Source organism: Bubalus bubalis, chromosome 12, assembly GCF_019923935.1.
Source record: "Bubalus bubalis isolate 160015118507 breed Murrah chromosome 12, NDDB_SH_1, whole genome shotgun sequence".
NCBI classification, from domain to species: domain Eukaryota; kingdom Metazoa; phylum Chordata; class Mammalia; order Artiodactyla; family Bovidae; genus Bubalus; species Bubalus bubalis.
Window position 1 is genome coordinate 83,671,359 of NC_059168.1, and position 72,089 is coordinate 83,743,447.

Consider the following 72,089-nt stretch of genomic DNA (forward strand, 5'->3'; position numbering starts at 1 on the left):
CTTTCCCTTATCTGACAATTTCTTTAGGAAAAATATTTGTAAATTAAATTATTAGTTTAGTGATATTTCTGTGATGCAGATTCAAGTTATCCTCCAGAATATTTCTATTACTGATATATGATAACTTTAAATGTAATGAATAATAAATCTTATTTTATATATGCTGAAATAATTTTCTTAAATTTATCACTTTTATTCTGGTTGACAGCTTTGTATATTAATTTTTAAAAATTACCTATAAAATCTAATCAGTCATTTTCTCCATGATTTCTGCTTTTACTGATATGTTTTAAAAACTTTTTATATGCCAAGTCTATAATGGAATTATTCGTTATACTTTCTTTTGCTTCTTTGATGCTTTTTGAAATATAAACTATATTTAGTTTATTTTAGTATAAATGTGAAATGCATTTTCTGACATGCTCAATGCTCTTTTTAAACAAAGGAATGGGTTTCCTAGCATCATTTTTGAGTAATTCATTACCTGACTAATAAAATTAAATTTTAAATATCTTAAAATATATTAAATTTTATGTTTAATGTCTTTCTAAACATTTTCTATGCTATTTCATTAATGTGTCTGCCTATTCTCATGACCATGGGACATGTAAATTATTTTGTCTGTTTAACATAATTAATTTTAGAAATATATTACTATCCCAATTATTACAGTGCATTTATTCTTACAGGCATATTTAAGATCATTTTGTCTATTTTTAAAAATATATTTTGAGATTTGATTAAGATTACATTTGCAGACTGATTTCAAGAGAGTTGAAATATTTACAATATTAAAGCTTTCCATTTCTAACAAGCCATTTATCCTCTGGCAAATGAATAATCAGGCTGTTTTAGATAAATCCAAATATTGAAATTTGGTGTAAATATATTTCATACATAAATTCATCACAACACTAAAAGATTTTCTAATGCATTTACTCGTTTAGTGAACTCAGGTATATCTATGGATACAATGTTAGTAGTAAGAATATTATAGTGACAACACCAATTATAACTGCAATATTTTATATTTTAATTGGGAGACATTTGATATTTTCAATATTCATGACCAAAATGTTGGCTAAGAGATGTGTAAGCTTTCACAGGCTTTTGCATTACTAACACAACTGTTTGTATGTAATCATCCTTGCTCATCCAAAGTCATAGAGCACCTGGTGTGTAACAAACACTCAGACAACAATGGGGATGCAAACTTAATAGATCAATATATGCTTTGGAACCTTAGAGTGAATCAAAGTAAACAAATCTGCAATCTATTATAATTTCTTGTGATGTGTGTTTTATTGAAATCATAAAAATAAAAATAATAGAAAAATCACAAAATAATAGATTATCCAGAAGGAAGTAACTAGTAAGAGAATCAAGGCAATGTTTATATTGTAAATAACTTTTATATCTTCCTGTGCTCCCATGCATAAGCCATCACCAATCTTATCAATTTTCCTTTCTAACCAAATCCTCATCTTTTCAAATTTCTCCATCTTATCTGCTCCCAGGATAGTGTAAGCTAGTATCACCTCTCATCTTGACTATTATAAGAGTCTGTTTTTAGCAGTATTGTTCCCATTATTTTTTTTAATTGAGGTAAAAATTAGATAAAGTTAACCATTTTAAAGTGTGCAAGTCAGAGGCTTTTAGTGCACTCACAGTGTTGTGTGATTCATTATAAGTGGATTTACAACCTCTGTGGCAACCACTAAAAAATGAGAAAAAGAAGATGTATAACTAGCAAGCTAAGAAGAAAGAGAAAATTGAATTTAATAAAATAATTGAAGCCACAAAAGGTTAAAAAAAAAAAGAATGGGAGGAAAAATAGGAACAAATAAACAACACAACAAATAGTAAAGAGTAACAAATATGGCTTTCCTGATCTCTCAGTGTTTAAAGAATCTGCCTGCAATTCAGGAGATATAGGAGATGTGGATTCAATCCCTGAGTCACAAAGATCCTCTAGATGGAGAAATGGCAACTGCTCCAGTATTCTTACCTGAAAAATCTCATGACCAGAGGAGGCTGGTGGGCTACAGTCCAAAGGGTCACAAAGAGTTAGACACAATTGAGCAGCTAAACACATGGCACAACTAATATGGTAGAAAGTGAAGTGAAAGTGAAGTCGCTCAGTCATGTCCAATTCGTTGAGACCCCATGAATCATAGCACGCCAGGCCTCCCTGTCCATCACCAACTCCCGGAGTTCACTCAGACTCACATCCATTGAGTCAGTGATGCCATCCAGCCATCTCATCCTCTGTCGTCCCCTTCTCCTCCTGCCCCCAATCCCTCCCAGCATCAGAGTCTTTTCCAATGAGTCAACTCTTCACGTGAGGTGGCCAAAGTACTGGAGTTTCAGCTTTAGCATCAGTCCTTCCAAAGAAATCCCAGGGCTGATCTCCTTCAGAGTGGACTGGTTGCACCTCCTTGTAGTCCCAAGGACTCTCAAGAGTCTTCTCCAACACCACAGTTCAAAAGCATCAATTCTTCGGCGCTCAGCTTTCTTCACAGTCCAACTCTCACATCCATACATGACCACTGGAAAAACCATAACCTTGATTAGATAGACCTTTGTTGGCAAAGTAATGTCTCTGCTTTTTAATATACTATCTAGGTTGGTCATAACTTTTCTTCCAAGGAGTAAGCGTTTTTTAATTTCATGGCTGCAGTCACCATCTGCAGTGATTTTGGAGCCCCCAAAAATAAAGTCTGACACTGTTTCCACCGTTTCCCCATCTATTTCCCATGAAGTGATGGGACCAGATGCCATGATCTTCATTTTCTGACTTGAGTTTTAAGCCAACTTTTTCACTCTCCTCTTTCAGCTTCATCAAGAGGCATTTTACTTCCTCTTCACTTTCTGCCATAAGGGTGGTGTCATCTGAATATCTGAGGTTATTGATATTTCTCCCAGCAATCTTGATTCCAGCTTGTGTTCCTTCTAGCCCAGCGTTTCTCATGATGTACACTGCATATAAGTTAAATAAGCAGGGTGACAATATACAGCCTTGATGTACTCCTTTTCCTATTTGGAACCAGTCTGTTGTTCCATGTCCAGTTCTAACTGTTGCTTCCTGACCTGCATAGAGATTTCTCAAGAGGCAGATCAGGTGGTCTGGTATTCCCATTTCTTTCAGAATTTTCCACAGTTGTGATCCACACAGTCAAAGGCTTTGGCATAGTCAATAAAGCAGAAATAGATGTTTTTCTGGAACTCTCTTGCTTTTTCCATGATCCAGCGGATATTGGCAATTTGGTCTCTGCTTCCTCTGCTTTTTCTAAAACCAGCTTGAACATCTGGAAGTTCACGGTTCACGTATTGCTGTAGCCTGGCTTGGAGAACTTTGAGCATTACTTTGCTAGCATGTGAGATGAGTGCAATTGTGTGATAGTTTAAGCATTCTTTGGCATTGCCTTTATTTGGGATTGGAATGAAAACTGATCTTTTCCAGTCCTGTGGCCACTGCTGAGTTTTCCAAATTTGCTGGCATATTGAGTGCAGCACTTTCACAGCATCATCTTTCAGAATTTGAAAGAGCTCAACTGGAATTCCATCACCTCCACTACCTTTGTTCATAGTGATGCTTTCTAAAGGCCCACTTTAGATGCTTTTCTATGAAGGCCCACTTGACTTCACATTCCAGGATATTTGGCTCTAGGTGAGTGATCACACCATCGTGATTATCTGGGTCATGAAGATCTTTTTTGTACAGTTCTTCTGTATATTCTTGCCACCTCTTCTTGATATCTTCTGCTTCTGTGAGGTCCATACCATTTCTGTCCTTTATCGAGCCCATCTTTGCATGAAATGTTCCCTTGGTATCTCTAATTTTCTTGAAGAGATCTCTAGTCTCTCCCATTTTGTTGTTTTCCTCTATTTCTTTGCATTGATCACTGAGGAAGGCTTTCTTCTCTCTTCTTGCTATTCTTTGGAACTCTGCATTCAGATGTTTATATCTTTCCTTTTCTCCTTTGCTTTTCGCTTCTCTTCTTTTCACAGCTATTTGTAAGGCCTCCCCAGACAGCCATTTTGCTTTTTTGCTTTTGCATGGGGATGATCTTGATCCCTGTCTCCTGTACAATGTCACAAACCTCATTCCATAGTTCGTCAGGCAGTCTGTCTATCAGATCTAGGCCCTTAAATCTATTTCTCACTTCCACTGTATAATCATAAGGGATTTGATTTAGGTCATACCTGAATGGTCTAGTGGTTTTTCCTACTTTCTTCACCTTCAGTCTGAAATTAGCAACAAGGAGTTCATGATCTGAGCCACGGTCCGCTCCCGGTCTTGTTTTTGCTGACTGTATAGAGCTTCTCCATCTTTGGCTGCAAAGCATATAATCAATCTGATTTCGGTGTTAACCATCTGGTGATGTCCAACTGGTGATATATTTAGATATTAATAGTCATTATAAAGGTAAATGGTCTAAATGTATCAGTGCAAAGACAGAGATTGTCAGAGAAAATAAAAAAATAGGACCCTAGTCTATATTGTCTATAGGAAACCCACTTTGAATATAAAGATATATACAAATTTTAGACAAATGGATAGAGAAAAATGTATCATGCTATCATTAATCTAAAGAAAAAGGAGTAGTTATAAATTTCAAACAGAGTAGATTTCAAAGCCATCATATTTGCTAGAGACAAAAAAGAACACTACATAATGATCAAAATGCATTTCAGGGAATATGTGACTTACAAAGTTTTTGCAGTTAGTAACTTCCAGTCAAGAAAGAAAATACCTAATTTTTGACTTTATTTTTTCCACACCATTTACGATAACCCCCAATATTGTTTTATGTATATTTTTAATCTATTTAGATTCTGTTCATGAGTCTACTTCTAAGAGTAAGAACAGAACACCCAAGATAGTTCTTCGATTCCCCAGGAGACTGAGACTCAAAAAACACTACTAAGTTCTTCTTGCAAGTTCCAGTTAAAGCTTAAACACACAGAGAAAGTGCTACTTAGCAAAGCACAAATTCTTGCCCTTTGTACTGCCCACGGACTTCCCTAGTGGCTCAGTTGTTAAAGAATCTGCCCATAGGAAAAAAAAATTTTAATTTTAGCTTTACTGGAATATAAATTTCAATCCAGTTCCCCCTGAATGAAAATGTTAGGGTCAGCACATTCAGTGTGATACAGCTTGTTGAGGAATCTGCATTCCCTAAGAAGAATCTTCCCATAGTCACCTTCATTTCACAAGGGACTGCTTCCAATCAAGACAACTATTTTAGTTCAGAAGAAAAATCCAGAGAAGGAAATTATAGCTATTATAATCCCATAATAAACTGTAAGGAAAAGACTACAGTGAAACTGCTTCCTCTAGAGGATCCACAGGGCGGCATTGAAGGAGCCAGAATTAGCATACAGTTATTAGATATTCACTTCCAACTGCTGATCACACCGCTACTCTCAGTTAGTGGTACGATGGAATGGTCTCTAAAGAACTTTAATATACTTTCTGTCTCTTAAAAATGCTCTTTTAGTGTGCAGTTTCTTCATTATATTGATAGACTTTTGTTTAGTATAAAAATGATACATTATCAAAAGCTCCAAACTTACTGCAGAATCATGTAGAGACAAAGCCTGTCTTTTCCCCTAAACCAATCTATTTATATTTATAAATATTATTTTTGATTAGTGGGTTTATACAGGCATAGTGTTCTGCAACTTAATGTAATACTATGAGGTAGTTTATTTTTCCATATTACTACTAGATGTAAACTATTCTTTTTAAGGCTCATAGAACCCTGTGATAGACATAGAGCACAGTTTATTTACCCTCACTTACAGATAGACATGGAGTTGGTTTTTAATGATTAAGTATTAAAATGTTAACCAATATGCATATCTCATATATACTCTCATCATCAATATATATTTACAAATGAATGCACATGCTCCTTTATTTATATACATATGTAGTATGTATTAACTAACAATCCTTGTAAAATACTTGTATATATGTGTATTGCATATTTATGTATGAATATGTGTATTTTATGTATGATTTTTTCCCCTTAGTTCAAATACCAAGAATGGGAATGAATGGGTCAAAGATTAGACAGAACTTAAATTTTGATCAATATAGCTACACAATTTGAAAAATAGCATAGAGCTACACTGTCAATATGTTAGAATGCCAATGTGTCCACTCACTTGCTAACACTGATTATTAGTTAAATTCAGTAGTTTGAATATAGTGGACAAAATACATTATCTCGGTTATCCTTTTGTATAAAGAAAATAGCTTATAGCATATTCTGTTTTTTCAAGTATGTCAATAGAGAATGTGAAATTGGTTCTTCAGTGTTTGAACTGAGCACCTTATAACATATTTTATACTCTGCATTCTTGTTGAGAAGATTAATGATGACAATAAGAAAAACTTACGGCCTGTTTATATTAATCTTACAATCTGCAAGCTTGTGAAGTCACTATCTCCCTTGCATCTTCACTGAGTCTGTGTCTGGTTATCAGTGCACTGACGATTATCACAGTCCTGCAGAAACTGAAAAGAAACTGAAACTCCGAAAAATGAGATGACTAAGGTCACACAAGACCATCTAAGATAATGTGTGAAAATGACTTTAAAAGTGTAAAGATCCTTGTACAGCTTAAGAAGTGAAAATCTGAAGATAAGAAACCATTTGCCTTATTGAATAGAAGAAAAACTCATGCTTCTCAGCTGGAAAGCTGGTCCCTACCAAAAAAATTAAAATGGAAATGTTTAGGAAAGCTTTTTCCCTATATTCAGAGACTACTCTGAGACAGGTGCATATCAGGACATAGCTGCCACCTCCTGCCTAGCAAAATCTTTGCTAGAATTCAGTCTTTGCAAGAGCTGGGTATGAATTTTTCATAGACTGCTGGAAGGGACCTGAAGCAAGAATTCTTCAAACAGTCCTGGCAGCATCAGGTTATATAAAACACTAGAAAATAAGGGATGCAAACGTGAGTGGGCAAAAGGAGAACAGAGTTTATATCCAGCAGAGGCAATTTTCCATTTTGAATTTTTTTTTCCCCTGAGGTTGACAGTTAATTTTCACTCTATGAGCTAGGTGGTACACCAGTACCTTAATGTTTAAAGCCACATGAAAGTCCATACATATGACAAACATGTAGGTTTCATGTGCACAGTCACAAGGATGAGCACAGACATGTAAATGCACATGCTCATACCAGTGCATTCTCCAAGAATGAAAACATGAATGCAGGAAAGTGTGTGCGCATATTCGTGTCGACCAGTAAATGTTATAGTAACTTCTACCATCACCTCACTAAAGCATTCACACGTTGCATGGAATCATACCCAGTGTTTATGTTCATACACATAAAACAAGATAAACGTGTACTACTTTGAGTGCATGCACGAATACATGTGTTTGTGAACATATTCATGCACAGAAAGAAATAAAAGTACATGCATATTCAGAGATCTCCTAGGATTTCAGGTCAGTATAACCCTGATGCCATATCTCAGCAAAAATGGTAAAAATATACATGAATACTTCTTAAGAGCATCCTTAGGGCTGCCAAAATTTTTATTTTAGCAAATCAAATCAGCAATAAAGCATAAAGATAATAAATCATGAAAAAGTTGCATTTATACCAAAGATTTACAAATATAGAAAAATTCGTAAATTTGTGGGGCTTGATTTCTGACAAAATTCATTATTTCTTTTTTTTTTAATTCTATTTTTTAACTTTACAATATTGTATTGGTTTTGCGAGAACCATTTTATCATTTTTGTAATAAGCATAAACCAAGCCCTAATATGGGACAGATACTATGCTAAATTCTGTGAATACAAAGATTAATAGAGTATAATACTTGCCTTTGAGGAGCTCATGTGCTATCAATGAAACATGCAGTCAAAATCAATATGACAAGTCCCTGATGCCACTGTTTATAGACAACGTGACTGTTTTACAAAAGAGCTCTTCAATTTGCCAGTGAGGAAGATGAGTTCAGGGAAGTAGACTCAAGAGACAGTGCCTAAATTGCCAATCAAAACTTTCAATGTCTTTTTTTTTTTTAACCTTTAGCTACAGTAAGTTCTTAGCTGTAAAGTGACTCAATCAGAATCTCATTTTCACATTGCTCTCCACTTCTTGGGATGAAATTAAATTCAGTTGTGAAAGTTTAAGACAAAACACTTTAAAAGATTATTTAAGTTGTCAGTTCCTGGAATGATGAAGACATGTCTTAGATCAGTAATGATGGAAAGAAAAGGATGGATCTGATTTTAAAAATATTGTCAATATAGTAAAGTAAAAAATAATAGTAATAATAAAAAAAGTTTTAAAAATCGATGGATCTGATTTTCAGAAGTTGGCATAAATTAATGATTGAATCAGAATATGAGAGAATAGTGTCTAGCCTTACTCTGCAGTTTCTAACATGGACAAATGAATCAAGATCCTGCCAGATGAAAACATATTATGTGAACATATGGGAGGGGAAAGTATAAAGCAATCATAACAATATAAAATATAAAGCAGGACATAAAAATATAAAGCAGTATATTGAGATGTCTTTTGTATACCTAGACATATGTGTTTTAAAGTCAGAAGAGAGATATTGGATGAAAATATGCAACAATGAATCAACAGTTTATATCAAGGATGCATATAATTTTATATGAGTAATCAGAAGAGTATAGAACTGCAAGGATTAGCATCATTTAACAGACAGACAAAGGAAAAGGAAGCTTCCAAAACAGAGATAAAATTATAGTCTGAGACAGATAGGAAGAATTAAGACTGTGTATAAGGATGTAATCTAAGTGTTAAAAATTTAAGTATGAAAAAACTAATCCATATTGTCAAAAGCTATAGAGATCTATGAAGGTAGTTTAAACAGAGTATTGTGCAGAAACCAGACTGAAGAGTATTTTATCAGAATGTGAGTCAAGAAAAATATAACTTTCATGGAGAACACACTTTGAAGAAGTATGGATGAGAAGAGAGGATTATGTGGGAGTTAGAGCTTGCATTTTTTAAAGAAATTAGTGTCTTTATATTTTATTTATTTATTATTTGGCCATACCATGTGGTATGCAGGATCTTAGTTCCCTGACCAGAGACTGAACCCAGAAACCCTGCCTTGAGAGCACAAAGTCTTAACCACTGGACTGTCAGGAGTGTCCTTAAAACTTACTTTTTGAATTAATGCTATTGGTAAATTTTAGAGTATCAAAAACTTGAAGGGTGACAGACAAGATAAAATAAAATATATTTATTGAGTTTTATTATGTAACAGGTAATTTTCTTAAGCATTTTACATGGGTTAGCTTTGTTATCTCTATTTTATAAGCAAATAATTTGAGACATGAAGCGTAAATAACTTACCCCAGTTAGTTATCTGCTAAGTGTGGAATCAGAGCTTGAATATAGGCAGTTGGGCTACATAATCAATACTTTAAGCTATCAAATGATATCAGTCATTGAAGTTGTAGTGTTGAAAATACAGGGGAAAGAATAAAAGATGGACTGAGTCATGTGCCTTGGTAACCAAACAGCTGGAAAAGGATGAGTGAGAAGGATGCAGGGTGAGGATTTGAAGATGTAGCCACAGAAAAGAACTTCATAAACTGAGCCTCAAGGGAAAATAAAAGTAGGTGAGGCTCAAGATACACTTCTGCTAGCAACTTAAAGTTTAGAGATAAAACAATGAAAAGCCTTATACTTTTGAAGAAGGAAGACATTGTCATACTGCACCTTTTGTTGTCTAGTCACTAAGTCATATCCGACTCTTTTGCAACCCCATGGGCCTTTAGGCTCCCCTGTCCATGGGATTTCCCAGGCAAGAATACTGGAGTGCGTTGCTATTTCCTTCTCCAGGGGATCTTCCCCAAACAGGAATTATTGAGCCCACCTTTCTTGCATTAGCAGGCAAGTTCTTTACCCCTGAGCCACCAGGGAAGCCCCACCGCAATTTTATCTACTTGTAAAAAAAGAACGAAAGAAATTCTCCCTTCAGCCTTTAGCCCAACTTTCTACCTGTTCTTTACATTCAACCCTCTTGCATTCCTCCAAGGACTGGAGCCCTTATTCCTCTTTCTTCCATTTTTTCAAGATTGGCATCTCCCTCTACATGGTGCTTCAGCTACCTTCCTTTCTCATTCATCTCTTTCTCCATCTTTAAAGTTACTTTATATATCACTTATACATGGAATCTAAAATTTGAAACAAATGAACTTATCTACTAAACACAAACAGACTCACAGACACAGAGAACAGACTTGTGATTGCTGAGGGGAATGAGGATGGGGGAATCAAGATGGATTGGGAGGTTGGGATTAGCAGATGCAAACTATTATATATACAATAGATAAACAACAAAATCCTATTGTATAGCGCAGGGGACTCTATTCACCATCCAGTAAAAACCACAATGGAAAAGAAAATAATGAAATTATTTTGTTATATTATAGTCAGTCACCCTCTGGGAATGATGAAATTCTATTTGACAAAATGCAACTGCTGCTTCTAAGCCATGCTGTGTGGGTGAAAGCAGAAGAACTGCTTCTAAGCCACCCAAGACGGGCGGGTCATGATGGAGAGGTCTGACAGAATGTGGTCCACTGGAGAAGGGAATGGCAAACCACTTAAGTATTCTTGCCTTGAGAACCTCATAAACAGTATGAAAAGGCAAAAAGATAGGACACTGAAAGTGAATTCCCCAGGTCGGTAGGTGCCCAGTATGCTATTGGAGATCAGGGGAGAAATAACTCCAGAAAGAATGAAGGTATGGAGCGAAAGAAAAAATAACACCCAGTTGTGGATGGGACTGGTGATAGAAGCAAGGTTTGATGCTGTAAAGAGCAATATTGCATAAGAATCTGGAATGTTAGGTCCATGCTGCTGCTTCTAAGTCGCTTCAGTCGTGTCTGACTCTGTGTGACCCCATAGACGGTAGCCCACCAGGCTCCCCCGTCCCTGGGATTCTCCAGGCAAAAACACTGGAGTGGGTTGCCATTTCCTTCTCCAATGCATGAAAGTGAAAAGTGAAAGGGAAGTTGCTCAGTGCTGTCTGACTCTTAGCGACCCCATGGACTGTAGCCCACCGGACTTCTCCATCCATGGGATTTTCCAGGCAAGAGTACTGGGGTGGGGTGCCATTGTTAGGTCCATGAATCAAGGCAAATTGGAAGCGGTCAAACAGGAGATGACAAGAGTGAACATCGACATTCTAGGAATCAGTGAACTAAGATGGACTGGAATGGGTGAAATTAACTCAGATGACCATTATATCTACTACTGTGGGCAGGAATCCCTTAGAACAAATGGAGTGGCCATAATAGTCAATAAAAGAGTCCAAAATGCAGTACTTGGATGCAATCTCAAAAATGACAGAATGATCTCTGTTCATTTCCAAGACAAACCATTCAATATCACTGTAATCCAAGGCTATGCCCCGACCAATAATGCTGAAGAAGCTGAAGTTGAACAGTTCTATGAAGACCTACAAACCTTCTAGAAATAACACCCAAAAAAGATGTCCTTTTCATTATAGGGGACTGGAATGCAAACATAGGAAGTCAAGAAACACCTGGAGTAACAGGCAAATTTGGCCTTGGAGTACAGAATGAAGTAGGGCAAAGGCTAATAAAGTTCTGCCAAGAGAAAGCACTGGTCATAGCTACACCCACTTCCAACAACACAAGAGAAGACTCTATACATGGACATCACCAGATGGTCAACACGGAAATCAGATTGATTATATTCTTTGCAGCCAAAGATGGAGAAGCTCTATACAGTCAGCAAAAACAAGACTGGGAGCTGACTGTGGCTCGGATCATGAACTCCTTATTGCCAAATTCAGACTTAAATTGAAGAAAGTGGAGAAAACCACTAGACCATTCAGGTATGACCTAATCAATCCCTTATGACTATGCAGTGGAAGTGAGAAATAGATTTAAAGGACTAGAACTGATAGACAGAGTGCCTGATGAACTATGGACGGAGGTTCGTGACATTGTACAGGAAACGGATCAAGACCATCCCCATGGAAAAGAAATGGAAAAAAAGCAAAATGGCTGTCTGAGGAGACCTTAAAAATAGCTGTGAAAATAAGGGAAGCTAAAAGCAAAGGAGAAAAGGAAAGATATACCCATTTGAATGCAGAGTTCCAAAGACTACCAAAAAGAGATAAGAAAGCCTTCCTCAGTGATCAATTCAAAGAAATAGAGCATTTACAATAGAATAGTAAAGACTGGAGATCTCTTCAAGAAAATTAGAGATACCAAAGGAATATTTCATGCAAAGATGGGCTCCATAAAGGACAGAAATGATATGTACCTAAATGAAGCAGAAAATATTAAGAAGAGGTGACAAGAAAACACAGAAGAGTGTGAAAAAGATCTTCATGACCCAGATAATCATGATGGTGTGATCACTGACCTAGAGCCAGCATCCTGGACTGTGAAGTCAAGTGGACCTTAGGAAGCATCACTACTAACAAAGCTAGTGGAGGTGATGGAATTCCAGCTGAGCTATTTCAAATCCTGAAAGATAATCCTGTGAAAGTGCTGCCTTCAATATGCCATCAAATTTGTAAAACTCAGCAGTGGCCACAGGACTGGAAAAGGTCAGTTTTCGTTCCAATCCCAAAGAAAGGCAATGCCAAAGAATGCTCAAACTACCACACAATTGCACTCATCTCACACGCTAGTAAAGTAATGTTCAAAATTCTCCAAGACAGACTTCAGCAATACATGAACTGTGAACTTCCAGATGTTCAAGCTGGTTTTAGAAAAGGCAGAGGAACCAGAGATCAAATTGCCAACATTTGCTGAATCATCAAAAAAGCAAGAAAGTTCCAGAAAAATGTCTATTTCAGCTTTATTGACTATGCCAAAGCCTTTGACTGTGTGCATCACAATAAACTGTGGAAAATTCTGAAAGAGATGGGAATACCAGACCACCTGACTTGCCTCTTGAAATACCTGTATGGAAGTCAGGAAGCAACAGTTAGAACTAGACCTGGAACAACAGACTGGTTCCAAATAGGAAAAGGAATATGTCAAGGCTGTATGCAGATTACATCATGAGAAATGCTGGGCTAGATGAAGTGCAAGCTGGAATCAAGATTGCTGGGAGAAATATCAATAACCTCAGATATGCAGATGACACCACCCTTATGGCAGAAAGTGAAGAACTAAAGAGCCTCTTGAAAGTGAAAGAGGAGAGTGAAAAAGTTGGCTTAAATCTCAACATTCAGAAAACGAAGATCATGGCATCTGGTCCCATCACTTCATGGGAAATAGATGGGGAAACCATGGAAACAGTGGATGACTTTATTTTGGGGGGCTCCAAAATCACTGCAGCCATGAAATTAAAAGACGCTTACTCCTTTCTAGGAAAGTTATGACCAACCTAGATAGCATATTCAAAAGCAGAGACATTACTTTGCCAACAAAGGTCCGTCTAGTCCAGGCTATGGTTTTTCCTGTGGTCATGTATGGATGTGAGAGTTGGACTGTGAAGAAGGCTGAGCACTGAAGAATTGATGCTTTTGAACTTTGGTGTTGGAGAAGACTCTTGAGAGTCCTTGGGACTGCAAGGAGATCCAACCAGTCCATTGTGAAGGAGATCAGCCCTGAGATTTCTTTGGAAGGAATGATGCTAAAGCTGAAACTCCAGTACTTTGGCCACCTCATGTGAAGAGTTGACTCATTGGAAAAGTCTCTGATGCTGGGAGAGATTGGGGGCAGGAGGAAAAGGGGACGACAGAGGATGAGATGGCTGGATGGCATCACTGACTTGATGGACGTGAATCTGAGTGAACTCCGGGAGTTGGTGATGGACAGGGAGGGCTGGCGTGCTGCAATTCATGGGGTCGCAAAGAGTGGGACATGACTGAGCGACTGAACTGACTAACTGACTGAAAATCACTGTAGGTGGTGATTGCAGCCATGAAATTAAAGACACTTATTCCTTGGAAGGAAAGTTACGATCAACATAGATAGTATATTAAAAAGCAGAGACATTACTTTGTCAACGAAGGTGTGTCTAGTCAAGGCTACGGTTTTTCCAGAGGTCATGTTTGGGTGTGAGAGTTGGACTACAAAGAAAGCTGAGCACCAAAGAATTGATGCTTTTGAACTGTGTTGTTGGTGAAGAGTCTTGAGGGTCCCTTGGACTGCAAGGAGATCCAGCCAGTCCAACCTAAAGGAGATCAGTCCTGGGTGTTCATTGGAAGGAGTGATGTTGAAGCTGAAACGCCAATATACTGGCCACCTAACGCATAGAGCTGACTCATTTGAAAAGACCCTGATGCTGGGAAAAATTGAAGGTGGAAAGAGAAGGGGATGAAAGAGGATGACATGGCTGGATGGCATCACCAACTGAATGGATACGGGTTTGGGTGGACTCTGCAAGTTAGTGATGGACAGGGAGGCCAGGTGTGCTGTGGTTGATGGGGTCATAAAGAGTCAGACAGGACTGAGTGAACTGAACTGAACTGCTGCTTCAAATATCAACATACAATACTCAGAAGCAGAGTTTAATTTATTGAGATGTGATCTCCTGGGGCTGGTGATGGACAGGGAAGCCTAGCATGCTCCAGTTCATGGGGTCGCAAAGATTTGGACATGACTGAGCGAATGAGCTGAACTGAACTCGTCATTTAATACTATATCACAATAACAACAATGAATAGTATACTGCTGCTGCTGCTGCTACTAAGTCGCTTCAGTCATGTTGGACTCTTTGTGACCCCATAGATGGCAGCCCACCAGGCTCCCCTGTCCCTGGGATTCTCCAGGCAAGAACACTGGAGTGGGATGCCATTTCCTTCTCCAATGCATGAAAGTGAAAAATGAAAGTGACGTAGCTCAGTCGTGTTTGACTCTTCGCGACCCCATGGACTGCAGCCTCCCAAGGCTCTTCCTCCCATGGGATTTTCCAGGCAAGAGTACTGGTTGGGGTTGCCATTGCCTTCTCCAGAATAGTATACTACACTAAGATATTTGTGAGAACTTTTGCATCTGTGTACACAGATAGTTGTATAATTGAATTGAAAAATATAAGGCATGATTTATCAGTGGAGTAGGTATTGGCTATATTTCTCTTCCTTCGTATTTATAACTCAGAAGGAGACAATACTTTCCCATACTCTGGGAAAGTATGCTAATTTGTATAAAATACAGCCTTTGGAACCAGATTCTGATTTAAATCTTTGCTTTCTCTTTTGCTTTAAGTCTATCCTGTGATCAAGCTATTTATTTTCTTTGTGGATTAAATGAGACATTATATATACAGGTTATCAAAACAAGTTAGGTTGGTAGAAATTTTTAGAGTCTATGCAAAGCACATGTAACACTTTGGATATTCTGTCTTTTTCTAAATGTTTCTTTCTAAATGGACAGCTTACATTTTCAGAATGAGTCTAAATTGTGACATATATTTAAGTGTATCTGATAGCATGTTTCTTATTCACACTAAAAAGAGGAACTAGGTGAAAGCAGAGAGCTCCAAAGAAATTGAAGATGTTATGTTCACTTGCTTATAAGTTTAGTTGAATTCAACAATTATCTCTTAACCACATGAGAATTTCCTATATATAGCTAGAATTCTGATTTCATTCATTCACATATTCATCTGATTTACATCTATTCATCCATCCATTCATCCATTCATAATGGGTACTTTGTTTCTCTTCTTCCTTAACTGACAGTAGTAATGCTGCTGACCCATTTCTTTAAATCACAATTCAAGTATATATTAAATGTACTATTTTTAAAAGAGGAGATACTAATTGTTGAATGGTAATTAACATAGAGAATATATGACTTGATTCCTAAAAACATGAACACATAAGGCAAAAGAAGGGAATAATTTTGAAAGAAATACCATTGATCACCTTGGTCCTTGTCAATCAGAGTTAAAATATAGATCTTCCATTCAACTTCACATTGGCTGCTGAACTTATGACAAATGTAATACATATCACAAAGATAGTGAATTATATGAAAGTGAAAAGTGTTAGTCGCTCAGTTGTGTCTGACTCTTTGTGACCCCATGGATTGTAGTCCACCAAGCTCCTCTGTCCATGGCATTCTCCAGGGAAGAATTCTGGAGTGGGTAGCCATTCCTTTCTCCAGGAGATCTTCCTGACCCAGGGATTAAACCTGGGTCTCCCACATTGCAGGCAGATTCTTACCATCTGAGCCACCAGGGAAACACATGCATAAAATACTAGAAAGTAAAAATGAATGATATACATTCACTTTCCCATTTGGAATAAATTCAAGTGTGTTCTTCTAGTGACCACGGTAGAGGAAATTATAAACATGTTTATGACACAAGAAAGGGTGTTTAATCTTGGTTTCACAGACAAATAACTGCAGACTTAGATGATCCTGGTGGAAATCAGTTGCTTTTAGGAAGATATTTTTGACTGCAAGATTAAAGAAATAGGCACACATCATAGGTCTTATTCAAAAACATACTAATTTTCCTTTATAGGAAATTCAAAAGTATTATTAACAATGGGTTCTTTTTAATATCAGATGTATCTGAAAGCTAAATTAATCACAAGGACAGTGAAGAGAATATCAAGCATTATTATCTTCATTTTTACTTATTGAGTCTTTGTCCTCTAGTGCCTTTTTTTTTTTTTACTGGCTTGTTTTTATTGATTTGAAAAACTAAATTGGAATAAAACACAGCCCATCAATTAAAACAGTGATTCTCTAAAAGTATTCCTTATGAGAGAGTCCTTTCCTAGGCAGGTTGATAGGAAATCTAGGGGTCCCCAAGGAGAGAGGGGTCTGGAATTCTCAAGGAGGAAGAAAGGACAAACTTTTCACCATCTTTGTAGACCAGGACCTGGGGACTGGAGTCGATGAAAATGAGGAGGTAACAGGCAGGAAGGCCAGGGGTCTCCAAATGGAGGAAATAGCCTGCAAGTGTCAGACATTTTCATCTCTCTTAAGTGGCAGGAGGAAACAAACTAGCAATATTTTTTTCCTTCTCTATAAAAATTTAAAGGGAGGTTTCTCTTAAAATACTGTGTTGCCATAATGACGCCTGGTTTCGCCTGAAGTTAGCTATTCTTGAGCCTAGAGATAACCAATGCCTTTTTCTTATGGAAATGTTTGTCTTAAGCTATGCTAATGTACTATGCCTTTACCCCAAACTCTGTCTCCAAGTGGGTTCTGCCTCTTGGCCCAGAACCTTCTTGACAAACCAGTATGTTATACTCAGATATTGTTCCCCTAATCTATGTAAATGAAACTATTTGTATGGTGGTCTGCCCTTCTTTAAGATTCAAGTTAATCATTTTATGGCCCAGGATAAACCATTTGGTGCCAAGATTATCCCAAAATGCATCTTATGGGCGAGGGGCCTGGTGCCATTCTGAATTTTAAGACATTCCTTTCTTTCATTAACAGACTGCTAGTGACTATATAACATCCAGCTGAAGACTAGCAGGGGGGTACTCTTTCTGCCCCCTTCTGATGCCTATGTCAGAAGCTTTCTCTATCTCCTTTATACTTTAATAAAACTTTATTACACAAAAGCTCTGAGCGATCAAGCCTCGTCTCTGGCCCTGGATTGAATTCTTCTCCTCCGGGGGCCAAGAATCCCGGTGTATTCGCGTGATTCAACAACAACCTTTCACTTACATTGTAGCTTCAGCTATGAAACTTTTTGTTTGCCTTTTCATATTTCCACCTTCAAACTTTCAAGGCCCATTTCAAAAGCTACATATTTAATGGAAGTTTTTTTTTTTTAAATTAACTCAGCAAATTAGGATATCTTCTTCATAAGATTAAAGTTAAATCTTTCTCTCTCACACACATACAGGTGTGTTTACACAGTATTTGTCATATTTCTACATTATTTTGTCACCTCAGCCTTTCATAGACTTCATTATTTTTGAGGAAATGTACCACTAGTTGATATCTCTGAATACCTTCCTAGGACTCTGCAGCTGGAAGATGCTCAGTAATTATTTACTGACTTAAATTTTTGAACTGCAAGAACTATATTGCTTTTTTGGTGTGATAATGTTCAAACTAATTTGTTTGATGTACATTACTTGGATTTAGTCTATCAAGTTTTTTTCTACTTTCTTGTGACAATTTTTCATCAAATATATGAAAGCTTCCATCTCTAAAATGTGTATAAATACATCAAACACAGAAAACATAAGAATGAAAAACCACAGAAATCATATATTCCATCATCATCAGGACAATAGTTATGATGATTACATGTATGCATGAATGATTACTTTCTGTATGCCGATTAAATGCCAAATATCACAGAGTAATTGAAACTAAACTTGGTAATTTGTCTCTGGCTCAATTTCTTGGTGTATGTGTGTGTGTGTGTGTGTGTTGGGGGGGGGGTGGTTGTTAGTGAGCTGAAAGATTACCAGAATACTCAAAAAAAACCCAAAATGTTGAATCAGTCATTTGAATGCATTGCATCAAATAGCCATGATATTTTCAAACAACTACTATACATGGGACTTTTAGTTTGTTAATTTTTTAATATTGTAAGAGTCATGCTGCTAACTGAGTTTCAAATTACAAATGAATTTACAGATGTTAAAATGTCATATATTTTCCTAGGTACCAAAACTGTATCTTACACATCTTAGCATGTTCATCTGCTTTTGTCTCTAAATAATTTATCATAATACTGTGAGTTGCTAGCCATTTTCCACCACTTTTGCATTCCTTCATTGTTCTTAATGAAACTGTAGGAATGAGTTTTCTGCCTTGGACATTCTAAGTTTGATATTTCTAAAAGACTTCTAAAGCAAATATCAGACATATAATAGGATGTTGGAGAAAATGTCAACAAGAGAGAAGTCTGTTCTGGAAGCAGTTGGTAGAATTAAGGACATTAAAAGGCAAAATAGGATCACAAAATTAGAAAATACACTATAATGGTTAATTTTAATATATCAACTTGACTGAGTCATGACATGCTTAGATATTTGGTCAAACAATGGATGTTTCCAAAAGATGTTTTTGGATGAGACTGATATCTAACTGGCAGACTCAGTAAAGCAGATTCTTCTCTCCCAAATAAAAGAGAATTTTCCTGCCTCTTGGCATTAGAACTGGAACATCAGCAGTTGCTGGATTTACAGCAGCCTTCTGGCCTTTGTACTTGAATTGGGACATTGACTCTGCAGATTTTGGGCTTTGCCAGACTCCATAATCATCGAACTATGTCCTTGTAATAATATTAAGTGAGTATTGTACATTGTAATATTTTGATTCCTCTTATATTAATTATGTGTGTGCATGTTCAGTCCTGTCTGAATTGTTGTGGTCCCATGGACTGTAGCTTGCCAGCCTCTTCTGCCCATGGGATTTTCAGGCAAGAATACTGGAGTGGAGTGCATTTCCTCTTCCAGGGAATTTTCCCGACCCAGGGATCAAACCCATGTCTCTTGCATCTCTTGCATTGGCAGGCAGATTCTTTACCACTAGCACCACCTGGGATGCCCAAAGGGGATGCTGTGGCTCCAAGGACTGCGATTTGAACATAGGCCTTCAGGTGGCAGGCGAGAATTGTACCACTGAATCATTAGATAAAGTTCACATATAACATTGCATTATTTTAAGTACACAACCTAATGATCTATGTCATTGCATATACCATTGTCATCGCAAAATGATTGCCATATAAAGTTTAGTTGACATCCATCACCACAGGGTTAATTTTTTTTTTTTCCTGAGATGAGCACTTTTAAGATGTATGCTGTTAGTGATCTTCAAATTTACAATACAGCATTGTTAACTATAGTCACCATTCTGTACATTACATCCCCAGGACCTATATATCTTATCACTGGATATTTGCACATTGATGAATTAATTATAATTTAAAAAATTTTTTCTTACTGTCTTTTTTTTTTCAAGAACTTTTTTTTTTTTACTTTACAATATTGTATTGGTTTTGCCATATATCAACATGCATCCGCCACGAGTGTACAAGTGTTCCCCATCCTGAACCCCCCTCCCAACTCCCTCCCCATACCATTCCTCTTACTGTCTTTTAAAATTTCTCTAGAGCTTGTAGTTTACATCTTATAATCTACTTCAGCTTTATACTGACTGTTCCAATAAAATACATAAACATTATTTCTGTATATCTCCATTTTTCCTTGCCAATTTGAAGTACTATTCTACAGATGTTGCATTTACATACATTAAAAAACCTAAAAATATGCAGTTATAATTGTCATGTTAGATGGTCTTATGTATTTCAAAGAAGCAGAGATAAAGAGAGAAACACCTGGCTACTATTTACTGAAAGCCAGTAGACCACTGAGTTAACATTAACTATTCCTGACGTTCAAGCTGGTTTTAGAAAAGGCAGAGGAACCAGAGATCAAATTGCCAACATCCGCTGGATCATAGAAAAAGCAAGAGAGTTCCAGAAAAACATCTATTTCTGCTTTATTGACTATGCCAAAGCCTTTGACTGTGTGCATCACAATAAACTGTGGAAAATTCTGAAAGAGATGGGAATACCAGACCACCTGATCTGCCTCTTGAGAAATCTGTGTGCAGGTCAGGAAGCAACAGTTAGAACTGGACATGGAACAATAGGCTGGTTCCAAATAGGAAAAGGAGTTTGTCAAGGCTGTATATTGTCACCCTGTTTATTTAACTTGTGTGTAGAGTACATCATGAGAAATGCTGGACTGGAAGAAACACAAGCTGGAATCATGATTGCCAGGAGAAATATCAATAACCTCAGATATGCAGATGACACCACCCTTATGGCAGAAAGTGAAGAGGAACTCAAAAGCCTCTTGAAAGTGAAAGAGGAGAGTGAAAAAGTTGGCTTAAAGCTCAACATTCAGAAAACGAAGATCATGGCATCCGGTCCCACCACTTCATGGGAAATAGATGGGGAAACAGTGAAAACAGTGTCAGACTTTATTTTTCTGGGCTCCAAAATCACTGCAGATGGTGACTGCAGCCATGAAATTAAAAGACACTTACTCCTTGGAAGGAAAGTTATGACCAACCTAGATAGCATATTCAAAAGCAGAGACATTACTTTGCCAACAAAGGTTCGTCTAGTCGAGGCTATGGTTTTTCCTGTGGTCATGTATGGATGTGAGAGTTGGACTGTGAAGAAGGCTGGGCACAGAAGAATTGATGCTTTTGAACTGTGGTGTTAGAGTAGACTCTTGAGAGTCCCTTGGACTGCAAGGAGATCCAACCAGTACATTCTGAAGGAATGGGATTTCTTTGGAAGGAATGATGCTAAAGCTGAAATTCCAGTACTTTGGCCACCTCATGCAAAGAGTTGACTCATTGGAAAAGACTCTGATGCTGGGAGGGATTGGGGGCAGGAGGAGAAGGGGACGCCAGAGGATGAGATGGCTGGATGGCATCACTGACTCGATGGACGTGCGTCTCAGTGAACTCCGGGAGTTGGTGATGGACAGGGAGGCCTGGCGTGCTGCGATTCATGGGGTTGCAAAGAGTCGGACAGGACTGAGCGACTGATCTGATCTGATTAGCACATATCCTAGAGTTAGACTGGGCTTGCCTGGTGGCTCAGACAGTAAGAATCTGTCTGCAATGTGGGAGACCAGGTTCTATCCCTGGGTCAGGAAGATCTCCTGGAGAAGGGAATGACAACCCACTCCAGTATTCTTGCCTCAAGAATCCCATGGACAGAGGAGCCTGGCAGGCTACAGTCCATGGAGTTGCAAAGCATTGGACAGGACTAAGCAACTAATACTTTCATTTTCCAGAGTTAGAGTAAATGAGTCTCAATCCTTGTCCATGCCATTTAATAACTTTTAATATTGGGTCAATTTCTAATCTCACTTTCTTCATTGATATTTTGGAAATAACAAGAGTACTTACATCATAAGATAGCTGTGAGATTTAAATAATTTATTATGTGTAAAGCACTTAGAAAACTAATTGGCATACACTAAACTCTCCATAATGTTAAGGAATATTATCATTTCTTACAAAAAACCCTGAAAGTTTCATTTCTTTCTTTGTATTCAGTTAATGCCATTGCCATTATTATCATTATTATTTTGTTTTATGCAAAGGCTGCAATGATCATTGAAATCTCCTCTTTCATTACCCCCCAAATCCAACTCATTCATCTTAATGGGTCCTTCTCAGAATTGCTTCTGGCTTTCACCATGTTCGGTTCCCATAGGATCAACCCAGGACCAAAACTATATTCCTGGATTATTAAAATAGGTTGCCCTCTGCTCATCCCTCTTAGTGACTGGAACAGTCATTCTGAAGAACAATATGATTATATTACACCTTGCTAAACTGTTTTTAATTGCTTACTGAGTAAATTTATTGTGATATTTAAGACTCTTCATGATTCAAGCCCAACCAGTCTTAGAATCTGATTACATGTCACTCTTCCCTATATAATTTTCAATTTGTCATATTTCTGAAACATGGCTATGCTGTATCATGTTTCTGTGGGTTTTTTGTCTGCAAATTCAACTAACCATGACTCAAAAATATTGAAATAAATTCAGAACTCTACAAAAAGTAAAATTAGAAATTGCTACATGCAGGAAATAATTTACACAGTGTTTACATTGCATTTACAGCTATTTACATAGCATTTACATTGTGGTAGGTGTCATAAGTAATCTAGAGATGAATTAAAGTATACAGGAGGAAGTATATAACATCATATACAAATACTATGGTATTTTATATAAAGGACATGCGTACTGGTGGATTTTGGTCTCTTGTGGGGGTTCTGGAATCAATCCCAGATGGATACTTAGAGATAAATATACATGAAAACCTCTTTTGATTGCACTTTGCTTCATCAGGCTTCACAGATATTGCTGTTTTCATAAACTGAAGGTGAATGTATGACAACCTTGTGCTGTCAGATGGTTAGCATTTTTTAGCATTAAGGTATTTTCTAATTAAGGAACACACATTGGTTTTCTTTAAAAACATAATGCTATTGCACATTTAATAAAAAATAGTATAGTGACATATATGACACTATAAAATAGTGACACAAAAAATAGTATAGTGACATATTTTATATGCACCGGGAAATCAAAAACTTTGTATGACTTCCTTTATTGAGATACTTTATTTCAGTGGTCTGAAATGGAGCCTGCAAAACATCTGAAATATGACTGCATTTTTTTTCTTTTCCCTTTATCTTGTCCTTGTACTTTCTTTCTTTTATTATTTTTTTTAATAAAAATGCTATGTTTCTACCAAAGACAGAGTAAAACACTGAATCAGCATCTCCACAACATGGTCTGAAATATCCTTGGGTGTTTCTACTCATCAACCAATTTGGAGAACCACTGTTATCACATATCTTTTTCTAAAATGTGTCTGAAGAATACAGTTTTGTCAGGTGTTAATAGGAAAATAGGGATAATGAGGAAGAAATAACTGTTGTAAAATAAGTTTGAGAATTCTCTCAACTACTTAGAATTATAGGACTTCTGCCTTCTCATGTCTCAATGGATGGTTTAGTTGCTAAGTCATGTCTGACTCTTGCAACACCATGGACTGTAGCCCTCCAGGCTCCTCTGTCCATGAGATTCTCCAGGCAAGAATAGTAGAGTGGGTTGCCATTTCCTTTTCCAGGTATCTTCCCGACCAAGGACTCGAATTTGGGTCTCCTGCATTGCAGGCAGATTCTTTGCCAACTGAGCTACAAGGGAATGTCCATGTCTCAATAGCAGAATATATTTTTTAATTGTCTTTGTTTATAGAATGTCATATATATATATACACATATATATACACATATGTATATATATGCATACTATATGTGTCAAATATATGTTGTGTATATATACATGTGTGTATATATATATATACCATATAATTTCAAGTCTTTTTCCATTGTATGCAGCTATTTAACTGTAACAAGAGAGAAAGGGCTATGTTTCAATGATTTTTATGCACCACCACTGCCCACAACTCTTCCTAGTGTATGTTGTGCAATAAACATTCAGGGAATGAATTTTAAAATGCTAGCCAAGGCTCTTCAGAGCTCAGGAAACTGAAGACCACCCTCAAAAGACAGAGATCCATTCTCAAATATTTCTCCAAATGTCTCTGTTAAACTTTTACTCATGATATTACTCCTTTATACTGAATCCCATTTATGTGAAGATAAAACAACTTAATAAATATTAACAGTGTCTCTGTTTGCAAACCTAAATAACACATTTTATATCTTAAATATATCTTCTGGAAACAACACCTTCAAATGAAGGTCTCAATCCAACCTCCTCACTTCAAAACCTGTGGTTCTGTGGGGATTTGGATTTTCCACAAATATTTGCTTATTTATTTTGGCCATGTGAAAGGTATGGAGGATCTTAGTTCCGTGATCAAGAATCAAACCTGCTCCCTTCTAGTGGAAGCATAGAGTCTTAACCACTGGACCACCAAAATAGTCCCTCCATTGAATCTTTAAGTTTGCATTTTTCTTATGTTAAAAATAAATTATTAATATTATGTTAAGTTTTATTCAATTCATTGTAGAAATGATGAGATAACAATTAGTAAACATAATTTCCAAAACCACTTTCTTTCAGCATTAAAGTTTTATGTTGAACATGGAAAAATTCTTTAGCCATATCAAGGAAAATTAGTTTCTTTAAATTTATATGTAATAAAAAATGGATATCTTCTGAAGTTGAGTCATAAAAATATGATTTTTTATAGAGGGTTATATTTAAGGAAAAATCTTAATGTAATAATGCTGTTCTCTCTGCTCCACTTCCCAAGTGTGTGTGTGTGTGTGTTTTTTTTTCCCCATCATTTCTGCAACATTATCTATAAAGTTTCCATTAGTCTGGAGAGTCTTATGACTCATCTTAATATAGTTTAATGACTATGTACTTTGTAGAAAATTAAATCTGATTAAGTGAGAATTTTAGGATGAAAATAATACTTCCCTTTAAAATTAGCACATCTGATTTTTACATATCCTTAAGTCTCATTTTAAAAGCTTCATATTTTAGTTCCTTGTGTCTCATTTGGATGTGGAACTTTGCACATTAAAAATAGAAAGATTGTTTTGGAAACCAGGGAATTAGATATGTAGGCACAAATTTAATAGGGGATTTAGAAGGCACAAACATTTTTGGCATTTATTGCACACTTTTAGACTGCATCAATGACTCATTAAAGTTCATTAAAATAATTCTGGGTTGTAATGGACCATTTGAATGTTCCTATTAGAGATAGGATAAAAATATACAAATTTTGTTATTTTTATTTCTAAGAAATTCTAGACAAGTGAAATTTCTTTCCATAATATTTATGCTAGAAGCCTTTTTTTTACTGAGTGAAAAAAAAAATCCTTACTGTTTTTACTTTTCCAATTGATCCAAAGTATAGCAAAAAAGACAGAATCCACTATAAAATGTCTAATTTATTTCTCGAAGACACTCAAAATGTAATACTGTACTACTTTAATCTTTAGACTTCCACTTATTATTTTTGTTAATTAGTAAATAGAAGCAGAACTTTAATGAAAAAAGCACTAATTATCTTATATTTTAAAATTTCCAGTCCAGGTTCGATGCACTATACTGGATGCTTGGGGCTGGTGCACTAGGACGACCCAGAGGGATGGAATGGGGAGGGAGGAGGGAGGAGGGTTCAGGGTGGGGAATACATGTCATGTATACCTGTGGCAGATTCATTTTGATATTTGGCAAAACTAATACAATTATGTAAAGTTTAAAAATAAAATTAAATTAAAAAAAAATCAGAAGACATATATTCAGTTACATTGCTTACATATATTCAGTACTAGTTCTGGGAGTACTAAAGGAATATTTTGGCCGCTAGATAAAATAAAATTTTCTTTTAAACAACAAAAATAAAATAAAATAAAATTTCCAAATCTCAGCTATTTTTCAGACTGATTTTTCAAAATAAATTTCCAAATGCAAATTAATAGACATTCATTGTTGAAGAATTGCAGGAAGCAAAAAATTGTGTTAGAGGGATTGAAAATCATGTATACTGCATTTAGAATCTGTTGGTGGCTCAGATGGTGAAGAATCTGCCGCAATACAGGAGACTCAGGTTCAATCCGTGTGTCGGGAAGATCCCCTGAAGATGAAAATGGCAACCCATTCTAGTATTCTTGCCTGGGGACTTCCATGGACAGAGGAGCCTGGCTGGCTACAGTCCAAGGGGTCACAAAGGGGTCACTGAACTGAACTGATCCTTTTATTTAAAAGCAATATGACCCAAATAGGCAAAATTTTAGCAGTTATTAAAATTTGGTTGTGTGCATAATATTTGCTTTGTTAGCTTGCTTTATCTATATATGTATTCATTTTTCCAGTGTGTATTTTAGGTTTGAATATTTTATAATAATGATATAAATAGAATAATCACAGATAAAAGATTTACAATAAAAATAGCATATTTCTTATTCAAATATACATATATTTAACTTCCTAAAAACGTAAAATTATAAGCTAATCAACTACAGATCCTTCCAAGGAATCAAAAGATTATGATTTATGCCTCAAGCTTTTCAGTTTTCCACACGAGGTACAAGTGTACACATGCATATACACATTCGCTAAAAAACCTGGTGAGATAACTGAAAATCCTTTCTTCCATTTCTGAAACTGCTAGACATCTCTGTAACATATGAAATGTGAGTTAGATTTGATACTTCGAAGTCAGTTCAGTTCAGTCGCTCAGTCGTGTCCGACTCTTTGCGACCCCATGAATCGCAGCACGCCAGGCCTCCCTGTCCATCACCAACTCCCAGAGTTCACTCTGACTCATATCCATTGAGTCGGTGGTGCCATCCAGCCATCTCATCCTCTGTTGTCCCCTTCTCCTCCTGCCCCCAATCCTTCCCAGCATCAGAGTCTTTTCCAAGAGTCAACCATTCACATGAGGTGGCCAAAGTATTGGAGTTTCACCTTGAGCATCAGTGCTTCCAATGAACACCCAGGACTGATCTCCTTTAGAATGGACTGATTGGATCTCCTTGCATTCCAGGGGACTCTCAATTGTCTTTTCCAACACCACAGTTCAAAAACATCAATGCTTCAGGGTAAATATAAAAAATAGAAACTTCTCTACCAGCCAAAGTGGAAAGATCTTGCAATGCTTGGGACCTAGGGTAGAATCCTTAAAAGAGGTGCTCTGAAGGAGTAGGTTATAGTAACACTGGATTTAAGATTGCTCTTGACCAGCTAAGAGACACCTTAAAAGCAGGCTTCTAATTGGTTAAAAATAAATTATTTGTGCATCAGAACACAGTCTGAATAGATTTTTAAAAGTCACAAAAAAACCCAACAATCCTCAGCATAAAATACATAATATTTGAGTTCTAATTAAAAAAAAAATGACTGGACATGAATAAGTGAAAAAAGAAAGCATACACACACACACACACACACACACACATAGTTTATAAAGTATTACTCAACCATTAAAAAGAATACATTTGAATCAGTTCTAATAAGGTGGATGAAACTGGAGCCTATTATACAGAGTGAAGTAAGCCAGAAAGAAAAACACCAATACAGTATACTAACGCATATATACAGAATTTAGAAAGATGGTAACAATAACCCTGTATACGAGACAGCAAAAGAGACACTGATGTATAGAACAGTCTTTTGGACTCTGTGGGAGAGGGAGAGGGTGGGATGATTTGGGAGAATGGCACTGAAACATGTATAATATCATATATGAAATGAGTCGCCAGTCCAGGTTTGATGCACGATACTGGATGGTTGGGGCTGGTGCACTGGGACAACCCGGGGGGATGGTATGGGGAGGGAGGAGGGTTCGGGATGGGGAACACATGTATACCTGTGGTGGATTCATGTTGACATATGGCAAAACCAATACAATATTGTAAAGTTAAAAAATAAAATAAAAATTAAAAAAAAAAGAATTTAGAAATAAAAAAAATATATTTATATGTGTGTGTATATATATTTATCTATATATATCTATATATATAGATATATCTCCTTAAATGGAATAAGAGAATTCCAAACTGACTCCTGAAGAAACTCAGAAAATAAAAAATTATTTAGATGATATTTTTATATGATGGAAAGTAAAACTTCATGGAGGAGGCATTAATGAACTTGACCTATGGCAGTATTCTCAGTCATGCCTCTCCAGATGACTCTAGTATGTAGCCAAGGTTGAGACATACTGGCTTAAAGGTAGAATGGAATATTTCCAGGCAGAAGTGAAGGCAAAAAGATATCTCTAAAACCATAATCACTCTGAAATTTACAAACTGATAATGTTTTATTTTTTACATATTGCAATATTCATAATTAGCCATGAATACATGAATACTAGACTGAATTAACTAGCCTGAATTTCATAAAAGTAAAATTTTATGTGTAAAATCCTAAGACAGATGATTTATTTTTGTCTCTTTCATGCTACAAACTTCTCTCTCATGAAAGATTCTTTGTGTGTCTGGACCCCTGACCTATCTATTATTAGGAGAGAAGACCATTTTTTATTAAGCCAGGCCTCAAATCAGTGGGTTGGGGTCATGTCAGATGGGATAAGTCAAGAACAGACTGAAGATTATCAGGTCAGATTGTTAATGTAACACTGAGTTTTAGAAGGAGTGTGTGAATGCTCAGTCACTTCAGTTGTATCCGACTCTGTGACCCCATGGACTATAGTCTGCCAGGTTCCTCTGTCCGTGGGATTCTCCAGGCAAGCAAGCATACTGGAATGGGTTGTCATTTCCTTCTCCAGGGAATCTTCTCAACCTAGGGATTGAACCCCGGTCTCCTGCATTGCAGGCAGATTTTTCACCCTCTGAGCCACTAGGGTTAGAAGTAGCCCTGAGAGTTAAATATTAGAACAATGTTTCTAAAATTCTATGTACATGAGACTCTGATGACTCCCTGTTAATTTCTTTTTTCCCCTTGGAAGTAGAGCCTTACTAATAATGACTAGAGTTGAGACATTACCTAAGGTTAACAGTCTGTTCTAATAGACTAATTTTCCACTAAGTCTTATCCAATAATCTCATTGGAAAAGACTCTGATTCTGGGAAAGTTTGAGGGCAAGGGGAGGAGGGGAGAGCAGAGGATGAGATAATTGAATGGCATCAATAACTCGATGGAGAAGAGTTTGAGCAAACTCCAGGAGACGGTGAAAGTCCAGGAAGCCTGGAGTGCTGCAGTCCTTGGGATCACAATGAATCAGACACGACTTAGGAAATGAACAACAAATAGTCTTCTCATGGGTTCATGAGAAGAACCCATGAGTTCATGGGTTTAAATAACTTTAAAATCTAGAAATTTAGGGTAGCAGGTGAGAGAGATTTCACCAGGGAAGGAAATCTATTTAGCTTTCCTAGAATCTTGGCAGGTAGGCAGTCATCTCTAAGTCTATGTGGGAGACAGACATTGGGAACAGTCCCAATTACTGTAATATCATATTTTCCACCCACCTGCACAGAGTTCTATTTGGATAAATATATTGGGAAATTGCTGTTTTCAAATGGCAGGTGAGTCTGTGTTCATTTCAGAGAAAATATTCCACCATAAAACTTCTGTTGACAGGCCTACAGGCAAAGTTAATAAGCTTGTTAGCGCTGAGGACAGCAAGAGTGTTATTGGTCTTGTGACAACTCATGGCTCCATCCTCTGCATTCTGCTGTGCACTTCTGCTTGCAGTGACAGCCTAGAGGAGCAAACAGCAGGGGTGCTATTTGGTTTGCTAGAGCAGAGTTATTTCCCCAGAGCATGAGGACCCTTCAATGGGTATTTCCCTCCAGCATTATTGCTGTTCTAAAGAGAAACATATTAATGATAAAAAAATGACAAATTTATTTGGTATGATTTTATTTTCATAAAGATCTTCAAGACCCAGATAATCACGATGGTGTGATCACTGGCCTAGAGCCAGACATCCTGGAATGTGACGTGAGCCTTAGAAAGCATCACTACAAACAAAGCTAGTGGAGGTGATGGAATTCCAGCTGAGCTCTTTCAAATCCTGAATGCTGATGCTGTGAAAGTGCTGCACTCAATATGCCAGCAAATTTGGAAAACTCAGCACTGGCCGCAGGACTGGAAAAGGTCAGTTTTCATTCCAATCCCAAAGAAAGGCAATGCCAAAGAATGCTCAAACTACCACACAATTGCACTCATCTCACATGCTAGTAAAGTAATGCTCAAAATTCTCCAAGCCAGACTTCAGCAATATGTGAACTGTGAATTTGAAGATGTTCAAGCTGGTTTTAGAAAAGGCAGAGGAACCAGAGATGAGATTGCCAACATCCACTGGATCATGGAAAAAGCAGGAGAGTTCCAGAAAAACATCTATTTCTGCTTTATTGACTATGCCAAAGCCTTTGACTGTGTAGATCACAATAAACTGTAGAAAATTCTGAAAGAGATGGGAATACCAGACCACCTGACCTGCCTCTTGAGAAATTTGTATGCAGGTCAGGAAGCAACAGTTAGAACTGGACATGGAACAACAGACTGGCTCCAAATAGGAAAAGGAGTACATCAAGGCTGTATATTGTCACCCTGCTTATTTAACTTATATGCAGAGTACATCATGAGAAATGATGGACTGGAAGAAACACAAGCTGGAATCAAGATTGCCAGGAGAAATATCAGTAACCTCAGATATGCAGATGACACCACCCTTATGGCAGAAAGTGAAGAGGAACTAAAAAGCCTCTTGATGAAAGTGAAAGTGGAGAGTGAAAAAGTTGGCTTAACGCTCAACATTCACAAAACAAACATCATGGCATCTGGTCCCATCACTTCATGGCAAATAGATGGGGAAACAGTGGAAACAGTGTCAGACTTTATTTTTCTGGGCTCCAAAATCACTGCAGATGGTGACTGCAGCCATGAAATTAAAAGATGCTTACTCCTTGGAAGGAAAGTTATGACCAACCTAGATAGCATATTCAAAAGCAGAGACATTACTTTGCCAGCAAAGGTTCATCTAGTCAAGGCTATGGTTTTTCCTGTGGTCATATATGGATGTGAGAGTTGGACTGTGAAGAAGGCTGAGCGCCAAAGAATTGATGCTTTTGAACTGTGGTGTTGGAGAAGACTCTTGAGAGTCCCTTGGACTGCAAGGAGATCCAACCAGTCCATTCTGAAGGAGATCAGCCCTGGGATTTCTTTGGAAGGAATGATGATAAAGCTGAAACTCCAGTACTTTGGCCACCTCATGCAAAGAGTTGACTCATTGGAAAAGTCTCTGATGCTGGGAGGGATTAGGGGCAGGAGGAGAAGGGGACGACAGAGGATGAGATGGCTGGATGGCATCACTGACTTGATGGATGTGAGTCTGAGTGAACTCTGGGAGTTGGTGATGGACAGGGAGGCCTGGCGTGCTGCGATTCATGGGGTCGAAAAGAATCAGACACGACTGAGCCACTGAACTGAACTGAACTGATGTTTAACTATTATGACCTTATTTGATGCAATACAGATATAGACATACAGATACAGACACACACACAGAGGTCATAAAGTCAAGAAACTTGGTCCAATAGCCCTGGCTTGGGAACTTTCTAATCTTGGCTAAATCAGATACCCTTTCTAGTCCAATTTTTGAATCCCTGAAATTAATTGCTAAAGCTCTATGCCCCTTCTAGTCCTAACCTGCCAGAAGGTATTACACATGTATACCTGTGGTGGATTCATTTTGATATTTGGCAAAACTAATACAATTATGTAAAGTTTAAAAATAAAATTAAAAAAAATTTACTGTAGTTTATCTTTCAAATAATCCATTTCTGTAGCTTTCAGATATTTTTTTCTATGTTATCACTTCAAGTCTTTATTGTTTAAATGGTATTAAGATCTAATTTTGCCCATAAGGAATTAACTGTTACTGGAACTTCTTTTCTAAAAAATGTAGAAACTGGTGAAATAAATTAGATAAGTTTTCAGACATTAGATAACAGGCAGGTTAAGTCTAGTCCTTGGGTGAAGACTAGTGAATGTTGTGAGTCCTATGGATGCATCAACTTGTCACAGCTTGGAGATGGGGCAAAATTAACAGATGGGAAAAAACAAACAAACAAAATGCAAAACAAGAAAAAACAGAATTTAGTTATCTAGATAAATTGAAGAGAAAATTTCAGAATTTGGAGAGATAAAGAGGTAACCATAAAACGTGGACTAGAGTTCTAAAAATGTTGGAGAAAGAGACAGAGACAGTGACAGAGAGAGAAGAACCACAGACAACTGCAATGAGCTCCTCTGATTCTTTGAGGACCCAAAGTGAGAAGAAACTACACAGACCCAGAAAATGAATCACTGCCAAAGAATATTGTTCCTCTTCAATTGTTAAGTCATGTCCGACTATTAGCGACCTCATCGACTAACATGACAGGCTTCCCTGTCCCTCACCATCTCTCAGAGTTTGCCCAGAATCAAAGAATAGGTGAAAAGAAAAATACAATTAAAATTCCTGGAGCTTAAACAAGGCTGGGGATATTTTTCAGAGGAAAGAAAATAGTCTCTACTTAGCCAGGGTGGAAAGATCTTGAAATGCTTGAGACATTGGGTAGAACCCTGAGAAGAGGATACTGGGTTATGGTAACACTGGAGAAAAGATTGTTATTGGCCAGCTAAGAGACATCTTAAAAGCAAGCTTCCAGTTGCATAAACATAATGTACATCTCTGGGAGTTGGTGATGGACAGGGAGGCCTGGCATGCTGCGATTCATGTGGTCGCAAAGAGTTGGACATGACTGAGCGACTGAACTGAACTGAACATCTGAACACAATCTGAATAAATTTTTAAAAATCATAACAAAACTCAGCAATCTTCAGCACAAAATATACAATATTTGACCTCTAATAAAAAATGATCAGATATGCAAATAAGCAGAATACTTGGCCCATAATGGAAGCAGAAACAATCAATGGAAGCAGATTTTAAAATAACAGAGACAGTGGAACCAACAGATAATAACTTCAAACTAGACATTATGAAGATAATTCTCACGTTTAAGAATCTATAGGAAAAGTTGAGCACAATGAGAAAGAAAAGGATAGCAAAGAAAAAATCCACATAGAATAATTTGTGTGTCATAAACACTGAGATGCTGGCATTTTAAAGTCATAGGTTTTGATTACATGACTGAGAGTGTGTATTTATAAAAAGAAAGAAAAATAAAGAAAGTGTTCTTCTACTGAGCTCTGGGCACCAGGATTGTCCAGATCAAAGAATGAATGGAAGGGCCTGAAGAGAGCTGAGCACATTCAGAAGAGGGTGGAATCACACAAGATAAGAAAAGAAAAAGATTTTCAAAAACAGATTAGCCTTCAGGTGGAAAGTTGCCCAGAGCTTGTAATGAGGGCAGAGAAGTGATGATTAGGTTTGGCAAACTGGAAGGCATTTGTAATCTTGACAACAAACATTTCTGTGCAGTAATGAAATAGAAATTGGAAAAGAATGGGAGGTTGGGAAGTGGAGATTATAATACCTACAGGGAATGCCTCTGGAAGAAATGGAGGACGTGCCCTTCAGAGGAAATTTTTTCTCTGATGGGAGCAATATCTGAAGGACTTTACAACAGATTCCATCTCTCTCACACCATAGTGTTTGGTGAACACATGACATCCTGACAGTCAGCCACTGACCCCTTACAGCAGAGAGGAGCCTGTTCCCCTAGCACGACATCATGAGCGGGCACTATAGCCCTCCCAGATCTAGCCTGATGGTCTGCAGAACACACTGTTGTAAATTCTCTGTGAAGCACCAAAGACCCAGTACCAGGGCAGCACAGGTCCACAGGAGTCACCTTATCAAGTGTTAAGTGTTGCTGCCACTTTAGTAAAAGCTCTCTGGGGTGATGTGGAGCCAGCCTGTCCCAGTGCTTTGGAAATATGTTCAGATTGTAATGATGTAAAGAAGAGGATTTATTTCTTCCATCAACTCAATGCCAGGGAAAGCCCTTGGTACCAGATGGTGTCAATGGAACCAAAACCAAATTTCCAAAATAAAAATATTGACTCCTCACTTCTACTCTCTCTCTGTGTTAAAACCTTCTTTTTTAGACAAATATCACAAAGTTTCTTAATCTGATCCCTGCTCCTGCATGCAGTTGGCAAAACCAAGCTGCCATGGAGGGCCCCCATGTTCCTTTTGCTCTCCATGTCTCATTCCTACTGATCCTCTGGCACTTTTTCTCCCTCCTCATGGGCACAGTTATGGTGATTTGCCCCTGACTCAGTCAGTCCCTCGACCATGGTTCCAACCCAGTTCAGCCCCTTGTCCCTATTCACGGAGCGGCATTGAGCAATGAGGGCTGCATCCTTCTATTTCTGATCCTCTGGAAGGAAGCAGGGGGAGGCTGTGGGACTTTGTATCCACACGTCTTGCTGTCATGAAGCTAGAGGCGCTGGTAGCAGGATGCAAACATGCCAGGCAATGTTTCTCTATACATGATCTCATTTAATCCTCACAAAACCCAGGGAAGAAAATGGTAGCACTGTCATTTATGGAGAAGGGGGCTGATTCAACCATTTCATGTCATGAGACCCAAGTTGACACTCTAGTTGGGCACAGACAAGAATTCAATATTATATTTGTCTGACTACCTACTCTGTTTACTTCCCACTGTTGCAGTACCACTTTCCAGATATATGCCAATGAGAACATTCCTTTACAGAAATATCTTCCTTAATTGCTTTTTTCACCTGTCTAGGCCTCTCCTGCTTGCTGTTGTTTCTGCCTCATTCCTTTAGCAAGTCTTTTCTCCCAAACCTTTTCAGACACCCACCCTGAGCCTATAGCACATAAGTGTTTCTCATTCTGATTGAAATGAGCTGTATTTGCAATTTGTCTGGGGCTTCCACGCAGTTTTTATTTATGGATGAATGGACAGACACTTAAACAAACAAATAAGGATGGATCTTTAAAAATCTTGGGAATGGATGATAATATTGTCTTGGGGGTCTCTGCACACACAGGCAAAGACACAGCACACCAAGGAGCCCTGAGAAGTATTTTTTTCTAACCTTGGACCGGGGCAGCAGCATCCTCTGACCTGGGGTTATTTACACATCGGGCCTGTCACACAGGAGTGGGGTTCTTCCCTCAGCGTTTTCCACTTGCAGCCCCTCCTCTGTGCGGTGCCATTTCTGCCTGTTGGGTCATATCGCTACCTCTCCCCAGCCCTTGAAGAATCCTCCAGCTCTTAAATTGAGTCCTGTCAATTTTCTCAGATGTCATTTGCTCCTTTTCTCAGGACTTCTGTTCCCTCATTTACGACTCTTCACCTTTGATGCTTGAAGTTCTCTGGCTCCTTAATTTCCCCTTTTAGAAAAACATCTCAATCCTGTCACTCGTACTTAGAACCAGCTCATCTTTAACCTTACTTTTTTTTTTTTTCTCCTTCAAGCCTTGAAATGAGTGCTTCTCTCATACCAGTCTCTGTAATTGATTTTGGCCTGAGCCTGGCTTCGGTGTATCTGAGCCTTCCCCTGCTAGGAAACAGCTGTCTCTGAGTCTTTAGCCCATCACTTGTCTATCTCAATTCACCATTGACTCAGGGAATCAGGCATGCTGTGGTCAAATAAGTTAAAATCCTGAGCCCCTCCAGACCTACTGCTTGTGGAACAGAAGTAGTACCAGGGTCTACAGGCCATGTGCATGTGTGCTCAGTGGCTTCAGTCGCATCTGATGCTTTGCAGCCCTATGGGCTGTAGCCTGCCAGGCTGTACTCCCCATAGAGTTCAGGAATTAAGATTTGGATTTTGGACAGTTGTGGAATGTCTACCCATACCCTTTGGTCTTTGCCGTTAATCTGGTTCTTCTTGAATCATTGTACATATTTCTGTTGTAAGAGTATCATGTCAGATAAAGCTAATTTATATTCAACTGAGACACCAAGTTTTCATGGCATATAGATGGGGTAACAGTGGAAATAGTGGCAGACTTTATTGGTGGGGGGTGGGCTCCAAAATCACTGCAGATGGTGACTGCAGCCATGAAATTAAAAGACACCTACTCCTTGGAAGGAAAGTTATGACCAACCTAGATAGCATATTAAAAAGCAGAAGCATTACTTTGCCAATAAAGGTCTGTTTAGTCAAGGGTATGGTTTTTCCAGTAGTCACGTATGGATGTGAGAGTTGGATTATAAAGAAAGCTGAGTGCTGAAGAATTGATGCTCTTGAACTGTGGTGTTGGAGAAGACTCTGGAGAGTCACTTGGACAGCAAGGAGATCCAACCAGTCTTTGTTAAAGGAAATCAGTCCTGAATATTCATTGGAAAGACTGATGTTGAAGCTGAAACTCCAATACTTTGCCACCTGATGCGAAGAACTGACTCATTGGAAAAGACCCTGATGCTGGGAAAGATTGAAAGAGGGAGAAAGGGACGACAGAGGATGAGATGGTTGGATGGCATCATCGACTCAATGGGCATGAGTTTGCGCTAACTCCGGGAGTTGGTGATGGACAGGGCGGCCTGTTGTTATGCAGTCAATGGGGTCACAAGGAGTCAGACACGACTGAGTGACTGAACTGAACTGAGGCACCAAGAATATTTTTGGATTGCTTCTAGATTTGGAAACCTCACCAACCTCTTTTAAATATTTCAGAAGCCCCTTTACATCCACCACTTAACGACTGAGATCTTTCTGTTATCCTTAGAGTGTAGTTCTGCAGACTTTTATTGACACTTTGCAAAAAGCAGAGACTTCACATCACTTTGCTGACAAAGGTCTGTATGCTACTGCTAAGTCACTTCAGTCGTGTCTGACTCTGTGCGATCCCATAGACGGCAGCCCACCAGGCTCCCCCGTCTCTGGGATTCTCCAGGCAAGAACACTGGAGTGGGTTGCCATTTCCTTCTCCAATGCAGGAAAGTGAAAAGTGAAAGTGAAGTCGCTCAGTCGTGTCCAACTCTTAGCTACCCCATGAACTACAGCCTACCAGGCTCCTCCGTCCATGGGATTTTCCAGGCAAGAGTACTGGAGTGGGGTGCCATTGCTTTCTCAGAAATGTCTGTATAGTCAAGTGAAATGAAAGTCACTCAGTTATGTCTGACTCTTTGCAACCCCATTGACTATACAGTCCATGGAATCCTCCAGGCCAGAATACTGGAGTGGGCAGCCTTTCCCGTCTCCAGGGGATCTTTCCCAGGGACCGAACCCAGGTCTCCCATGCTGCAGGTGGATTCTTTACCAGCTGAGCCACAAGGAAGCCCTTGTATAGTCAAAGCTATGGTTTTTCCAGTAGTCATGTACAAATGTGATAGCTGGACCATAAAGAAAATTGAGAATGGAAGAATTGATGCTTTCAAACTGCAGTGCTGGTGAAGACTCAAGAATCTTTTGGACAGCAAGGAGATCAAGCCAGTCAATCTTAAAGAAAATCAATCTTGAATATTCATCGGAAGGACTGGTGCCGAAGTAGAAGCTCCAATACTTTGGCCACTAGATGTGAAGAGCCAACTGATTGGAAAAGACCCTGGTGCTGTGAAAGACTGAAGGCAGAAGGAGAAGGGGGCAGCAGAGGATGAGATGGTTGGATGGCATCATAGACTCAATGAGCAACATCTAGGAGGTAGTGAAGGACATGGAAGCCTGACGTGTTGCAGTCCACAGGGTTGAAAAGAGTGGGACATGGCTGAGCCACTGAATGACAACAACATCCTGATTTTGGAATTATGCCAATTTCTTAGATTCAACAATGAATGGTGTACGTATTGTAAGGATAGGGTACATATGTACAGAAAAAAGTTAGGGGGATGAATATGGATTGTCAGATGGGCTACATTCTCCACTGTGATGTAGTGAATGTCATGTGAGGACAATTGCATGAAGAACTTTGCCATCCTGACCAGGTAAAATGAGTGCAGATGCTCTGTGATAGGAGGGACAGAGTAAGTGTTGGAGCTTGGAGTGTGTGGCTTCAGAAGGTGAAGTCTATATATGTCAAGTTAGGGAGATAATTGTCTGCCAGAAGAAAGCAAACTATTTGAAAGAAAATATAAAATTACAACTGAGTTGATTTATCTGATTCAAGGGACTGATTGGTTCATTAAGGATGTGATGCTCGTGACAGATTATGTAAGTTTTTTGTTTCATGAGCTTCAAAATAGGATTACCTGGATTTACTCCATATCCTTCTGTGAATTTTTTTTCTTTTTGTTAATTCCAAGAGACAGGGTCTGTCCTGGGGGAGAGCTTCAGGTTTATTTCTGATCTCTCTTTATCACTGTGGCTTCCATTGCCACATGCACAAGAGAGACTCCAAATTCTTTAGCTGTCTCCTGAGATCACCAGATCTGGATCTGCAACAACCTACTTGATGTTAATGACATGCACTATGGCCCCTAGGAAAAGCACAATGTTCTCCTTTCTCCTCCATGAATGGCCCTAGTAAGCAAAGGGATTTCCTAACAAAATAGAGTTGAAAAATTTTTATATAAAGTTTGTCCTTGGTATAAGAGTTATAGATGAACCTTGTGCAGGGAAAAGGTGACTTTCTCTAGAACTTGACAACTTATTCCTCCTCCAAACACAAGAGAAGTAGGAACCAAAGGATGGGGTCAGTTCAGTTTGTGCCTTACACAATTGGAGTGTAACAACTTTTGCAGACTTTCTAACATCCATACGATCAGGTTGAAAGTGAAAGTTGGAAGTTAGTCACACATTTATGTCCGACTCTTTGTGATCCCATGGACTGTAGCCTGCCAGGCTCCTCTGTCCTTGGAATTCTCCAGGCAAGAGTACTGGAGGGGGTTGCCATTTCCTTCTCCAGGAATCAGGTTGACTGCTCCCTAAACAACCTTTCATCTCAAAAATCTGTTCTTTCCATCTTTCCCTTAATGCATCTCTTTTTTAGAAAATCTAGATCTCATCTGTGTACAGAAATTCTAGATATTTTCCTTAAGGACTGAAAAGGAAACATTTACTACTATAGAAATCTGCACTTGCTTTGAAAATGATAAATGGGATAAAAAGCACACTTCTACATTTAATTAAATGTAGCATTCTCCTTGAGTGAAAAGAGCAGAAAGGAGAGACTAGTAAGGAAAAATAAATCATTCTGAATATAGGATGCATAAAATAAATCCAAATTATACAAATAAATTTGAGTTTTCAGAGTCAGGGTTGAAACAGTTGGACATATTGATGGAACTAAAGTGGGGCTGTCTTTAGAGTAGGGATGGAAACTGTTTGCTTCTGTCAAGTGTAGAATAGTGAATTCAAGACATGGCTCAATAAGTATTCACTTAAGAAGTAGCAATACATAATCAGTATTCTGTTTTCTATTCTGTAATTTGACTCTCTCTGGCTCTCTCTCTCTCTCTCTCTCTATATATATATATATATATATATATATAGGCTTCCCTTGTGGCTAAGCTGGTAAAGAATCTGCCTGCAATGTTGGAGACTTGGGTTTGATCCCTGGGTTGGGAAGATCCCTTAGAAGGGGATATATATATTTGACATATCTATCTATACTATTTTATGTGATGGTTGGTACATATGGTCACCTTTCATATATAAAGTTTCACATCCATAGATTGAACCACCTTTGGAACAAAAATATTTACCCCAAAATTCCAAAAGTTCCAAAGCACAAAACTTGAATTTGTTGTGCACCTACACAGCATTTACATTATATTAATTATTATAAGTAATCTGGAGATGATATAAAGTAAAGAGGAAGATGTGCATAAGTTATTTGCAAATACTACACAGTTTTATATAAAGAGCTTAAGTTTCTACAGATTTTGGTATCCAAGATGCAAACCATTAAATTTCATTTCTTTTTGGGGTCTTTACCTTTGCTTAAGAGATACACTTTTCAAATTCCATTTTCAAATTAGCATGTCTAATGTTTACTTATATGTATTTCTCTGACATAATAATAAACAATATTCTATCAGTTCTAGCAAGGTCCCCTTCATAAATGCCCAGGAGAAAGTTCATCTGTCATTGCCATATGGTTCAGGTCTTCACATTTTAATCCATCATCCTCACATTGACAATAAATATAGTTGCAATGTAAATATTAATAAAATGTATTGGAGACATTTCTTTCATCCATAGCCCTTATATATTGTCGTTTCATTGTTTATAAGACTAATGTCTGACTTTTCTCAGTGATAAAATTTCAGGACAAATGATTTTTCAAGTTTTCAATGGAAGGTCACTTTGAAAAGAGAATAATTATCACCAGCATTTATTTTTGAATATACAAAAATAATTATGGGAAAAAAATCATGTGTTTGTACTTTCATTTTACTTAAAATAGCTTTTGGTTTTTATTGAGGTGATGGGAATGTTATGGCTATGAATTCACCAAAATTTCAAACATATTAATTTTGAGGTTCAGTGATCTTCAGGATATGAAAAATGGTTACTGTGAGAGGATAAGGGGGATGCTTTTATTAACCTAATTGACAAAAACAGTGAAAGAACTTACATATCACAGCGCTATATAACTTGGATTTTTTTTAATGAAAATGGAATAATAGCAATTATAATAATTATTGTTAAATAAATCACAGTAACTAAAAGAAGTGTTCACTGGTAGGCACACTCCCCAGTGGAGAGAGGTGTCAGGATAAAGTGTTTTTCATTCCATAACTTTCCCGTCTCTTCCTCCCCTGGTTCTCCTATGGATTCTTCATACTTTCCCATGATGCTGGTCCCACAAGCAGAAGTGCATGCTGGGAAAAAATGATACTGCTCCTTCCCTGAAATTCTGACTCTAATCTGAAATAATATGTCTTCTTCATAATACAGATTTAGTTAAATTCTTACAGTCCAAATAATTTATTATAAATAGTTAATATATAGATAATTATTTGGTCACATTCTGACTTCAGATGAGAAAAAAAATACAAACTTACTTATTCTTCAATAACTATTATTAGAGAAAGCAGATATGATATGGTCAGCTAAAGCTGTCTATAAGATTGCTTTTGTTTATGTAGAGTTTTCTGAAATCCTTTAACCTAATATAAGAAAATATAAAACTTTGGGATTATCATCATCCCACACTTTAAAAAATTAATATGTCATCATAGAAAGAAAGCCGTTTTTTTTTTTTTTTTTTCCTGCAACAGTCTTGGGAGAGATGTAATATTCTTCAAAGATTTTAGAAACTAGTTCAATCTTTTTCTTCTCATAATTTTTTCTTGTGGTGATGCTTCGTGACTGTGTTGAGGAGTGCTGGTCAGATGTTTTATAACTTCCCTCAATGAAGACTTGCTTGATTTTTTTAATGATTACACTGGGGTTATGTGTTATAGGGAGGAAAACTAGCAGAAGTAAAGTGTCATCCTCATCACATCATATCAAGGGTGCATGCTACACCTAAGACTTAAAACTGTTAAGTTAACCTTTGTCCTTGTTCTTGAGGTAGTGTTTGTCAGGTGTCTCAGCTGTAAAATTGCTCTTCTCTTCCCTTCCGTTTTCCACATTGCACTCTTTGGAAAAAAAAGTCATTAAATGGGGGAAATAAGCTTCACTTCGCTTAAGGGTGGAGGACTTACATGAATAACATGGGATTTTTCTACATAGGAAATCATCTATTCTCCCCCCATTTATTTATTCAATCACTTATTCTTGAGTCTGTATGGACTCGTGAATATTTATTTTATACTTTTTGTTAAAACATTTATAACATTTTAAATTTTATAATAATTTAAATGAGAAACCCTAAGGTGAATCTGCACATAAATCCTTGATTGTTTTTCTACTAACAAAATATTTTAGGTCTAAAGGTAGCAAATTTTTAAGGCTTTGGATACATTTTTCCATATTGCCTATCACAAATATTATAAAAATTTCCACTTTATATCTAAAATGTTGTCTCCTAACCATTCATAAAATGGCATGGAAAATATCTTTTCATTCTATTACTATATCCCTTAACAGACATATCTCAGACCTTTTCACATTTTAGGAACAACTGTATATGAAATATTCTGTCATCAAATGCACAGTATATTTTGCCTTTATCATCAGCAAGACTGCTATCTGTCTTAACTACTTCAGAAATGGCATTTAAGCCTCATTATTTGGAAATGCACTTGATAAAAATGATGCCCTCTGGGTGGAATTCACCTGTTGCTCTACTTGTTTGCTTTCCAGCCAGAGATAAGTGAGTGGGATAGAGAAGGTCATGGGCGATTTTACCAATGGTACAGATTTAGCAGTGGTCAACTCAAGTGCTGATTGTGTTACATCTAACTGTCACGGCGATCCTCCAAATGAATGTGACTGCCTCTATTTTGCAGGGCAGGAAACCAGTTCCAAGATGTGAAGTTGCCCAAGATTACATATTTAGTTCAGTATTAATATTAATGTTGTATTAATGCTTTATACCTAACACCATGTTTAATCTTCCCATAACCCTGCAGAGTGTTATCCTCAATTTACAGACATCAAAACAGGCATTTAAAAATGTTGAGAAGCTTGCCTGAGGTAAGCAAAGCTGAAAACTAGTAAGCTGGTTTTCCATTTTGCATCATTTTTATTCAAATCCATGCTGCTCCATGTGGTGTAGATAATAGTTACAGATATATGTGGATTTTCATATATAATTTATGATTATTTTTTATTTGGCTGCACTGTTGTGCAACATTGTTTGGAGAAGGAGGTATAGCAGGAAGCATAGAAAAGAATCATAAAATAGATGAGTAATCTAGAGTTTTATATAGAAATAAATTCTATACTCTATATCGATATGTCACTTGTGTTAATTTAATTCTAAATTCTTTCTTTCTTCCTAATACTATTAAGCATTTGCCTCCATTTAACCTCAGAGATAATGTAGTAGTCTGGACCATTTAAATGCTGGTCCAGACTACATTAAATTTAGAAAAGCTGATCCAGACTACATTATCTGTGAGGTTAAAACCTTACCCTTTACCTAGACTTATGGTGGCTCAGGTGGTAAATTATCTGCTGCAATGCAAGAGACCTGGGTTTGATCCCTGGGTCAGGAAGATCCCCTGGAGAAGGGCTAGGCTACCCACTCCAGTATTCTTGCCTGCAGAATCTTATGTAGCGAGGAGCCTGGCGGGCTATAGTCCATGGGGTCACAAAGAGTTAGACTCGATTGAACGGCTAACACTACTACCAGATTTATGCCAAAATATTTAGTGAAGTCTCTAGCATTGTCACATATAGGTTTACAAGCCCTTTGTCCCCTTGCTAGAGAAGAGAGATTTTTTTTTGTTTGTTTTAAGGAAAAATGCTATGGATTCAGATAGACATATTTTAAACTGTAGCTTACCTCTTATTTTCTGTGTGCATTCGGTCAAAATGTGATCTTTTGAGCCTTAGTTTTTCTACGAAATGTCACAGCTTTAAAGATAGTTGTGCATGCTTAGTCGCTTTAGAGATGTCCAACTCTTTGAGACTTTATGGATTGTAGACCTCTAGGCTCCTCTGTCCATTGGATTCTCTAAGCAAGAATACTGGAGTGGATTGCCATGCATTCCTCCAGGGGGAATCTTCTTGACCCAGGGATTGAACCCACGTCTCCTGTGTCTCCTGCATTGTAGGTGGATTCTTTATCCTGTTAGCCACCTGGGAAACCCTTAAAGAGGGTAGAATAAAACCATTATTACTATATACAGTATAATTAAAACACTTAGAAAACAAAAATACAGAAACAAACAAACACAAAAAAGAATAAATTCAAATTTTCTAAACACCTAAGGCAAATTATGAGTCTCATCAGCAAATTCCTGTAATGATTTCCTCAACAGAAGGAAGCTTGCAAAGAAATGAAGATTTTTCACACTTTTAGTTGAATACAGATGGTAATAAAATTAAGAATCTCAGGAAATCTTGGTCTAGTAATCAGGTTACTAGAGCAAGGATGTTCAGACCTGGGGAAAAAAAGAAAGAACAGAAAATATCTAATGCTGGACATTGCATGGGTAAGAGAACAGTGATGGAACAATGGCATCCACATTTTCCAAGACCTTTCCCTGACTGCTTGAGGTTGCTATAGAAGTCAGGTGGATTGATCATGATGTATTTGTAGAGTTCAGCCAGGAAGAGAAACTACTCTGTATTCCAGGGTTTACATTAATACTGAAGAAGCAATGTTGCCCTTGAATCTAAGTTTCAATCAAGTTGCTTTCATTAACTTTCAATCCAAACTGGCCAGTCTACCCATATTAATAAATTCACACTGATTCAAATTTGCATTCTTACCCCTGCTAAACACGCTTAGAATACATCCTGGTGCATTTTCTTCAGGATTCTATATTTATGAATTGGCAAAACGTTGCTATATGCTTTTGTGTATGATAACTCTTCTCAGACTCTGTATTTATGCTCTAGGGAATCCACATGGATTTGAACCTAACACTGCTTTTGAAGCAATGAGAGATGAGGATTGAGGACTGAGCAATGAGGATTTGGGTTTTGAGGAGATTCAACTTGCCTGTGCAGGACAATTGCCTCTGACAAGTGTATTATTAAGATCATTAGTCAAGGGGAAGCAAACCTACTCAGAAAAAGAGACAGATGTGCTTTGGTTGTTGTTGTTTTATGTGTGTGTGTTTTTCTTTTGGCTTTGTTTTGTTTTGTTTTCCCTCCTGGGATTTGAGAATTTGTAATCCCAACCCCAAATCTTTAAATTCTTCTTATACCTTATAACCCATAAGAGACCCAGGGAGGTTATGAATTTCATGTATATGGTAATTCAGCCACTTGTTGGAGACGAGTTTGGGCTTGATTTCCTGAAATATTTGCCCTTTAGCAATATAGCAGAACTGTTACAGAAAATATCTATTTTCTATCCATGCCTAGAGCCAAGTGTTAAAGTTCCAACTTAGCACTTTTGTTCCTTACGATCTTCAACATATTCAGAAGCTGGCTGCCCACAAAACTGTACACTGTATTTCTACCACAATTGTCTGTTGCTAAAACTGCATGTGCTAAATCGCTTCAGTCGTGTCTGATTCTGTGTGACCCTATGGACAGCAGCCTGACAGGCTCCTCTGTCCATAGAATTCTCCAGGCAAGGATACTGGAGAGGGTTGCTGTGCCCTCCTCCAGGGGATCTTCCTGAACCAGGGATCAAACTGGACTCTCTTATGTCTAACCTGTTTTGGCAAGTAGGTTCTTTACCACTAGCACCACCTGCTGCTAAGTCACTTGAGTCATGTTTGACTCTGTGTGACCCCATAGATGGCAGCCCACCAGGCTCCCCCGTCCCTGGCATTGCCCAGGCAAGAATACTGGAGTGGGTTGCCATTTCCTTCTCCAATGCATGAAAGTGAAAAGTGAAAGGGAAGTCACTCAGTCGTGTCTGACTCTTCACGACCCCATGGACTGCATGCAGCCCACCAGGCTTCTCCGTCCATGGGATTTTGGAAGTCCTAATACTACATAGCATTGCCAAACCTCACATTCTACATGCATTCACCTCCAAAGAAACTTTACCTTATAGATTAACAGCTGTTTGCGTGTGTGCCAAGTTGCTTCACTTGTGTCCTACTCTGTGACTCCTTGGACTGTAGCCCCTCAGCTTCCTCTGTCCCTGAAATTATCCAGGCAAGAATACTGGAGTGGGTTGTCATTTCCACCTTCAGGGATCAAACTTGCATCTCCTGCGTCTCCTGCATTGACAGGCAGATTCTTTACCAACTGCACCACCTGGGAAGCCGATTATTTCTGAGTGAAATATGTATTTTAAAGTTGATGCATGTGATTGATAAGGACCAATCCCATATATTCTCTGTTCCGGTCACAAGCTCCCACTCTGTGCCCACTCCGCCCTACTCTGGGAGTGCCCTCACATGCTTCCCCAGCCTCCGCAAACCACCTCATCACAGCTCTCCCTACTTGGCTACCAGTCCAGCTGTCTTAGAATGTCAGGAGGGGGACAGTTTCAGTTCCTTCCCTATCCAACTGCAAGGCTCTTAAATGGGCTCGTAAATGATTCTTTAATTTATCACATCATGTCATATCACAGTGAAACCAAGTGGGACCCCGTGGGGCTAATGGGCATAGAATCTTTTTTTATCCCCTGTTTCTTGTAGGCCAGACTCCAGACCCCATGACTTTCCCTGAGTTCCAAAGGGCAGATTGGACCAGTTGCTCATTAAGGGAGGAGCAGTCAAGAAACCAAGGAGGCAAGATCAAAGGGACTAGAGTTCATCAGGATTGGGAGACCAACCACTTGGGACCCTGCACATGCCTTAATTTTGTTAGCAACCCCACTCTTGAACCATTTCTATAAAACTCCTCCCCAAACTTCCCTAGGTTGGGACACAGTTTTTAGAGGCCAGAGCCTACTGTGTCCCCCTTTGACTGGTAAAGCAATAAAACCATCCTTTTCTACTAAACCCGAACCTCTGTCTCTGGGATTTGATTTGGCACCAGGGTACAGAGAGGCTGAGCTTTCAGGTTCAATGGGGGCAAAAAGTTCTTTCCCTTACAATGGATTTAAAACTCATGACTAAAGAGCAGGGATAAACATAGAGAAGTTTCCCATCTCAATCTCACCCCCTCATCATCTACCTTCCACAGCCAGTGTGTGATGTTACTTATTCACATGACTACATGTTTATTTTTGTGCCATCACACTGGAAAAGTGCTCTCTGTGAAGAAAGGAACTTGATCTCTCTTATTACTACATTTTTAAAATGAAGAGATTATTATTTCTATTATTTGTTTAACACAACAAACCCAAGTATTTTTTTTTAATATATTTCTCAAACTGTTTCTTTGACACTCGGCAAATTATTTCATTTCTCTCTGATGGACTCCTCTTATGTGAAATAGTAATATTAATTTTGAAGTGAAGTGGCTCAGTCGTGTCCGACTCTTTGTGATCTCATGGACTATATATTCCATGGAATTCTCCAGGCCAGAATACTGGAATCGGTAGCTTTTCTTTTCTCCAGGGGATCTTCCCAACCCAGGGATCGAACTCAGGTCTCCCACATTGCAGACAGATTCTTTACAAGCTGAGCCACAAGGGAAGCCCAGCAGTACTGGAGTGGGCAGTCTATCCCTTCTGCAGTGGATCTTCCTGACCCAAGATTTGAACCAGAGTCTCCTGCATTGCAGGTGGATTCTATACCAACTGCACTATCAGGGAATTGAGTTGGCTTCCTTGGTGGCTCAGATGGTAAAGCGTCTGCCCACAATGCGGGAGATTTGGGTTCGATTCCTGGGTCGGGAATATCCCCTGGAGAAGGAAATGGCAATCTACTCCAGCACTCTTGCCTGGAAAATCCCATGGACGGAGGAGCCTGATAGGCTACAGTCCACAGCATCGCAAAGAGCCGGACTGAGCGACTTCATTTCACTTCACTTCACTTCAGAGTTTGTTTGGGTTTCTCCGTAAGATGTTACAGAAATACCCAAATTAATCTTTTGGTTAATGTAATACATGAAACTTCAGGGACACAGCTGATAAGGAAGCACTGTGTATCGACATAAAGAAATATACATGCTGTTCTTTGCATCTTCATTTTTAATTGATTTCTTCAATGTAAGCCTAAAGCTGGCATCTTGGGCTATATTATAATAATTCCAATATTGTCCAATTTTCTACTGACCCAATTATTTGCCTACATTTGTCTGTTGCCTTTTATTTCTAGGTTGCCTTCTGCTCTATTTTGAAGTCTCTTTAAAGACTTCAGGTATGTGTAACTCAGCAGCTGAGACTATGAACACAACTTATCTACAGTATTTATCAGACCTATCTTAACATGATATAGCCAATGCAAGAGATATAAGAAATGCAGGTTCAATTCCTTGGTCAGGAAGATACCCTGGAGGAGGAAATGGCAACCCACTCCAGTAATCTTGCCTAGAGAATTCCATGGACAGAGGAGACTGGCAGGCTGAGTCCATAGGGTTGCACCAAGTTGGACACGACTGAAGTCACTTAGCATGCATGCACACAGATAGATAGAAATATGGATACATATATTTATGTCATCTTATATTTCATGAGTGCTGGGTGTCCGACACTAGTGTTTTTTCTCACCCTTAGTCTATGTTTTCTGCTGAAAGATCCTCTTTTTGTAATTATATGTTTGGCTTTCTTAAAACTCATATAGATACACAGTTTGTTTTACTTTTGCTTTGTGATCAAGATAATGTGTCTCTTTAATTCTTTATGAAGGCCTTTGCAGCTCTGTGCAAACTGTGTTATAGATGAGATTGTTCCCTGATGGCTCAGTGGGTAAAGAATCTGCCTGCAATTCAGGAGACACAGCAAACACGGGTTTGATCCCTGGATTGGGAAGATCCCCTGGAGAAGGAAATGGCAACACACTACAGTACTCTTGCCTGGAAAATCCCACAGACAGAGGAGCCTGGTGGGCTACAGTCCAATGGGTCGCAAAGAGTCAGACACGACTGAGCAATTAAGCACGCGCACATGCACTATCCATCTATTTCTATAAAGATTAAGTTGACAACTGCTAAAGTCACTGACAGTACTACAGTCACTGATAGACGTGCACCCTGATAGAAATCAGGATACAAAACAGGATGGGGCACTCTATGCTTTGGAATAGCAGAAATAGTATTAATAATATACATATCTCAGGAAGAATTTCACTGAACCCAAATTCTTGCATTTTCCCATATTGAAGAGCACTAAAATCATTAACTTGAAAAGTGACTAGCAGTAATCTTTCCCCAAGAATGTGCTTGTCTGCATGTACTCTGTAGCCAGAAATCCTATATGAAACGACTTCTTCCCCTCTCTTCAGAGTAATTCTCTCTGAGCTCCCGAGAGGTTGCCTCCTGGGCTGTAGTCCTCAGTAAGACATTGAATAAAACAAACTCATAATTCTTAGTTGTGTGTTTTTCTTTAAGTTAATGAAATTCATCAGTACACTAATGCTTAGAGTTCTAAGAGTCCTTCATTGTTTCTTTCAAGATGTCACTAACTGATATCCCCACACACCTAAGTTACATATTTGGAAATTCTTCCCAAATCCTACAATCTAAAAGGATACATTTCAACAGAATAAAATCTTTGTGACTTTACTTCTTCCTCGGTAAAAAGATGTGATTTTTCTGGTCATAGTTTTGTCCTAATTTGCTGAGAGCCTCTTGGAAAAATCACAACTATTTCTGCAGCTCAGTTTCTACATAAGAAGAAAGGAGATTCAATTAGATAACTACTGAACTTATTATCGAATTGGCTTGTATAATTCAACTTGGAATCCTGGAGACTCCTTCAGGGCATCAGATTCAACATGACAATTCAATAATAATTAAAATAAGAACAAGTAACAATGTGTTTGTTAGCTAGGCAAGGTAAGTGTTCAGTTCAGTTCAGTTCAGTTCAGTTCAGTCACTCAGTCATATCCGACTCTTTGTGACCCCATGAACTGCTGCATGCCAGGCCTCCCTGTCCATCGCCAACTCCCGGAGTCTACCCAAACCCAGGTCCATTGAGTTTGTGATGCCATCCAATCATCTCATCCTCTGTCATCTCCTTCTCCTCCTGCCCTCAATCTTTCCCAGCATCAGGGTCTTTTCCAATGAGTCAGCTCTTCACATCAGGTGGCCAAAGTATTGGAGTTTCAGCTTCAACATCAGTCTTAGCAATGAGCACCCAGGACTGATCTCCTTTAGGATGGGTTGTTTGGATCTCCTTGCAGTCCAGGGGACTCTCAAGAGTCTTCTCCAACACCACAGTTCAAAAGCATCAATTTTTCGGCTCTCAGCTTTCTTTATAGTCCAACTCTCACATCCATATATGACTACTGGAAAAACCATAGCCTTGATTAGACGGACCTTTACTGACAAAGTAATGTCTCTGCTTTTTAATATGCTATCTAGGTTGGTCATAACTTTCCTTCCAAGGAGAAAGCGTCTTTTAATTTCATGGTTGCAATCACCATTGTTGGAGATATGTCTCCGGGACTTGGAAATGGTGAACCTGAAAGAACAACACTTGGACAGTCTCTGCAAGGACTGACAAGTTTATTTCTGCAGTCAAGCCTTTTTATAGGAGCAAGGAACAAAGAGCTTAGAGCATACAGCCAGCAGAACATGTACAAGGCTAGGATATAATCAGTAAAAGATACTTCAAGGAACAGCGCATTCTTAACGACCCATGAGTTTATCCATGACCCACTTTCTCAAGCAACGTCTTTAATGTTTAATTGTTAAATCTAGGTGCCGAGCATAGCCAAAGGCAGGAAGTGTTCTTCAGCAATCAGTACACAAATGCCTGGGTACTTCTGGCCCTTCGCCATTTTCCCACGGACTTTCTCCTTCAAGGCTATTTAGCACTGTGCCTCCCAACATATCCTCCTTTTGTTTTTTAGTTTAAGCACAGCAGCTGTTAGTTGGACTCCGTCGTAGGAGGCACAGAGTCTTGAGTAGAGACATCTGTATAGAATTGTGTAGTGCCATACCAGATAGGGTTCCTACTGTAACAATAGATATTAGACTAAGAATGCCAGCAATAATCCATCCTATTATGCGCCTTGACCTCCTTAAGCCATATTTAAGCAAAACTGAGAGAAATACAGAATCGGTCCATGGTTCTGTTAGGTTAACAGGAAGCCACAAATCAGATCTTTGCTTGACTATTGCAATGTTGACATGATATGAAATAGTATGGTTTAGACATGTATACAAGGCACATGCTGTACAGTTAACAATCTTAGCAGAAAGATCTATATTGAAGTTACCTACAATAAACATGTACGGGAGGTGCACACAAGATTGGATATAACCTGTACTATCGTATAAAAAGGTATAGTTTTGAGGTTTTTACGGCTTTCACAGTCCCATACACATTGGCAAAGCACTCCAATGCAGCAGGAATCTTCCACACATGCCATTGCTCAGGTCCTACGGTAGGGGTTCAGACATTGACGTTTTCTCTTCGGCTTCTCTATGGTCATTGATGAGACCCTTCGCTTCAGCTGTGTCACCTGTCAGGGGAGTCTGGTCTTGGGGTCCTTCTTGGTAACGGACATGGCGAAGTGGAACCCAGATTTCTTCTCCATCTGCAACGACAAGACCGTAACCTCTGCCTAGGAGTCGTAAGATTCCTGGAAACCATTGATTAAACTGCTTATACCATATTGGTGTGTTGGCTTCTAACGGTTTCTTACTGTTTTCCTCTGCAAAATGTCTCTCTGCACGAGTATCAGAACTATCTTTTAGTAAATTTAAAAAAATTAAGGAATAAAGAGTTAAAGATAATAACAACTGAGGGTTCATAGGATAAGAAGTGTATTTCCTCTTCCATATTCCCCCTTTCTGTTTTAACAAATGAGTTTTAAGAATACGATGGGTTCTTTCGATAACTGCTTGACCCTGGGGATTGTAGGGTATCCCTGTGATGTGTGTTATATTCCATTCCATTAGAAATGAGCAAAATCAGTGAGAGGTAAATGCAGGCCCATTATCTGTTTTTAAGACCGAAGGTATTCCCATAACAGGGAAGGTGAGTAAAAGTGCGGAAATGGCGTGTTTGCTGGATTCTGAAGAGACAGGCACTGCCCATATAAAGCCTGAAAATGTATCCACTGAGACTAAAAGCAAAGAAAACTTTCCTAAGGAACAATGAGTGAAGTCGGATTGCCAAAGGGAGTTAGGCTGTTGCCCACGAGGATTAACTCCTGAAACTATGGTACGTAAGTGCAGAGGAGCACAGACATCACAGGATTTAATGATATGTCTCACTTCAGTGAGGGGAATATGGTATTTAGAGTGCAATCTTTTAGCATTGATATGAAGATTAGTGTGTTCGTCCATAGCAGATGTAAAGATAGGAGCTATGAACTTATCAACAGCATCATTCCCTGCTGCCAGGGGGCCAGGTAAACCTGAATGAGCATGTATATGTGCAATGAAGAAAGGTTCCATGTGTGATCGAATTAAGGCTTGAGTCTTTGAAAAGAGAATATATAATTCTTCATCTAGGTTGTATAAAAAGGCGGTAACAAAATCAGGGAAAAGGGAAGCAAGGTATTTAGAATCAGTATAGACATTGAAGGATGATGGTTGAAGAGACAAAGCAGCATATAAAGTATACAATTCAACTCTTTGTACTGAAGAATAGGTAGTGGGTAATTTCTCTTTGATATCAGGGCCGACAATCCCAGCTATGCCTTTCTTGTTGCCATCAATGAAATAGGTAGGTGCATTTGAAATAGGCTGGAAGGCAATGATATTAGTTACTATAAATTTAGTAAATTGTAGGAAGTCCCATAATTTTCCTTTTGGCAAATGGAATGAGATAACATTCTGAAAGTCACTTAATGCTATTTGCATGATCATGTTATACTGTAAGGCAATTTGTAATTCCTTTTTTGTCAAAGGGACATGTATTGCATATGGATCAAATCCAGTTAAGGTTTTTACACAGCTCCTTCCTGATACAATTAGCTGTCCTATTTTCTCAATGTATGATACGATTTTCTTTGACTGCTTAGTATGTAGATATACCCATTCTATTGGGCTGTTTTGAGCTATGATTGCAGTAGGTGGATGTTTGGTGGGGAATATATATAAATAGATCAGTTGGGTATGGTCCAGCCGAGTAGAGAAAGATTGTTGAATGTGTTTTTCAACAAATTTTAATTCTTATTTCGCTTTTTTTGTTAGCTGTCTAGGACTATTAGAGTCAGGAGGTCCCTCTAAAATTTTAAATAAATTTTGTAATGCATAGGTGGAAATGCCAATAGATGACCGAAGCCAATTAATATCTCCTATCAATTTTTGAAAATCATTTAATGTGGGTAGAGAATGCACAGAGATTTGAGTTTTTTGAAGTTTTATCTTAGACTCTTCCATAACATGTCCTAGGTAATTAAAGGGTGCTTTCAATTGATTTTTATCTGGCACAACAAGTAGGCCATGATTTTGAAGAGTGGTGGTGACTTTGTCATATAACTCTTGTAAACAAAGTTCAGATTCCATGGAAAGGAGTATGTCACATATCCATATAATGAATTATGAAGGCAGTAGGATATTTATCTCTACTGGGTTGTGATAAAACAGATATGAGATATTGGCAAATGGTAGGAGAGTTCATCATCCCCTGAGGTAAAACCTTCCATTGAAATCTTTTAACAGGAGCCATGTGATTTATAGAGGGAACTGAAAAAGCAAAACGTTTTCTATCTTTAGGATGCAAAGGTATAGTAAAAAAGCAGTCTTGTAAATCAATAATAATTACAGGCCATCCTTTTGGCACCATGGAAGGGGAGGGCAATCCAGGTTGTAAGGGCCCCATAGGAATCATAGTATTATTAACATTTCTTAAATCTATCAACATTCACCATTTTCCTGATTTCTTTTTTATTACAAAAACGGGAGAATTCCATAGGGAAAATGAAGGCTCTATATGATTTTTCTGTAATTGCTCATTTATTAATTGTGTGAGAGCTGCCAACTTTTCTTTAGTCAGGGGCCACTGTGGTGTCCATACTGGGGCATCAGATTCCCAATCAAGAGGCAGCGGTGTTAATTCAATGGCCCCCATCAAAAAGGCTCATTTAGAGAGACGTGGCTTTCATTTGTTCAAGAAAATCCCTTCCCCACAAATTAATAGGGATACTGGTAATATATGGTTTGATGTAAACTACAATTTGATCAGGACCATAAGCTTGTAAATAGGATGCACTGATGAAAGTTCGTGTAGCATCAGCCTCTCCTACCCCTAACAGTCCGGAAGGAGCCACAGTCTTACCCCATTCAAGGGGCCATTCTTCAGTTCTAATAATGGAAATATTGGCTCCTGTATCCAACATACCTGTGAAATTTTTTACCCGTATCTTTACAGTAAGCATAGGCTTTTGATGTTCCTTTAATAAGGTAGATAGTGCGGCAGTAAGATTGGTGCTACCAAAACCTCCCTGCCTAATTTTATCAGATGCCCTCATTGGTTTGACATATGGCAAAAGTAATAATTGTGCAAAGCGTTCCCCTTTTTGTAGATATACATTTCTTAATTCTAAGACATTCACCATGACATGTATCTCTCCTTCATAATCTTCATCCACAGCTCCAGTCAATACTACTAAACTTTTCATTGTACAGCTGCTACATCCCAAAATTAGTCCAACTGTTTTGCGTGGGATCGGGCCATAATATCTAGTGGGGATTTTATGAGGATTCTATAAGTCTATTAATTCCATATCATAAGGACTAGGTATATCAATGCAAGCACTCTTAGATGTAGCTGCTTGCAGTGTCATAATGTTGGGTCCTCCTTTTGTAGTGGGGCTAGAGGATAGCCCCTTTATTAGTTTCCCTGTTGTTTTTGTTGTGCCTCTGGTGTCAATGCATTTCCATCCTTATCGAATTTGGAATGATACTCATTCAACCAATGGAATCCTCTTTTACATTTTGGGCAAACTCCCGGGGGCCTTTTTTTTATTAGAAGTAAGATTATTTTTGGCTGTTTGCACTGGCATGTGGCATTGTTTTTTCATATGGCCGGCCTTCCCGCAGTTAAAACATTTAGCACTGGCAGCCTTTTGCACATTGAAAGTTTCTAGTGCCGCTAATTTTGCTCTATGGGACATAGATCCGATATCTCTATAAGCTTTCAAATATTCCATAGGAAAACCAGTTTCTCGAATTGGTCTAAGCACGGATCAACATTCCTCATTAGCATTTTCAAAGGCAAGTTGTTTTAAAATAATATTTTGTAAGGTTTCATCTCTGATAGATTTTTCAATGGCATCCTTTAATTTTCCTATAAATTGGGTATATTCCTCCTCATGTCCCTGGGTAATCTTGACAAATGAACCATCAGAGTTAACATTATCAACCTTTGCCCATGCTCTGCAAGAAATTTCTCTAATGAAATGCAACATCTGAGGGGTAATATTATCTAATTGCGCAGTAATATCGGCCATGGCTCCCGTTCCAGTGAGTATATCATAGGTTAAATTGGCAGGGTTACCACGAGATTGCTGGTCAATCATCATTTGTCGGGCCTCATCACCAACCCACGTTTGCCACTGAAGTAATTGTTGAGGATTTAGAACCATCTTTGCTACTTGAAAAAAAATCATATGGCATCCAATGATCAGTCCATCCTCTGAGGAATTCTACACAGTAAGGAGAAGTAGATCCATATAGAGTGTATGCTTTCTTAAAGCTGGACAACATACCAAAATCTAGACCAGCCCAAGCATTCTTGCCTTGGGCAGGCTGATCAAACTGTATTGGGAAAGGGAAAGCGCAAGCAGGCATCTCCTGAGGAGGAGTGAAATGATTAGTATGAGCAAAGTTAGCAACTGCTGTTACAGATGGAGCAGAAGGAAAAACCTCAGGTTTGGGCTGTCCGTTGAATGAAATGACTTCTGCTCTAAGTGGCTTCAGTTTTGACACATCCTGTATACATACATCTCCAAGCTGTTTTTCCAGGGATTGTGTCTGATTAAGCATAACATTCTTATATTTCAAAGCACCTTGCATATTTTGTTCCTTAAGCTCATATTCATGTAAAGACCAAACAGTTTCTACTTCCAAATCAACATTATGCCTTTCAATTTGTTCTATGACAGCCCGTATGAGTGACCATGTAACCCACCATTGAGGGGGAATACGGACTCCTTGCCAATATGCTCGCAAAACATTATTCTTAACCCTTTTCCATATGTCTAGATCGAGCGTCCCCTCCTCTGGGAACCATGAATTATGTTCCAGTAAAATATGATAGCAGTCATTCAACTGATCTCTTGAAACATTAACACCAGTTTGTTTCAGAAAGTGATGCATTATAGAAATGAAAGGAATCTTACTGCTGTGTTGTCCCATCCTGCTTACCTCTTTCTGCAGGGCTCGCCGCTTTGTTCAGTCTTCCTTCAAGTCCTTGTTCGTGGTGCCACTTGTTGGAGATATGTCTCTGGGACTTGGAAATGGTGAACCTGAAAGAACAACACTTGGATAGTCTCTGCAAGGACTGACAAGTTTATTTCTGCAGTCAAGCCTTTTTATAGGAGCAAGGAACAAAGAGCTTAGAGCATACAGCCAGCAGAACATGTACAAGGCTAGGATATAATCAGTAAAAGATACTTCAAGGAACAGCGCATTCTTAACGACCCATGAGTTTATCCATGACCCACTTTCTCAAGCAACGTCTTTAATGTTTAATTGTTAAATCTAGGTGCCGAGCATAGCCAAAGGCAGGAAGTGTTCTTCAGCAATCAGTACACAAATGCCTGGGTACTTTTGGCCCTTTGCCATTTTCCCATGGACTTTCTCCTTCAAGGCTATTTAGCACTGTTCCTCCCAACAACCATCTCCAATGATTTTGTAGATTCTCCATTAAATAGATAAGAAAGCTGAGGCTAATGTGTAAGTGATTTTCAAAGGTGCCATTGTTTGAAAAAGGGCATCTGGAATACAAATCATATGACCCTAAGGCCCTTGTTCTTACAGTTACATTCTAAATAGTTTTTCCTTCCAAGTATCAAATGGAATACTTTAGAAATGCAGATGACTTAAGGACTGACCCCACCTACCAGCTTAGATATTTAACTTTGAAAATTCCGTTTAAAAGAGAATATAACCTGAATGTTCCAAAAACAAAACAGTTAAAGAAAGAAATAAAAGAATTTAAAGGAACTTATACACAGAGTACATCATGAGAAACACTGGGCTGGAGGAAGCACAAGCTAGAATCAAGATTGCCAGGAGAAATATCAATAACCTCAGATATGCAGATGATACCACCCTTATGGCAGAAAGTGAAGAAGAACTAAATAGCCTCTTGATGAAAGTGAAAGAAGAAAGTGAAAAAGTTGGTTTAAAGCTCAATATTCAGAAAATAAGATCATGGCATCTGGTTCCATAGCTTGATGGCAAATAGATGGGGAAACAGTGGCTGACTTTATTTTTCTGGGCTCCAAAATCACTGGAGATGGTGATTGCAGCCATGAAATTAAAAGACGCTTACTCCTTGGAAGGAACGTTATGACCAACCTAGATAGCATATTGAAAAGCAGAGACATTACTTTGCCAACAAAGGTCCGTTTAATCAAGGCTATGGTTTTTCCAGTGGTCATGTATGGATGTGAGAGTTGGACTATATAGAAAGCTGATCACCGACGAATTGATGCTTTTGAACTGTGGTGTTGGAGAAGACTCTTGCGAGTCCCTTGGACTGCAAGGAGATCCAACCAGTCCATTCTAAAGGAGATCAGTCCTGGGTGTTCTTTGCTAAGACTGATGTTGAAGCTGAAACTCCAATACTTTGGCCACCTGATGCGAAGAGCTGACTCATTTGAAAAGACCTGATGCTGGTAAGATTGAGGGTAGGAGGAGAAGGGGACGACAGAGGATGAGATGGTTGGATGGCATCACCGACTCAATGGACCTGGGTTTGGGTGGACTTCGGGAGTTGGTGATGGACAGGGAGGCCTGGCATGCTGTAGTTCATGGGGTCGCAAAGAGTCAGACATGACTGAGAGACTGAAATGAATGGAACTGAACTGAAATAAAAAATATTCAGTCTCACCCACAAAGGTTTAAGATGAGAGTGAACCTGTATTACCAGGGGCAACAGAGTCAAACAGCATATAAATTTGGGTGATTTAAGGGCATAAAATCAAATAATTTATACAAATATAAGAAAACAGCACTCAATTATTGGTATCAAATAATTCAATTAATTTTGATGTTAACCTCCAGGGATAAATTAAAATGCACATATTCTAAGTCTTAAAGACTATGAATCTTATTTTATGTTTAGATACTAACATTTGAAAAAATTATAATCAGAGAAATTCAGATACTGACTGAAGCAAATCATTAACTATTAAAAAAGCATACTCAAAAGCTTATAGTTGCATTTTTCAGAAAATACAAAAAGGTGTATCTTCTGTTTTTAGCTGCAAACCTATAAACAAGTGTTTTGGTAAAAAAAATAAAGATTTGGCAATACTACATAAAGTTTATACAATTTTTAATACAATTTACACATAATCTAATATGTGGTCCTCAGAGCAAATTTGTTAGGTAAATATGGAAGGTGAGGAACATGGATTTATACAGAAAAAGAAGTTTAGAAAACTTCTAAGAGTGTCATTCTGCACTGTGAGTTTACATTTCAATGTGGACATTCGTAGTGCTCTGTTGGCCCACTTAATTCCTAATTATAATTTCAGATCTAAACTACAGATGGTCCTTTGACCAGCCTTCATTTGATTTCCTAGAAAATGTATTACATTTGTATTTATTATGTATTATCATTTTACTCAAATTCAACCAATTTTTAATATATCACACTGTAATTTTATATTAATAAATATTCATGTTTATTGATACCCCCCTTGTTTCAGAAGGTAATTAAGTTAGCATATGCAAATGCATTAAATATAATGAAACTTTAGAACATTTTTTTTGGTGAAGGAAATGGCAACCCACTCTAGTACTCTTGCCTGGAAAATTCCATGGATGGAGGAGCCTGGTAGGCTACCATCCATGGGGTCACAAAGAGTCGAACACAACTGAGAGACTTCACTCTCTTATAAAATTTTAAAAATTCAAGTGGCAGATACAAATGAAAGAGGGAGTGATGAAAAAGAAGCCGTTCAAGTCCAAAAATAAAAATATATTATAATGACCTAATATATTGGCTGAAATTGTGCTACAAAACTATGTTCCATCAATGAGAGGAAATGATTAATTCACTATATTCAAAAATACAGAAAAAAAAAAAAAAACTTGCACAGGAAAAATAAAAATTCTCTGCAGTAAGTTGAGACATAAAATTTTCTCAGCTCTCCAGCATATTCTTTTGGTTTTGTGTCTGTACTCAGGCTACACAGATTAGACTGCACAGGCTATGACTTCCTTGAGGGCTGGGATGAGTCATGCTCACCTGTAAGAGAGCATAATTAATCTCAGTAATAGTTTCCTTTACAATGTTGTGTTAGTTTCTACTGTAAAGCAAAATGAATCAGCCGTTGTTGTTGTTGTCGTTCAGTTGCCAAGTCATGTCTGACTTTCTGCGACCCCATGGATTGCAGCAGGCCAGGCTTCCTTGTCCTTCCCTATCACCCTGAGTTTGCTCAAGCTCATGTCCGTTGAGTCAATGATGCCATCCAACCATTTCATCCTCTGTCGTCCCCTTCTCCTCCTGCCTTCAATCTTTCCCCAAATCAGGGTCTTTTCCAATGAGTTGGCTTACTGCATCAGGTGGCCAAAGTATTGGAGTTTCAGCTTTGGCATCAGTCCTTCCAATGAATATTCAGGACTGATTTTCTTTAGGATTAGCTGGTTTAATCTCCTTGTTGCTCAAAGGATTCTCTAGTACCATAGTTTGAAAGCATCAGTTCTTTGGCACTCAGCTTTCTTTATGGCCCAGTTCTCATATCTGTACTTGACTACTGGAAAAACCAGAGCCTTGACGATATGGACCTTTGTCAACAAAGTGATGTCTCTGCTTTTTAACACACTGTCTAGGTGTGTGATAGCTTTTCTTCCAAGGAGCAAGTGTCTTTTAATTTCATGGCTGCAGTCACCATCCTCAGTGATTTTGGTGACAGAGAAAACTTCAGTTTCCATTGTACAGTAAAATGAGTCAGCCATACATATATATATATATATAAACCCCTCCCTTTTGGACTTCCTTCCCATTCAGATCACCACAGTGCATTAAGTTGAGTTCCCTGTGCTGTACTATATATTGTTAGTTATCTATTTTATAATTAGTGTTGATAGTAACATGTGTCGATCTCAATCGCCCAGTTGCTCCCTTTCCCCCTTGGTATCCTTGTGTCTATTTTATGCCTGCTTCTCTATTTCTGCTTTGCAAATAAATTCATTTTTACCATTTTTCTAAACTTCAAAATTATGCATTGTATATATTGTAAAGAAACTATACTCCAATAAAAAATTGATTAAAAAATAAAATAAAACAAGCAAAATCAGTTTCCTTATAGAGTGAGGTAACAACCACTGTATAGAAATCCTACAGTTAAACTTTAGCAAGATTAGTGATCTCAGGTGCTCTCTATCTGCTTCTTTGGTCAAACAATCATTAAGTTGGAGAAAAACTGTAGATGATTATTTTTCTTCTTTAATCTGCAATTTTTTTTAAAGAGTGATCTTAAATCTCCAATTATGTTAATAAAATTATGTAATTAGGGCTCTTAGAAATCTCCTTGTAAGTTTGTGGAATTATGCATTCAACTTTATTAAGTGCACTTACATCTCCTTTGCTAGAACTGAGGACCACGCTTCTCTGCAAGAGAGCCTGAAAAATGTGATTTTCACTGACAGTGGTAAAAAGGCCCCTAACCTTGTAGTTGTGGAGGAGAAAAAAAGGCATGAGGTGGATAAAAAGCCTTCTCTTCCATGCAGGTCTGTTTTGATCATGAAGTTTCCCCCTTTTTTCACTCATTTTTATTTTTTATATTCCCCTGCCCCCGCCATGTTTGTGGGCTTCCCAGGTGGCACCAGTGGTAAAGAATCCACCTATCAAACCACCTACCACCTATCAATTGGTATTGGTAAAGAATCCACCTACCACCTACCAACTGGTCCATACCGAAATCAGATTGATTATAGTCTTTGCAGCCAAAGATGGAGAAGCTCTATACAATCAGCAAAAGCAAGACCGGGAGCTGACTGTGGCTCAGATCATGAACTCCTTATTGCCAAAATCAGACTTAAATTGAAGAAAGTGGTTTTTTTTAGTGGAAAAACCACTAGACCATTCAGGTATGACCTAAATCAAATCCCTTATGATTATACAGTAGAAGTGAGAAATAGATTCAAGGGATTAGATCTCATAGACAGAGTGCCTGAAGAACTATGGGTGGAGGTTCATGACATTGTACAGGAGATGGGGATCAAGACCATCCCCATGGAAAAGAAATGCAAAAAACCAAAATGGCTTTCTGAGGAGGCCTTACAAATAGCTGAGAAAAGCAGAGAAGTGCAAAGCAAAGGAGAAAAGGAAAGATATACCCATTTGAATGCAGAGTTCCAAAGAATAGCAAGGAGAGATAAGAAAGCCTTCCTCAGTGAGCAGTGCAAAGAATTAGAGGGAAACAATAGAATGGGAAAGATTAGAGATCTCTTCAAGAAAATTAGAAATACCAAGGGAACATTTCATAAAAAGATGGGCACAATAAAGGACAGAAATGGTATGGACCTAACAGAAGCAGAAGATATTAAGAAGATGTGGCAAGAATACACAGAGGATCTGTACATAAAAAGATCATCATTACCCAGATAATCATGATGGTGTAATCACTCATCTAGAGTCAGACATCTGGAATGCAGTCAAGTGGGCCTTTGAGTGCATCACTATGAACAAAGCTAGTGGAGGTGACGGAATTCCAGTTGTGCTATTTCACATCTTAAAAGATGATGCTGTGAAAAGTGCTTCACTCAATACGCCAGCAAATTTGGAAAACTCAGAAGTGGACACAGGACTGGAAAAGGTCAGTTTTCATTCCAATCCCAAAGAAAGGCAATGCCAAAGGATGCTCAAACTACCGCACAATTGCACTCATCTCACACACTAGTAAAGTAATGCTCAAAATTCTCCAAGCCAGGCTTCAGCAATACGTGAACCGTGAACTTCCAGATGTTCAAGCTGAATTTAGAACAGGCGGAGGAACCAGAGATCAAATTGCCAACATCCGCTGGATCATTGAAAAAGCAAGAGAGTTCCAGAAAAACATCTCTTTCTGCTTTATTGACTATGCCAAAGCCTTTGACTGTGTGGATCACAAGAAACTGTGGAAAATTCTGAAAGAGATGGGAATACCAGACCACCTGATCTGCCTCTTGAGAAATCTGTATGCAGGTCAGGAAGCAACAGTTAGAACTGGACATGGAACTCAGACTGGTTCCAAATGGGGAAAGGAGTACATCAAGGCTGTATATTGTCACCCTACTTATTTAATTTACAAGCAGAGTACCTCATGAGAAATGCTGGGCTGGATTGAAGCACAAGCTGGAATCAAGATTGCTGGGAGAAATATCAGTAACCGCAGATATGCAGATGACACCACCCTTAGGGCAGAAAGTGAAGAAAAACTAAAGAGTCTTTTGATGAAAGTGAAAGAGGAGAGTGAAAAAGTTGGCTTAAAACTATGTTTTCAGAAAACTAAGATCATGGCATCTGGTCCCATCACTTCACGGCAAATAGATGGGGAAACAGTGGAAACAGTGACAGACTATTTGGGGGGGCTCCAAAATCACTGCAGATGGTGACTGTAGCCATGAAATTAAAAGACGCTTGCTTCTTGGAAGAAAAATTATGACCAACCTAGATAGCATTTTAAAAAGCAGAGACATTACTTTGGCAACAAAGGTCCATCTAGTCAAAGCTATGGTTTTTCCAGTAGTCATATATGGATGTGAGAATTGGACTATAAGGAAAGATGAGTGCCAAAGAATTGATGCTGTTGAACTGAGGTGTTGGAGAAGACTCTTGAGAGTCTGTTGGACTGCAAGGAAATCCAACCAGTCTATCATAAAGGAAATCAGTCCTGAATATTCATTGGAAGGACTGTTGCTGAAACTGAAAATCCAATACTTAATGCGAAGAACTGACTCATTTGAATAGACCCTGATGTTGGGAAAGATTGAAGGCAGGAGGAAGAGAGAGACAACAGAGGATGAGATGGTTGGCTGGCATCACCAACTCAATGGACATGAGTTTGGGTAAACTCTGGGAGTTGGTGATGGACAGGGAGGCCTGTTGTGTTGCAGTCCATGGGGTTGCAAAGAGTCTGATAGGACTGAGTGACCGAACTGAACCAATGTAGGAAAAATAAAAGATGTGGCTTTGATTCTGGGAGCAGAATATTCCCCTCATGTTTGTATACTCAGTTGCTTCTGTCATGTTCAACTCTTTGTCGCCCCATGCTCTGTAGCCTGCCAGAGTCGCTCTGCCCATGGGATTCTCCAAGGCAAGAATACTGGATTGGGTAGCCATTTCCTTCTCCAGGGGATCTTTCTGACCCAGAGGATCAAACCCAGTTCTCTTGTATCTCCTGCTTTGGCAAATAGATTCTTCACCACTAGTGCCACCTTATTTGTATTTGGCATTACTTCACACTTTATGGGTTTCCCTGGTAGCTCAGCTGGTAAAGAATCCGCCTGCAATGCAGGAGATCCTGGTTCCATTCCTGGGTCAGGAAGATCTGTTGGAGAAGGGATAGGCTACCCACTCTAGTATTCTTGGGTTTCCTGGTGGCTCAGAGGGTAAAGAATCTGCCTACAATGAGGGCAACCTGGGTTCAATCTCTATGTTGGGAAGATTCTCTGGAGAAGGGAACTCACTACCCACTCCAGTACTCTTGCCTGGAGAATCCCATGGACAGATCAGCCTGGCAGGCTACAGTCCATGGCATCACAAAGGCTCGGACATGACTGATCCACCTTCACTTTCACTTTCACACCTTATGCTCCCAGTGCAGAAACAAGTCATATAAACTGTTATTTAGAACTCTTGTCTTTCACCAAATTTGAGATGTACAGATCTAATTAGCAAACCAAAGGGAGGTTTTCATTCAATTTCTGGTCACTGTGGTGACTATCATAATCTTAGAAGAACTAAATGACTTGGGAGAGCTATAACTTTAAACTGCATTTTGTACTGGAAACAGCGACCTAAATAAGCAAAAATTCAACCTAATTGTACCTCCATCTTCCAGCATCTATAACTCAGCAATATAATGTTCTTTGTGTGTTTATTTGTCTGCTGCTAAGTCACTTCAGTCATGTTCGACTCTATGCGACCACATAGACGGCAGCCCACCAGGCTCCCCTGTCCCAGGATTCTCCAGGCAAGAACACTGGAGTGGGTTGCCATTTCCTTTTCCAATGCATGAAAGTGAAAAGTGAAAGTAAAAGTGAAGTCGCTCAATTGTGTCTGACTCTTAGCGACCCCGTGGATTACAGCTTACCAGATTCCTCTGGCCATGGGAATTTCCAGGCAAGAGTAGTGGAGTGGGGTGCCATTGCCTTCTCCGCTGTTTGTCTAATATCATCTAAATTAAAACTCTTTGTGCAGTAAGTTAAAAACAAAACCCACAGAATGGGAGAAAATAGTTGCAAGTCCTGTATCTGACAAGAGACCTAACTTCAGGATACAAAAACAAAAAAACAAAACAAAACAAAAAAAACACTCACAACTCAATAATAAAAAATACAATCCAATTAAAAATGAATGAAGGGTTGGAATAGACATGTTTCCAAAAAAGATATCCAAATGGCCAGTAAGTATGTGAACATATACTCAACCTCATCATCTATTAGAGAAATGTAAAGCAAAGCCACATGAGATGCTGTTTCACCTAGGACCCTGGGACCATTCTCATAAAAGCGACAGAGTAGTGAGTGTCAGCAAGGATGTGGAGAAATTGGTAACCTCATATATTTTTGGTCAGAATGTAAAATGATGCAACTGGAAAACAATCTGCCATCACTTAAAGGGTTAAACATAGAGTTACTGTGTTGCTGAGCACTTCCTCTCCTAGGTATAGATCTAAGAAAACTGGAAAAACTTGTCTACACAAAAATGTGTACATAAGTTTTTATAACAATATCATTCGTAATAGCCAAAATTGAAAATACCCATGTCCAACAACTACTACACAGATAAGTAAAACATGTTATTAATATATTTATAAAAGGCAATAATATTTTGTACATCTTTTCTACAATAAAAATGAACTGATTCATGCTGAAACATGGATAAAACTGTTCAACAAAGGTAACTCTATCGAGACAGACCATTGATTCATGCTTACCTAGTTTGAGGTAGGTAAAGGGGTAATGGGTCTTTCCAGGTGGTGCTAGTGGTAAAGAACTTGCCTGCCAATGCAGGAGACATGAAAGATGTGGGTTTGATCCTGGGTTGGGAAGATCCCCTGGAGGAGGGCGTAGCAACCCACTCTAGTGTTCTTGCCTGGAGAATCCCATGGACAGAGAGCCTGGCAGGCTGCAGTCCATAGCATCACAAAGAGTTGGACACACAACTGAAGTGACTTAACACGCACACATGCAAAGGAGTAATGAGAAGAAACTGTTAATGGATATCAGGTGTTTTGAGGGATAAAAATGTCCTAAACTCTGTTGTGTTTGTTGTTGCATAACTCTGTAAATACACCACAGATTTTAAATCATGCATTTTAAATGAGTAAACCTAATGGTATACAAATATATTTCAATAAAACTATTGTATATGATTAATGTATGAAAGATATAGATAGATAGATAGGTATCTCTGTAGAGTGTATGTTGTCAAAAATGAATGGTGATTGGTCAGATAGGAATCATCCCACTAGAACTAGTGTTTATCACCTCATAGACATTCTCTAGGCATCAACTTTTTACCCATTTTTGGTAACTCTTTTTTGACTTCTTAAATCAGTGATTATTCTCCAGCAAGCATCATAGAATCACAGAGCATTTCTAGTTCTCATTTGTGGGGTCAGAAAGACTAGGTAAGCATCTTGCGTTGAAGAAGCATGTATTTTTGTATGTCTAAGGGTTTGAGTAAATGATTAGTTTTAACAAAAAAGTTTCAAAGAAAGCGTAAAATCATGACATAGGGATATAGGTCAAGACCAAAGATGAAGAAAAAGAAAATACTTTAAATTGGAGAGGTTTCACTAAATTCATATTTGGATGATGGACTGAGAGATGTCAGTATCTCAGGAGATTTACATAGAAGTTCATGGCACTAGACATGGAACACATGCAATTTAAAATTTACCACTGAGTTACACAAAAATAACTGTTAAGAAGAAGAGAAGCAATTGAGAGCTAAGGGCTAGGAGAAGCAGCAAAGATTGCCATCAAGTCCTTCATTTAGGAATCAGCAGACTTGGGTTTAGCTGCTTGCTCTTTTGTTTGTTGGTTCTTCAAATACTATCATTTAACTGGATCGATCTCTTTTCTATGAAATCAACCACTACAAATAAATGATCTCTAACATTCTAGGGCATTGTTGGTGGAAGTAGAGACTTCAGACAGAGGTGAAGAAAATTATTTAATTGATATGCACTATTAATTTCTACTTCTCTGTCACTGACTATACATTATTGGTATCCTGCATAGATAGAATCCCTCTCCAGGATTAGGACAACACAAAAAACCTACGTGATATGGTTGCATCTCACTTTAATGCAATTTGATGTAATAAAACACAATTTAGCAAATGTTCATTAAGGACCTCAATTTCTACTATAGTAGGTCATACAGAAAATACAACCTAACCTCAAAGGATTTCACATTATATTTATAAATAGGGCCACATAAAAATAACTTGAAGTACAAATTAATAAACAGATTAAAGATGTAGTTGTTCCTAAAATGCAGGGCAGGAGGGAGTGATGTACTACATTTGGGGAGATTAAAGATGATATCCTGGAATGTTTTGCACTTGAGCTGGTAATTGAAAGGTTGATGGGTGCTTTTTAGACAAAAGCTGAAGAAGGTAGGAAATACAGGGTATTCTGCTCAGAAGGGAAGTAGGAATCTATGTCCAAAGGCCTATATCATCATGGTATACCAAAGAAATGCCTAGTAAATAGTTTCACATGAGATCATTTTATCTGAAGTAGTTTTGTCTATTTTGTTTGTTTGTTTCTCATGCCCCACTCTCCCCATGTACAAACTACCACCACTGTCCTGGTACCAGAGGTGAGATACTGACATGGATGGATAGGAAATGAGGACGTTTGCACCACTCTCTTGTTTTTCATTATGTTAAACAAATAGGTCTCTTCAAAAGCCTGGTAATTTAATTAGGGTTCTTGTATTGAACTCTCAGTTCACTAGAACCACATGGTTATGTTTCAGGGGTATTTCTTCCAGTTATAAAGAATGAAACCGAATAATAAATGCTATTAACAATGATGATAATAATGCTATTAAAATGAACAATGATAATAATTTTCATTTTTATAGCTATCACTATGTGCCAAACTTTAAGTTCACCTCTATTTATTCATTTATGTAAACCTCACAAAAGCTAACTACCCTATTCTGTAGGCAAAGATATTGAAACATTGGGATAATGAATTCCCAGTTGCACATCTGAACCACAGCAGAAACTGGGACATCTAGCCCAGGACTGTCAGTCTCTAGAGTCTGAGCTCTGGCCCTTGCTGTGGTACCACTCCAGAGGAATTGGTGTCTCCAGAGTGCGGAAAGTTTGACCAGGATATCAGCCTGATGGAGAGATAGGGAAGTGATCATAAAGGGAATTTATATGTCATGATGAGCTGATCTCATTTCCTGGGGATGGAGGACCACTGAAGAGTTTATGTGGGGCAATTTCATGATAAATTCTGTTGATACATTTGTTAAGAAGCACAGTGGGTACTGGGATGTTGTCACATCAAACTTCATACTTCATGACATTTTATTTTTCACTTTCAAGGAAAAGCAAAACAGAAAGAATAATGATTCCGACAGAAGGGTGAAAAGTGGACTGAAGCAGGGAGATAACTAGATTCAGGGTTGGACCAAAGTGAGAACAAAAAGTCAATGGAGAGTAATTTGCTAGTCAAGTGGGAAAGGGCTTAGGGAGTATAAAAAACAAGAGTAGATCAGGAAATGGTGGTAAATAGAGAAGCTGCATAATGGTTGAGTAATTAGCTGAAGGTCACACAGTGTTGTGTTGGTAAGCCAGCTCTCCAAAGGGGTTTGTTTCCAGGCTTTGTTGATTATTTAGGGTAAATAACCCACCATGACTAAACTCAAGATAGCAATTCGACATCGCTGAATGTGGAATTGGAAAGAGAAGCACATACTGGGCTCTCAGGAGTGAGGCAGTGAGCGTTGAGTGCAGGGAGGTAGGAGCCAGATGTAGGGAAGGTCATGGAGGTGGATGCCAGGCTCTTCAGTGCCACAGTGCAGGGCTTCATGCAGACCTGGAATTCAGATGGATTGCTGTCGCATTTAGTAGACTGATGAATGAACAAGCTTGAGTTCTCATCCTTTTGAAAGCTCAACTTCCTCATCTTCAAATTAGAGATAATATCTAATTCTGACAGTGGCTTTTAAAATTACATTATATAGCACCAATAGCATGGCCCTGGGCTTGGAGGGCAGAGCAACCCACTCCAGTATTCTTGCCTGGAGAGTCCCGTGGACAGAGGAGCCTGGGAGGCTATGGTCCATGGAGTCACAAAAAGTTGGACACGAATGAAGCAGCTAAGCAAGGAAGGGGCTCGGTACAGCAAGTCTTCAGTGAAGACATTGATATTATATTTATTAATCTTCATGAAGTGGTAGAGGATAAATACCCTGCAAGTAACAATTCCAGTACCTCCAACTATAGTGTATCCATGTCATTAAGAGTACAGAGTGTGGAGGTAAAGTGTTTTGATATTAATTCTGGTTAGACTACTTGCTAGTTTTTTTTTTTTTTTTTTTTTTTGGATGTGAGGATATGTTCTAAATTATCCCTATTTCAAGTTTCTCATTTACAAAACAGTATTAATAGTTTCCACCTCATCAAAACACTGCGAGGATGTAGAGAGTTAAAGTATAGAATGCCCTTAGGATGATGTCTGGCACAGAGTTAGGACTTCATAAGTGCTTACTATATTTATATTTATTTGAAATCAAAGACAGATATCGATTATTCTTAATATAACCTTTTCAAGACAGGGCTTCAACTTCTAACTCACCAATGATATTCAAAACCTAACTATCGCTTTCCCGGATGAGAAGTTGAGCTGAAAAATAAAACATGTTAAAGGCAGGAAAAAAATAATTCACATTTTAAAACAGGATATAAAAATGGAAATCTGAACAAGAGAGCAAAGATGATAGATGTGCAATTCCTGAACCAAAGTACATTGTAAGAAGTGATTCCACATCTCTTGGACCTCAAAGACACATCAAGGACATAAGAAGAATCAGAGGGTGGAAATAAATAAAAGGACTCTGAATCATGCATGATGTTTTTGGAGGAGGCTGCTGTCAGACTGTGCATCTCTTCGCCTGTCCAAAAGGATGGGGTGGAGGCTTTGTCGGCACCATAACTTTCAGGACCCAGTGCAAAATGAAAATGCAGGAGTCTTACTCAAACAGCAAGAAAAAAAAAGGTTTTTATTTTTTCCCTTCTTCTTCTGTCTCTTTGATTCATCATAGAGATTTTTATCTTCTGTTTAATGTTTCACTCCCTCGGGTACAGGAATATGGCTGTGAGAGTGAAGGCATTCACCCAGGGCCCTGACTTGTCCCTTAACACTGCTCATGGGAACACGTGCTTGACCCTGACCTTCCAGGACTCATCAGAGGACCCAAAACAGGGACGCAGGGCGGTGGAGAGACCTTATGTAAGTGTAGTCTCCAACCCCCAGTTCTCATTGTAGAATCACAACCGACACACAGAGCATGGATGCCTGTGCGTGGAGCCCCTCTGAGCTTGGGGCCCTGTGCAGCTGTCCTGGCCACACATCTGTGAAGCAGCCTGTGCAAGCTGTCTAACGTCTACGCCTTTGTGCCTCAGTTCTCCCTTCTAAAAAATGAGTGTAATCAAAGCGAATGAACAATAATAGTATTATCACAATATCCATTCAAGTAAGACCTTTTATAACTTCAAAAACCTACTTACCCTATCTCTGACAGCTTTTAAAGCATTCTTACTAGGAATTATCTCTCTGTATCATTATGAAGATATTAATTCAGTTAAGAGGTTTAACATACCCATAAATTCTTCTCTTACTCTTTTTCTAAATCTGGAGAATGATAATCCTAAGGCTATGTGTCTGTGTGTGTGTGTGTGTGTGGGAGAGAGAGAGAAAAAAAAAGAGAGACAGAGAGAAAAGAGAGAGAGACAGAGAGATCAGGATTAGTGAAGTATAATTTATATATTTCTGGATCGGGAAGATCCCCTGGTGGAGGAAATGGCAACCCACTCCAGTATTCTTGCCTGGAGAATTCTGGGAACAGAGGAGCCTGGTGAGCTGCAGTCCATGGGTCACAAAAAGTTGGACATGACTGAACACACATATACCTAAAATCACCCTTTTTTAGGTCAGAGTTCAGTGAATTTTGTCAAATATATATTTTTGGGTACCCACCACCAAAATTAGATAAAAACCATTTTCATCATCTTCCAAGTTGTGGCCTGCTCCTTTGGGGTAAATGCAAAGTATCAATGTACTCAGTGTTCATGTTCATCACCTGAAAGTTACTGATCAGATTTCTGGCCCTCTTGGGTCACCTGTCCCAGAAAAAAAAAAAATCATACAAGTGAATAACACAGGGTGTGATTTTTGTGTGTCTGGCTTCTTTCACTTAATGCAATGCCTTTTTGATGTATTGTTGCAAATATGTATCCCTGGTTTTTTCTATCATACGGAGCACTCTTCCCTTGAATAGATGGACTCTCACTTGGTTTTGTGACAATGTGAGCACAGGAATCGCTATTATCTGACATTATGAGTAAAGTCTGGGGCATCTACTAATATTTCTATCCAAGGGTAGAATGAGATGACCCCTAATAAAAGCGTAGGAACAACAACAACACAAAGACATCTGTTTTATCCTATTCTACGAGTTGTACATTCATCCTAATGCTTACATATGTTCAGTAGCTCAGTCGTGCCTGACTCTTTGCAGCCCACCAGTCTCCTCTGCCTATGAGATTTTCAGGCAAGAATCCTCGAGTGGGGTGCCATTTCCTCCTCCAAGGGATCTTTCCAGCCCAGGAATCGAACCTGTGTCTCTTGCAGCTCCTGAATTGTCAGATGGATTCTTTACCACTAATGCCAGCTGCGAAGACTTAATGTTTACATAGCATTGCTTTATTTTCTGTGCACAGTTAAGAATTAAACAATAATAAGAATAGTTTATATTTATTGAAGGTACACTTCATGCTAGGCACTATGCAGACTATTTTTCCTATTTTATAAACTTTTATCTTGATAAAAATATCCATCATAGACTTGTTTAATACATGCTAATTTTGCAGATGGGAAAATTGAGACTTGGGAGATTAAAATCCCTTAGGTAGGATGGTCTCAATTTAAATCAGAATTTAAATCAGGAAAACACTCTTGTTTTTCCCATAGTGTCCATTTGTTTCATACAGCAAAATGGTAAGATGCACCCTGGGCAACAGGAGAAAGTATTAATGGAGGGAGACACATGTAATGGCCATGAATATGTGTGTGTGTGTGTGTGTGAATGAATCTATGATCAAATATATGATTATAAATCATATACATATATATATATATATATATACTTTTTGTCAATATATTGTATCTTAGGTCTCGAAATATTTTTTAAAGAATTAGGATATAAATATTTAGTGTATGCATACTTAGATGTGTAGAAAAATCCTATTAATTAATGTTTACTGAAGTATAGTCGAATTACAATGTTGTGTTAGTTTCTGGTGTACAGCAAAGTAATTCAGTTATACATACATATGTATTACGTATATATTCTTTATATATAATATATATATATTATTTTTCCATTATAGATTATTACAATATATTGAATATAATTCCCTGTGCTATACAGTAGGACATTGTTGTTTATCTCTTTTATATAAAGTGGTGTGTATGTATTAATCCCAAACTCCTACTTTGTCCTTCCCCCTCTTTCCCTTTTGGTAAACACAAGTTTGTTTTATAAGTATGTGAGTCTCTTTCTGTTTTTTAAATAAGCTCATTTGTATCATATTTTATCATAGAAAACCATTTTTAATTTTCAAATCACCTATAAAATATCAAGATTAGTCTGTCTCACACCCTTCCCATCACTGTCTATTTCATGATTAACTCCAAAATTGAGAGCTTGATTTGAAAGCTACTGTAAGCAATCCCGTGCTTAAGCTCTTATGACCTGAACATTAGTTGGTGTAATATCTTTATTTCTATCTGATAAAATGCTAAATTCTTCAGCTTGAGAAGGAATTTCTGTGTACTTCTAACTTGTCCTCACATACAGCGTCCATTACTCCTCGATGGAGTCTAGTCTCATTTGTAAGAAAATTTAAAATCCTCTTGAAATGGTTATCGCTGGTATGTGGTCTGTGACAATTGGTCTTGTTTTATTTTTATTAGATTACTTCAACTCAATACTTCCTACCAAATATTTCTGAGGCCTATAA